Source organism: Vitis vinifera, chromosome 14 (genome assembly GCF_030704535.1).
Source record: "Vitis vinifera cultivar Pinot Noir 40024 chromosome 14, ASM3070453v1".
In the NCBI taxonomy this organism is placed as follows: Eukaryota; Viridiplantae; Streptophyta; class Magnoliopsida; order Vitales; family Vitaceae; genus Vitis; species Vitis vinifera.
The window spans coordinates 153,074-214,021 of NC_081818.1; the positions used below are offsets into that span (position 1 = coordinate 153,074).

At 35.6% G+C, this 60,948-nt stretch overlaps 5 protein-coding genes across 8 annotated transcripts; 3 read left to right on the plus strand and 2 right to left on the minus strand.

The window, feature by feature from the left end:
- The first annotated feature begins 8,969 nt into the window (after positions 1–8,969).
- LOC100855194 (uncharacterized) lies at positions 8,970–10,372 on the plus strand. Its single transcript, XM_003633573.4, has one exon. The coding sequence runs from the start codon at positions 9,272–9,274 to the stop codon at positions 9,734–9,736; it is 465 nt and encodes a 154-aa protein (XP_003633621.1). The 5' UTR covers positions 8,970–9,271; the 3' UTR covers positions 9,737–10,372.
- A 2,049-nt stretch (positions 10,373–12,421) lies between these two features.
- Positions 12,422–17,148, minus strand: LOC100245918 (VAMP-like protein YKT61). 3 transcript variants are annotated; one of them, XM_002278518.4, is made up of 6 exons: positions 16,523–17,148; positions 16,351–16,448; positions 15,579–15,683; positions 15,374–15,439; positions 13,817–13,903; positions 12,422–12,724 (listed from the first exon to the last, which is right to left on the minus strand). In XM_002278518.4, the coding sequence occupies exons 1-6, from the start codon at positions 16,713–16,715 to the stop codon at positions 12,674–12,676; spliced, it is 600 nt and encodes a 199-aa protein (XP_002278554.1). In that variant the 5' UTR covers positions 16,716–17,148; the 3' UTR covers positions 12,422–12,673. The 3 variants fall into 3 exon arrangements, with proteins under 3 accessions (XP_002278554.1, XP_019080918.1, XP_010659784.2); XM_019225373.2 differs by having other exon boundaries at positions 13,813–13,903; positions 16,523–16,989; XM_010661482.3 differs by lacking the exons at positions 12,422–12,724; positions 13,817–13,903 and having other exon boundaries at positions 13,910–15,439; positions 16,523–17,001.
- Positions 17,149–32,518: 15,370 nt separating this feature from the next.
- Positions 32,519–39,829, plus strand: PHYA (phytochrome A). 2 transcript variants are annotated; one of them, XM_010661481.3, is made up of 5 exons: positions 32,519–33,657; positions 34,335–36,398; positions 36,752–37,568; positions 38,629–38,919; positions 39,382–39,829. In XM_010661481.3, the coding sequence occupies exons 2-5, from the start codon at positions 34,346–34,348 to the stop codon at positions 39,593–39,595; spliced, it is 3,375 nt and encodes a 1,124-aa protein (XP_010659783.1). In that variant the 5' UTR covers positions 32,519–33,657; positions 34,335–34,345; the 3' UTR covers positions 39,596–39,829. The 2 variants fall into 2 exon arrangements, with proteins under 2 accessions (XP_010659783.1, XP_002278610.1); XM_002278574.5 differs by having other exon boundaries at positions 33,472–33,589.
- Positions 39,830–39,937: 108 nt separating this feature from the next.
- Positions 39,938–46,393, plus strand: LOC100263087 (glutamate--tRNA ligase, cytoplasmic). Its single transcript, XM_002278631.5, has 6 exons — positions 39,938–40,983; positions 41,579–41,681; positions 41,813–41,966; positions 42,607–43,736; positions 44,649–45,116; positions 45,938–46,393. Exons 1-6 carry the CDS (start codon positions 40,838–40,840, stop codon positions 46,145–46,147), a joined length of 2,211 nt encoding a protein of 736 aa, XP_002278667.2. The 5' UTR covers positions 39,938–40,837; the 3' UTR covers positions 46,148–46,393.
- Positions 46,394–48,389: 1,996 nt separating this feature from the next.
- On the minus strand, positions 48,390–49,700 carry LOC100232998 (germin-like protein 2). Its single transcript, NM_001280985.1, is given in 2 exon segments — positions 48,390–49,078; positions 49,459–49,700. Coding segments are annotated over 2 exon segments (654 nt in total). The 5' UTR covers positions 49,568–49,700; the 3' UTR covers positions 48,390–48,533.
- Between the last annotated feature and the right edge of the window lie 11,248 nt (positions 49,701–60,948).

The window sequence follows — 60,948 nt, forward strand, 5'->3', positions numbered from 1 at the left end:
AAAACGGTATAAGCACTTCATAGCAGTGTGTCCCATTTTTCCACACAATTGACAAACAATTCTTAAAGTTTGTGGATTACGTACATTTCTAGGACGAAAATTTCTGTTGCTTGAGCCTCTGAACTGTCCATCATTAGTGTTAGAATTTTGAACACCTCCAACTATAATATGTGCTGCTGGTGGAATGTCAATAATAGAGGCTGCTGAAAGTTTCTTAAGACAAATTTCATGACTTTGTAGCAGATAATGGACTTCTTATAGAGATTTTGCCTCAGATATAGATGTAATATTCACAACAATTGTTTCAAATTCTAGTCCTAATCCACCTAAAATGTAAAGAATTAAACTTCATCTGGTACAGGTTTTCTTGAGGCAGAGAGCATATCTGCTATGTTTCTCATTTTTAGCACATAATCATTTATGCTTAAAGCACATTTCTTCAATGATTGTAGCATGAAACATAGTTGAAGAGTTCTTGTTTTTGAATCCGAGACAAAAAATTTCAAGAACACTCCATACTTTGGCTGATGTTTGACAATTAATCACATGGCTTCAGATATGGAAGCAAGAATCCAACTCAACAAGAATTGATCTAAAATCATCCATTGATCATATTCTAGATTGGATGCAGGTTGAGATGAATTAACTGATGTTGATTGAGAAAATCTTGGAGGTTTTGGTAGCTTACCGATGAGAATTTGATCCAGTCGATGTGCTCTAGCTGCTGGTAATACCTGAGATTGCCATATTGTTTAATTGTTCCTCTCTAACTTCACCGAGATCGGATGAAGCGTAGAAGAAATTTGTCCCGTAAGAACTGAGGAAACTTCTGACGAGTTTCTTGCCCAAGATTGGAGTCCTTGTGAGGACATCTCTGGTGCAAAGAGATCGATGTGATCAGTCACCATTTTGGACGTGTGTCAATGGAACTCTGATACCATGTCTTGCTGAAGAAAAATAAAGAGAACAAGACTGTAGCATAAAACATAGTATAAAGAAGAGAAAACAGAGTATTAAAAAATTCTGGAACTAAAAAAGTGAAAACGTGTTCTTCCCTTCCTCACATTCATCTTATTGATTTACATATGTTTTTATATAAAAAACTTCTAGAATTTAACTCTGGTTACCAACTAATTGTAGTTACTAACTGACCATAGTTATAGTTACACGGGTTAGCTAACTTCCTAATTGAATTTGGTTAGCTTAACAAAGCCCATATAATACAGAAAAAGGAGAAATGATATATATTTTACCATCTCCTGAAGATGCCAATAACCCATACCACGATGATATCTAAATTGATAGAACTAGACACTGTCAAACTAGAAATTGAGGTTATTTTTTAAATAAGAAAAATGACAGTTTGGGTTGCCGGGGCATCCCGATTGTAAAGATGGCATGCGGTAGGCTGAGTTGCAGGCATTACCTGAAAGGGGAACTGAAAAATAGTATATGGTAGGTCCTATTGTAGGTGTCACCTGAAAAGATAATCCAAAGGTAAAATAAAAACTTCCAGTCTAATAAACCCAAAAATAGAATGTGACCAGAAAGTACTAGTTGAAAAAGATTAAAAGTACCCCCTCAAATGACATGTGTAATTTACCTGAACTATAAATACCTAATGAATAGACTGAATGCGGGATCCATCCTTCACTTTCACTAATCTTTATTGAAGAATTGTTTCCTCTTCAATAGGTTAGAATCCTAACAATGCAAGGCCAACCTTTGCTAGTTATAGGTCAAACCAGTAGGGATATATATGCAAAGGGAAAAATACAAATACAAGGCTGTTTAACCTTCATGGAAATTAACGGAATTGGCAGGGTTTTCATCCCAGATGAAGGGTGATACCTCTTCTGTCCAGTGTTAGCACGTGTATATGGTTTTTAATACGTACATATGGACATGGTCAGAAAATAAAGATTTAGAATAGAAAATGGGGATATTAACTAGAAATATTGGGATGAATGCTGTTCTGATCAAGCCTCTACTTCATTGGCATGATGGCATACAATATGTTACACAAATAAGAAGAAACAACATTGAAAATACTGTGGTGGTCAAGAAGATGAAACAACTTTGAAGATGTTGTCGTGGCAGGGAAAACCTTGGCACTTAGGTATGTGTTCGCATTCCTGTTTTGGTTGCAAATCTACACATAGATGTATTCAAAACCATTCCTCAAATACTCACCAGTTAGTGGTAACATAATTATCGTGATCTATTCCATCTCTGTTGATGGATCATGCAGAAGTAGCACCTGACCAAGACAATGCTACATTGGCCAAGCTTTTGGAGGACTGAGGTTGTGTTCATAACGGCTTACAAGTGATACACATTTCGTCAAGAGATTAGAGCCATTGCAAAACATAAATCTCATGCTCCGATCAAGGGATGCACTCATAATACTGCTGCTATTAGACAAGCCCTTGTCAACAATATAAATTTCTCTTCAGGCTTGAAGCAGCCACTCCGGGACGCAGCACTTGATATTTTAAGGGAGGAAATGGTTTTAGAAGTACTACCCAAGTGCACAACTTTTTTCTTTCTCCAAGGAAAACCTTATTTTTGGTTGTTGGCTGTGTTGTTTGTGGTGTAAAGAAAATACGGTATGTTTGGATGGTATCTGTGTCATGGCTCATTTTTGGGATGGGAAGCAGTGGGATGGAAAAAGAGGAAACGTTCCTCTTTTAAGATTACAAGGCTGATTGAATGAAAGAGTGTCGCGAAGGGAGAAAAGGACTTCTATCAATATGGAGCTTGGCTGAGTCATTCGGTCATTCCAACTTAACAGAAAGTCGAGTGTTTAGTAAGCAAGCAAGTGTTCAGAGTCCTGATTTGTTGTTGTTAATTTTCTTGCAACAATTCTTGGTGAAGAAATTACGTTGTGTTTGGTTCCCAGAAAATTTAAGGGAAAATGCAAGGGAAAGAAAATATAAAGGAAAAGTAGGAAAGAAAAAAAAAGTAAAGGAAAATAAAAAAATAGATTAAAAGTTGATAAATTATTTTTTTTGTTACTTCAAACTCATTTTATTTATTTTAACTCATCAATATAAAGATTAAATAATTTAAAAATACATAAGTTTTTAATTAGTTTTAATTATATTTTATTTTCTTTTATATTTTTATAAGACAACTAAATAGAAAAAAATCATTTTTCTTTACATTTTTTTTTCTTTCCTTAATATTTTCCGAGAACCAAATTAATACATAAATTTAATATGGTTCGATGGATTGTCTACGTCCACGGAACAGAGAGGAAGATTTTCACTATATATCAATTAGGGTTACATAAAATGATATTTATACTAACCTTCACGTATTGAAATTCCAAAAATACCCCTATATGCTTCTCTCGTTCCGCTCTACTCCGGCATTTACCCATTTTTATGAGCCATATACTACAATAATTGATTTGCTTGACGTTAGCTAGAAGAGAATGGTCACAGCTACTGATTCTTAGCCTGTGATAAGATTCTCTCAAGATTTGGGTAGGAGATCATAAATGAGGATACCCTCTTCTGCTTCCCCTTTCTTTATTCTCCCTTTCTTCTTATTTTACAGAGGGTACTACCAAACATTTCTAATATTTCCTTTGCATTGGAAGCCCCAATACACCCTGCCCTTTGACCGACTTTACCACTTTTCTCTTTCTATATCTTTTCCCCTTGGTTCGGGGAAGCTTGCCTTCCCCTTTTCTAGATTTGGAGGACACAAGTCTTATGGTGTAATCTAGTTAATACCGTCCACTTGCACTAACTTATACCGAGGACTAAGAAAAAACAGCATACTGCATGCTGTTTGTTCATCTTGCTGCATCCTTTTGTCACTCAAAACTTTTTGAGGAAAATCAGAAGCATGAGTAATCCCATTCAAAAGTTTGGAAACTTGCTCTCGATGACTTGGTAACCAGTTTAACTACTGGACTCTAAATATACAACCTAAATCAATATATTATAATATAATTTGCTATATATTATTGAAAGATTTATGCACCATAATACCACTGTTGAACCATAGTAGCCTATAAAATTCTCCCAACTGTTGTGTTCACCATATATATGTAAATATTTAAACGTGTTTTCTAATGCTCTGCAACATTTAAATAGAGAATCTATTAATTCTTTCTTGTGATTTCTCTTCTTCATGACGCTTTCTATCTGTTTCTGACATGTTCTCTCATTCAATTTCTTTTTCAATTCAGTCTTCAAATTGTTAAGTGGTGAAATGTTCCCTGTGGCTGATTCCTTGAATGAGGAACAACTAACAAAAAAAGGTTGTGTCTTTGCAATATTTCTTTCTGTATCATATTACGTAACTGTTTCCTTTTCTACCTTCTCACTGGCAACAGGATTCAATTAAACAAGCAACATTTGAGAAGAAAGAGAATTCACTAGCAGTTTGGTCAAAGCTAGGTTCAGCTAGTACAATCAATCACATGATCACTTACTATTCCATTGGGTTTTCCTTCATAAGGCGAATATCTTGAAGCACTAATGACAGGTTGGCATCTGACTCTGATCAGAACGATGTTTGGCATCAGAGAAACTTGTAGACAGGGCCCATCAATGGTGATTAACTAGTCAAGGCACAGCCGTGTGTGCCTCGACTGAACAATTATTAGCTACTCAGGACAAATTGGTCCAGTGATTCAAAGGCTTGACCTGATTAGAAACTACAAAACCCTGTCCAATAAAATAAGAAACCAGTGGATCTGCCTTTGATGAAAGATTACAACCACATAAATTCTTTTGCCTCGTCAAATCATTGCCTTCATTTGTGTCTTAACATGGACATCAATCATTGCACATGCCTCCATTATTCCTCTCATCATTTACTAATCACACTGTCACAAAAATGGAATTGTGTGTGAGAGAGAGAAATGGAGAGCGAAAGCAATTACTGAGTTCGCTAATATGCATGATGTTAGCCATGTGTTGAAAGGAGAGCTAGAAGGCAACATCTCCCTCTCTCTCTTCCCCAGTGCAGAGTATATTGCGTTAAAATATGATGTTAAGCATGTGTTTTGAGGAATAAAGTAGGCAATGGTCGTCTCTTTCTTTGACTATTATGCAATTCGAAGTACTAAATAGAATCAGATTCGCCATTTGCCTTTTTACATTCATTATCTCCTCTTAACATAGCTTTGCTTCTCTCTCTATATATTGTATACATAGAGTTCGGTTTAGTCACTAAAAATACTTCAAACTCAGCATTTTTTTCGGTTTCTGTTCTTGACTCACTCCTCGATGCTGCAGATGGGTTTCCAAGAGCTTGCAGAGGGACGCTTGAGAAGTCGCTATGAGAGGCTAACCACTGATGATGTGAAGGCGGCAAGGCCTAGAAGGAGTTGGGTGAAGAAAATGAATGGAAGGCTAAAGGGCCTTCGGCTATCAAGGTCAAGAAAATTAATATTGAAGGGATTTTCTGTAGTTTTATTTCCAAGAAGGGTTGTGCGGATCTACACTGATATTGTGAATCGAATGATGGTGGATGGTATATGCCCCACGATCATCTTCTCTTCTCAGTGGGGACTTCCAGTTCTTTCTCATTCCTCTGTTAAATGTAGAAAGAGTGACATCTCTCTTTATAGAAAATAATGTTGTTTTTAGCGAAATCATTTGTTTAGAATGGAAAGATAAATAAACTTATTCGGTTTCCTTCACTGGCTTTACTCTTTCCCCTGAAACCACCCTGTATTTTTTTAACATAATATGAGGAACATATTCTTCCAACCATGGAAGCTGTAATTCAGTCGTCAGAACAATCAACACTTTGAAGGGTGTAGGGAACTAGAGGACCACATGTATGGTTCCCCATTCAATTAAAAAGAAAAAAGGCACCCTCAACTGAAATGCCAGTATCTCTCATTTATGATGTGGGCTATGGCTAACGAAGTATCATGAAGGCCTAATTATTAACATACTTGTCTCCTTGAAATTTGATAATTTGGGCAAGCTCACAGAGTTTCCTTCTTGGAAACTTTAGTGTAGCTCTTGAGTGTTTGGCGAGCAGGACTAGAAAGGGAACTGGGCTAATGCAGTCAAACTTATATGCAGAACTGATTACCCTCGGATCGAAGGGCATTGCTTGTGCCATGAATCAAAATCTGGAACGCGTGTTGAAGGAATGAGTCAACAAGGGATTAGTAGTCGAGTCTAAGATGTTTCTTTTAATGTAAACCAAGCCTTCCCTATTAGATTCCCCTCACATTTTTAAGGCTTTGAATTGGTTTTGTCATTGTTCCTAGTCATGTTTTCTGACAGGTTTCCATTTGGTTGTAAATTGTTTTTCCAGTCCTCAATTTCCATATAGATTTTGGACCATGTTTCCCATGTCTCCAGTTTCCAATTCCCATTCTGGTGCTTGAGGAACTTCCAAAACCAGGTAGCATTTGCAAACTGCTAACAATCTGAAATATAGGCATTGAGCCTTGCATCAACAAGTGGCAATATGGGCAAGTTTCATTCACTCTCTCAAAAATAGGATGGTCCCAGTGCAGGCACAAACTGCTTACAATCGTGGAAGAATGCTGGGTCAGTCATGTTAGGCTGTCCGATCCCGATTGACACGTGATTACTCGTTGGCAGCTATCTATTTTGAGCGTAAATGTTTGCTTTAACCAAAGAGAGAAAGGAGATCAAAAAATAAACTCCCTTGAAAATACAGTAGCAGGAATACGAGCTTCCAGTCAAATACAGCTCTATATTTGATATGATTCGTGCATAGGGAATCCCATTAGTCTTTTGAGTTACTTATCTATGATTCTATATGTATATTACAAAACAACAAACTTGAAGAGCAAGATGGCCTTTTCCCCGTCAATTAACGTGTGGCTGCCACTCACCAATAAAACTTCACTTGAGTAGAAGATACGTTCCCGGGGTTGTGGTTTGCTGAGGCTCTGCCAGGGGAAGAGTCATTGTTCTTTTTCACATATAAAAATGTTATTCCCTCAACATCATTAAGACATAAAGATCCCTCATTATCCATCTGACTGGTTGCTGCAAAAGACATGGGAAGAAGAAGTTTAAAATTTTGAATATTATAACAAGATATAAAACAATTAAACTAACATACAAAATAAAAAACTCAAATATAAAATAATAAGAAATGAATTACACACATAATAAAGTAATAAAATAATAAAATAATTGGTGGTACACATACCAAGTCTGTGCTCTTGCAAGAAATTTGCTTTGAAGATTGCGTGTTGATTTAGGCATACATTAAGTGATGCGACAGATGAAATTTGCTTTGAAGATTGTCTGTGTTGATTTAGGCATACATTAAAGTGATGAGACCAGTTTTCTGCATAGCTCTGCCTCATCAAAACAATATGCTCGATTTTAGTGGTTGTCTCGACAGATCAAGGTGGAACCATTCTTAACCGCAAAGGTCCAAATCAAATTCACGTGGGGTTTTGAAAGCTTAGGATGTGTGGAGGGGTGTGCTTGGAAGTGGAACCATGGGTGCACAACGCGTGTCGGATACAATGATACGCAGACGAAGTAACTTGAAATAAAATTAAGGGAAAATTACCCTTTAGGCTAGGTTGGAAAAACATATTATGGAGAAAGATTCGTAAATTTGATAATTTTTTTTGAAGAGTACGGTCAAATTATGATAATTCTTCAAAAAAAATTTATTTTGTTTAAATTTCAAGAGTACCTTTAATAAGTGAAAAGCTACAGCAAAAAAAAAGAAAAAAAATCTTCTTTAATCCAACTACACCTTGTCGATATTGAAGAAGAAAAAAGGAAAAAACTTTAACACTTCAGGTCATGATCTAAAATCACCTTTACAAAACTTGTTTTTTTATGTGAATTTAGCAAGAAATCCATTAAAAAAAATAAAAACAAGTCAGTTTATGAAAATAAATAAATAAATAATTTAAAAATCAAATTGAATGAATGAAATGTTAATAATTTTAATAAATGTAGATCTAAAATATTAGATTTGAAATATTGAATGGGGTTTTGAGAAAGAAATTACATTTTTTTTTTTGTAAAATGTTATTTAATTTTTTTGTATTATTTTGGTCATATTGAAGATGTGTTTTTATTTTTAATTTATTTTTCGGGTGGGTTACTTGATATGATTATTATTGATTTCCATTAAAAAGGTTTACACTTTAGTTTTGTTGATGAGACTTGTTTGACATGACAAAAGAAAAAAAAAATCAGTTGTTTCATGCTTGTTTGGAATCATTTTGTTTGTATATTTATGAACATATTTTGATTTTCATTGAAAACTGAAATCCCTTTTGTACGAGACTTTGTCTTTTATTATGAATTTTGTATAAGTATTATTTTGGTATAATGTGTTGAATGTCTAGTAGTTGAAAGATTATGTAAAAGAACCATTACTTTAGTTATAAAGTACAAGTACAATACAAATGTAATATAGTTACAATAAAAAAACATTAACATTTCAATATGTTACAATATATTAAAATGACAAAATATTGAATTCGGTTTTTTACTGAAATAGTATTTTTAATTTATTATAATTTTAATATATGAAGTTATTGATGGTAATTCAATGCTGTATAAAAAAAATTTATAAAATTAAATTTTTTATATAAAAATATACTACAATTACAATACAAATATAATAATATTACAATACATTAAGATAAAGTAAAATTTTCAAAATTTCAAATTTCTTATGAAATTGGATAATTGTGGGTTTTTTTGGTATATCCCTAATATGTCTAATATATAATAAATATTATTCTTTATTACATAAAATATATCTCAATTAATTATAATTTTTATTTGTTTATTTTGTATTTGTTGTAAAAAAAATTTTTGGTTGTAATATTGTGAAATAAATTGATTTAAGTGTCGGAGAAAAAATACTACTTCTCAATTGGTAAACGGATCTAAAAAATTCAAGATAAATTAGACTAATAAAAATTTGATAAATAGACTTGGGAAATTTAGGGTAAATTGGCAAAATATGAGGCATTCGTAGGAATTATCAAATCTATCCGCTTCCCCAGCCTTCTCCCTAAATTTAATAAATATAAAGAACAATAATAGCCAAGAGCGCACTGAAAAGTAACCCGTCTGGTCCGACAACTCTGGCCGAAGGCCCGACTGTTGCTGCATCTGTCGATCAGAGTTGAATTCAATGCCAAATCTCAGTTTTGCATGGTAAATCCAAAATCCAAAATCCCAAACCCAAAACCTAAATCAAATCCTTCGTCTCCCTATCCTCCTCCTTTCGTGTATCTGTGAATAAATTTTGTTTACAATTAATAGATATGTCCAAGTCTGGTAAGGAGAGATCCAACTTTCGCGGTGGGGGCGGCGGCGGCGGTGGTGGCAGTGGCGATGGCGACGATGGCGATGAGGATGATGAGGGTGTTAGGAGCAGGGATGATGGGAAGAAGCGGAGAGAATATGGGTGCGGAAGGAATCTCGTAAAGGCGAAACAGGTGGTTTTATTTCCATTCAGAAAAGCCAAGAAACAGCTGGTTTATTCTGGGAGAAAAAGGTCCAGATCGAGTTCTTCTTCTGCAAGTTTTTCAGGTAAGAGGGAGGGTTTTGTGGGTTGTTTCCTTTGTTTCAAGCAGCCACAGACTATGGAATCACCTGCTAATTCTCAGACAAGCGACCCCAACAACCCAGCATTTACTTATGAGCATTTGAAAGTTCTGATTGAGAAGAACGATTTCTATTCCAAGGAATGCAATCCCCATATAGATATTCCCTCATTTGCAGACTGATACATCCATCCCCCCTCTCTCTCTGTTTCTGTTGTTGTGTTGTTGTTGCTGCTGCTGCTATTGCCATCCTTATCCTTGAGACGATTCTTGATTGCTTGAAGGACTTTTCAAATCATGGGGTTTCTGAACATAAAGCTTTGATTTTTCTCTGAGTGCAAGGGATATGAATGCAATGTTTTTGGGCACTCTGGCATTAATAATTGTTCAATGTGAGAGGCTAGTTCCCAGAGACTACACTTTTGAGGGATTCCTTTCGAGAAAGAAAAATATTGCCTAAAGCCAATTAAAGTATTAGCATACTTAAAGCCATTGCCCCCTCAGTTTTATCCAATGTACTTTTTCTGGAGCATGGATTCTAATTGAAGTTAAAAATACCAAGAACAGTTGGGGAAAGATAGATTTCATTCTTGCATTGGATGGGAGATCATGTGCAAATACACACATTAGTTTCATTGGCAAGTTTTGACAAAGACAATTAAGAGTTCCTTGATTCCCTGCAGCAGTGGATCTGGTGTTGAAAATTGTTCAATTTGTGGAGTTTTTCCCCTCCCATGTTCTTTATATTACCAAATTCATTCTGTGAAGATTGTAAAGTTAAATTTTTTGGATTCCGAAACGAATTCAAGATTTTGTTCATTTCTCGTTGCCTTTTTTTCTTGCTATTCTTAACAAGTCAGTACATCTCAAACACTCGTGACAGCAATCCGTGAAGGATTTTCAATCTCTAAATGAAGGTGTTGGAGTAAATAATTTTTGTTATAGAAATATGTCTTCACATCCTCTTCCTCTGGGTGAGTGGGTCTCTTGACTGGGGTAATAAGGTTCCTTTTACCTTGAACATATCCAGGATGGTCTTCAGCTGACGGTGGGTTTTGGAGAAGCTGGCCCCATGGTGACTGACTACTTAAATTGAGGTGATAATAATAGAAAGCCGTTCTTCCTTTGTCGTGATTACCAGGGATAAAGGGACAGATAGCAATGAGGGCCTGGAGGGCTTGATTGGAATTCTCGGTGCCTATGATGCAAAAATCTCTATTAAGAGGTTTTGCTTTTAATTTGGAGTGTCAAAGTATTTTTAGTAGAAATGTTTTTTCTAGTAGAAGTATTTTTAGGAGAAATACGTGTCAAGGTGTTTCTTAAAAAAAAACTGCAAGTGTTTTTTCAGATTTTTAAAAATGTTTTTAAAATTTCGTCAAAGATCTAAGTTTTTGTCAAAAACACTTAAAAAAGATTCCTAAAATTGCTGCCTGGAATTATTGCCAACAGACTCTTAGTTTAATATTTTCCATTGCATCACCATCCTCCAGTGGCATTTTCTGAGTTAAACAAAAATGTTTTGTCATCATTTTCAATTCGTTTGTACAGTCGCAAAGGTCTTCTTTGCTTCATATGTGACTTTTAACTCTATGTCCTATTTTTGCTTGATTTGTTCAGAAGTGTCACCTATATAACCTTCTGGAGTTAAAAAGAGTTTCAATCTTCGAATCAGGCAGATGTGGTATGGTCATCTTTCCTTCCCAGATTTATCCGTTAAGGATCTCTGTTCCTTTGAGTAAAGTGTAACAATCATAGGCGACAGGCTAGCTTTGATAAGCTACTCTTTTTACTCTTCAAGTGACTTCAAACTGTTATATAGATTGTTGTGGTTTCGACTCTTTCCTTGGAATAGTTTAGACGTACTAGTTCCTAGCTTCTTTGAACACATAGAACTCAGCTGTGGAACTTATTCTTAATTTATGTTTCCTTGTTTCTTAAACCATGTGGAATTGAGTTCAGGAAAAATGGGGATTTATTCTTTGCTCTTACTGTAACAATCGCGTTCACATGTTTGCAATTGCCAGAAGACCTAGTTAGTATATGCTTCTTATGAGGTGGGTGATCTTTAAACACTGACAACTGATGAGAAGAAATGGCTGCTGGATCTTGAATTATACTTTACCGCATAACTCTGGATCTATGATTAATTGATTATACCTTTTTACCTGCACAAGGGACATCGAAGGAGTCAAAGTCATATGAGGTGAAGCGGGGATCAAACTCTTTGGCATGTGGCAAAGCACAAGAAAAGAAACATTCCATCCAAACAGAATGTGGGCAGAACTTACGAACTCCAAATCATGCATATGGAGGAAGCTTTTATTCAGATACTGATCACTTGTTGCTGCATTGTCAATAACCGAAGGGATTGTGATCTTTGTGTTGTGTGTGCTTCCAAGAATGACGGGGAAGATGCAGATATATGATTTTTTTTTCTTTTGTTTCCATCACAACAGCTACTAAGATGTTGAGATGAAAACATAACCACACCATTTTCAACCAGGAGAGTTCATTGAATTGGCTAGTCTCAAGTTCCTCACCCTAATCAAATAGGTGCAGCCACTTGATGAATATTTGAACAGGTCTCAAAATGATTTTCAAAGACATGAAGTTGCCAACCCAATGAAAGGGGTGGAACCGCCAGAAATTCTGACATCTCTGCTGCTTCTGGACCAAACATCTAATGCTGATGTATGAAGCTGGAGATCTTAAAGAGGTTTAAGAAAAGGAACAAATCAGTTGCTTGTTTAAACGTACAAACTGAACATACTACCAAACTGTCAGCATTCATGCACTATGTCAAATAAAAAACTTGGAAAAGAATTGCACAAGCAAAAAACAGAGGCAAGAGAAGCAGACCCAGAAACAAGAGGGAAGCAGCTACATAGATATATTAGCTAGGAGCCTAGGATCATACTCTCCTTCATGAAAGTGAGATATTTGACAAACGGTATGTATGTGATCAGAGACACGATTCCATTTCACATGATGTGTAGACATTACAACCACCATAAATATCACCTGTTATCATTACATCATGAAGGCAAAGTCAATAGCTTTTGCCAAGAAAATTTCCTCCATGAACTGCCAAACCTTTGCTCTCATCCTCCTCCTGGAGACCTATAATATGGTGCAGCACTGGTTGGTTTTCCTTGCCTGCCTGTAGAACATCTGCTTCCAGCGCCACTATCAGGTCAGTCTGACAGCAGAGAAGTTCAAATTCTATACCTATGTCAACAGATAAGTACTTCTGTGCTAGTGTGTGCCTGGGCATCACAAGAACAGTAGAAAAGGATTCACAATGTATGCTATATTCTTCCAAGAGTACCAAGGCACACACTCAGTTACCAGAGAACAATTCAGTTAGTCAGGTTAACGTGGCACAGAGGCCCAGGGTGCACCTAGTTAGTATGACCTCTTCCCTCCCCTAGCTCCACCCCCAACACACACTTGCCATATTAGCAATCAACTTTTGCCATTTGGACAGTAAAACATTCCAAACAAAGAGTCGTGATATTTCATGAGTTTATACAAACTCACTTGACATCATTTTTTTACCCTGCATTTCAAAGTAAACTGGACACATTATCCATCAATATCAAAACTCTCATTGTCTTATTCACTTCTTTACAAACAATTGATAATTTTATTTTGTATGTAAATCATTTTTGTGTGTGGGAGATCTAAGAGGATAAGACATCAAGTTCCCCAAAACTAAAAAATGGGCTCCTATATTAGTATCTACATGGCCATAGATAGTACAAACAAGGTCTTAATCTCAATACTGACAAGGGTAGCAAAGGCTCAGAAACAAGTAGTCTTGATATCGATTCTGGTCTTAAGAAAATGATGGATATTAATACTAATCATAGAAAATTTAAATGAAATTTTGCAAACACAATGATGCATCATCTAAAATATGAACAGAATAAATGAAAAGCATACATGATAAGTATGTAATGTCTTGAGTGAAAAAAACGTAGCCATGAGTTTGTATACATGAACAACAACAAATAAAATTCCATATGATATAACAGTGCAATGTCTTAAGTAGAGTCTATGAAGCTACTTTAAAAAAATTAATTGATTTTTACATAACTTTCTCCAATAAAAAATAATTTCAAATTTATTGCTATTTGTTTATGTTATTTCATACATTTTAAGTTATGGGAAAATGGAAATCTACTGATGCATGTCTAGATTTCTAAGTGTTTCATGCCCAAATGTAGACTTGCAGATGCATGGTAAGTAAGCTTTACATGCCTGGGAGGCCATGCTCAGATCAGAACTCTTTTCCACCAAACTGTCTAATTTCTCCCCTCGGGCCAGAACACTATCAATGGTCATGTGCTGTATCAGTAAGATAAGAAAACAGAAAAAGTCAGCAGAACATTTCAATTCTGCAACTGATATTCCTGATCAAAACAAGTACTTTTTAAACATTGATCCCTTCTAAATTTATATGCAAGCAAATGAAGGAGGTGTTCAATCTCATCAGGAACTTGCACCCACATTGTAATACATTTTGTCAGTTGAACTACCAAGCATCTTCCACTTTTGGAAGATGATCCAAAATGAAGGCAAACCTTTTAGATTTTTCCTCCCATCATTTTTATCTACATAGATTTGCAGAATTTACATGAATTATCGGTCTACTGCACAGCTAAGCAATATGCCCCACAAAATATGGCCAGAAAAATCAAGGGTGGGAAACAATCATGAATGACACAAAGGATATTTTAAAACTGTTATTAACAGGTCCAGCCGTATTTGATTGGTTGGTGCTGCTAAATTGTCTAAAAGGGGAAAATTGAATTTACACGGTTTCAAAGATGGAGAGTTCATTGCCAGAAGTAAATATGTGACGTTGCATACAAATTGAACCAAGAAACTCTATATGGCAGATGAAAAAGCAAATCCATGTGGAAGAAGCAAAAACAAATCTATATGTTTCCTTCCCAGTTCTATTCCCATGTTTTATGGTTATCAAACCAGGAAAGGACACAGGTGAGTAAGGGAGATGTTCACTGGTTCAACTGCTAGGTTCACTTGATATATGCATAAACATATGTTTATCATATATGTAACATAAAGGAATTTAAAGTACTGGAAACTGACATGGTTGCTGGGAACTAATACAGATGAAAGTGTCCTACACAGGACGCCCTAACTTACGGTGCTGTTCAATCTCCCATGAATATAAATGTACTAATTTTTTAATCAATTAGTACATTCCTTTTTTTGTATTTGTTTGTATATTTTCTATGTCTAGTTTGTCATCTCTTACATTAATGTTAGGCACTGGTAATGCAAAGATTTTGGGTAATGCATTTATATGAATCCACTAAAATAGGGAGTCACTGACAGATATAGCAACAACCAGAGTTGAAAACAAATTCCTGGGCATAATTAACTTAAAAATCAGAATTAGCTTCTTCTGATTTATGAATCTTTACCCGCAGCCAGATTAATCAAATGGACATTTTAAATTTAAGCTATATGAAGTGTTGTTTTTAGTCCAATCAGAAGTGTTACAAAAATTAGCATGCAGTATCCAACATAAATTCAGCAAGTATAGATTCATTTTAATGGTATAGTCATACAGACCCAGTCACATAACTTCTTTATTGACCACAAAGACAATTTTTTTTTCTTTCTAAGTACTGAACAGGCCAAGGAATATATGAATTGGAAGAAGGATAAAAACTTATCTTGGAGAAAATCAAAGTAGGGGGCAAAAGCACAAGGGAATACTAGAAGAGTAATGGGGAGGCCGCAGAATGCATTACAAGTAAAATCTTGCACAATTTCAGCACTCACAAGGATAATTTTGGTCTCATCCAAATCCCTCTGAATTTTCAGCAACTTATCAGCCTCTGCAGGGTCCTGAAGAAGAAATTTGTGCAAACAGATCATATTTAGCCAAGATATTGAAGCTTAAAATCTTATCGACACCCAGTAGAATATTTTAAAGAAAGCAACAGAAGAAACTGAATAAAAATTTCTTAACAAGACAGAAAAGTACCTGAAATTTGGTTAGAGCTTCATTTAGATAAGGCCATGGTTGAGTGACATCTGCCTGAGCATTCCTCCAAGAATCCCCAAAATTCTTCTGATACTCTTCTAATACCTGCCAAAAAATGTTGCTTTGTTTCTGTTAGACTAAGTTTAGTCATCAATCTATACTAACAATTTCTAGATTTCAGCAAATTCCTAGAAAAGAAAGTGGTCCTTTTCTCAACGAAAAAATGTCAACATCCTTTATTTAAGCCCTCCAAAAAAAGACTATTCAGATACTTTTTAGTATGTTTCTGTTGCTGATTTTAAAGTTATTCTTCAAGTGGTAAAAAATTCAAAATTTGCAGTACTCTGAGTTGGTGCTTTTAAAGTTTCACATGAAAGGATCAACTTTTTGTTTGTTTTATTATCAATTTGCCATATGAAGGAATCTAAAAATGCAGACCTAGCCTAATCAAACCAAGCAGCATGATTCAAAACTTGATTTTTCCCACCCGGGGTTGCCAATATTATGCTAAGTGAAGTGAATTTGATCTGGGTTAATCTCCAATTATTAGAGGTCATCGGCTGAATTATGGTGTAAAAGGCTGGGTTTGGGATGACTGACAATCTAATGCAACCCATTTTATACCATTAGAAGACAATTTTGTAGAACCAAAGGACTCGGTACATAATAGCCAGAAACTGATAAAGATGCTGCAATGTTTTGGAGTTTGAAGTACACCGAGCAAACAGTAAATAGAGTGCAGAGAGAATTTGGAGGTTTTAACATATGATACCTTGTTGAGAAGAGAAAAGGCACTTCGCACTGGGTAGTTGTCATCCATAAAGCCCAAAGCGCAGAGGCCATTTCTGTTGTAAGAATGAACCTTGTATTCTAAAACAAACAAAATAAGAATTATGTCAAAAAAGAAAGAGAAGCATGGAAAGCTAAAAAAATGAAGGTGCAACCTTGATGCTGGACAGATTGGCGCTGGGCAGGTGGGGTTCGTTTGGCCACGGTTCGTCCCACGAACACAATGAATTCCTTGGCACCACTCCTCTGGAAATAGCCGAATTGGCTCACGTCGCATGCGTTGGCCAGGATCACAGGATCAATGGAATCGCCTTGCCATTTCATTACCAGAAGAGCCGTTATCTTCATCCCTCTCCCCCCTTCAGTTTCACTTTGTTTATGATTTGTCTACGCGCCTTCCCCTGCCCCTTTGCCTTCCATTTTACTTTAATAATCCTACAAAAGTAGAGAATAAAACTAATGCTGGAGCAGCAGGACCAGAATTAGAATTGATTCCCAGTCATGAGCCATTGGGCCATCAACATGGGAGGACTACATCTGTTGAGAGACAAGACAGTTGGTAAGCAGAAGAATTAAAGGAAGACGGAATCTAGGACAAGTGGAGTGGGCGAGGGCCGCGAGATTGGCACAGCGGGGCCTAATTCTAATCTGCTTTCCCAATTCCAGAAACCAATCCAAATCACAAAGACACGTTATATGTGTGTATATCATATTCATTTGCTTAACAAATCATGTCATGTGGACTAGTCTGCTGCCATAATTTCCTTGCTTTCTGCATACCGAGAACAAGACATCATCCCATTTGCAGCATATGTCAGAATCTCAATTAATAATATCACAAATTTTTTTATAGCATTTATATAATAAAGACACGAGGAAGGCATATGAATTAGAATAATCAATTAATCCAACAACTGAAGTGAAAACTTAGAATTTGAGGGCGTCAGTTACTCTTCAACCAAAGTTGCATATCATGAGGCTGAAACTAATCAATCCCCATATTTTTGGGCTAGGCCTATATGGTTTCTGCCCATCAAAGTTTCTTAAGCCCACATTTTGGGCTATTAAACAAATACTCTCAAGTGTGAAGAAACTAGAGCCTAGGATATCTCATGGAAAAAGATGAGGAAAAAAGCAATTGCCTATTTTAGGTATTATATTAGTACAATCTCACACCATCATGTGTGAAATGAAACAAGTGTCTATGTTCTATAAAAAAAGTTGGAGTTGATACTTGAACAAAAATTGTTGGGAACAAAATCTTTTTACTAAAGAAGTTAGTGAACATACATGATGAAGCTAAAAATGAAGAAATTCCAATGGCAGATCACTTGAATGTTTCTTAAAGAATATGATAAATCAATTAGATGCTATGAAAATGGTGATGGATGATGAGATACAAGTTTCCTTATTGTTATGTTAACTACCAAACAATTAAGAAACTTTTATTATTACTATTAGTAACTATTTTTTGAACGATGCATTGTTTATGAACTTGTGAAAAATAATGTTTACAATAAGGAGACAATAAGGAAAACTTCTAGCTCAAAAATACATAGAACTTCATTATAGAATGTAGATAAAGAAGTAAAAGTAAAGGACAAAAAGGTCTCAATAAGTCCAAATGAAGGTGTTAGTCCAAAGATAAAATTAAATACTTTTATTGTGGCAAAAAGGAGCATATGAAAAAAAAATGTCATGTTTTGAAAAGAAAACTAAAGAGGTAGAATTATAAAAAGGAAGATGATAAGACACCATAACTTTACATCCAAGAGTGATGAAGTTTTGGTACTCCCAAATGAGTGTTTACATGTAGGTGACCAAAGAGTTGAGTGGATTGTAGACACTATTACTTCCAACCTGTTAGGATATAGCCCTTAGAAGCATGACTTGAAGTAATAAAATAAGTTTTCGTTAATATATTTATATATTAAGATTTTTTGTTCTTATTTATATCCTTAATTGCATTATTTATTATGTGAGCATTCATGCATGTATCACTTGCATTGTACGTGACTTGGGTGTTGGGATAGAGCCCTTAAAAGTGAGACATGATGTAACAAAGTTAAACTTAACCTTCCACTTGTTATCCACTTATGCATTGATATTGATTTGAGCATTCAGACTCATATAACTTGCATCATACATGATTTGGGTATATTAGGATTTGCACAGAAAATACAAGTATGTGTTCCTTACAAGATGATAAGTAGTTCACAATCAATTTATGAAGTAAGGCAATCTAGTAGAGGTTGTAGTACATTATCTCCTTGTCTTGGTCGTCATGATGAGTTTCCTATGGTGAGTATATAATACAGTTACACATTAGACATGAATTACGGTGAATCATGACATAAGGTTATCGAATTGTCATGATTCACCAAGCTATTATACTATTGAAATTAACAAGAGATTTTGACTTATGAGTGAAACCCTAATGTGACCATATATTCCTACGAATTAGGTCATTGTTGATGGGATTGGTGGTGACAAGTATTCTCAATAGAGACATCGTGATATCTCATGGGATTGAGACAACATGTCTCCTTAGGTGATCCAAAGGACATGTAATCATTAAATTTGTAGTCTTAGTAACTTCTTAAGTGGAGTTTGAAATATGCTCTTTATGAGTTAGAGTATGTCAATCAATCACATAATAAGAAGATCTGTTATTGAAGGAATGGAAAGGTAATCTTAATAGGTTGATAATGCTACCTTATTAGATTATGAAGATCGGTTCATGGGGAATATGCATATAGTGAATAGTAATTCACAAACTCGAATTTTAACTCATTGTAATTTTATAGGATGCTAGAATGCAGTGGACTCTTTTTAATGGAGTGTTGAGCCAACTTCAAAATTGGATTATGAGAGAGCTAGTATTTTCCTATGGGTCTTAATGGTGCCTGCTTGAGCTCTTAGTTCATGGTAATACATTTTATTGGAAGGATTTAGGTTTCAAATTCATAAGTGTGCATAAGGACATTTTGGTAAAAGTGTAAAGTTGCACTATATCTTATGAATTGTCTTTCTAGACCAGTTTAATCAATTAATTGAAGCCCAATAAATCTAATTAATTAATTAGAACTCAAGTGGGCTAGATTAGTTGACCTAAACCCAATTTAGACTTAAGTCACTTAAGCCCCAATAAGCTTTATAAATACCTCCTTAAGGGTTAGGGTTTTAGACATTTGTTTGTCATCTTATAGAGAGCCTTTAGAAAGAAACCCTAGCCACCCTCATAGGAAATGGAGAAACCTCACCTTTCTTTCATGCCTAGATCCATGTCAAGAAAGATTAGGTGGTTTATATGAAACAACCATAATGATTCATCTCAAATAGGAATAATTATTTAGTTGCAAACTTAATAAATCTATATATGGGATATAGTTATTGGGAACCTTGGATTACTCCGTTCTCATGCTCTAGATAGTGTAGAGTGCATGTAAATCTATCATAGGCTCTCTAAATATATCACAACGGATAAACATTTATTTAAAAACAATATGGATACCATAAAAAACATAAATCTAGAGAATAAAGCCACATACCTTTGATTGAATGTTTTTGGATCAATTTTAATTGATGTAGATAACTCTAAAGTCATAATCGATATCATAAACACCATGATCTTTCGCCTAATGACTCTTCCTTATGTCTAGGTACTGAGATAGTGACAATCCCAAGGGTGAAGGTTAGGGTTCTCTCTTTAGACTGAAGGAGAGAATGACAAGACTTGGAAACCCTAACCCCTAAAGGGGTATTTATAGGTTTCCTATTGAGCTTTAGTGACTTAAGCTTACCATGGGCTTGGATCATTTAATTTAGCCCAAAAAAGTTGCTAATAGATTAATTAACTATACAAGACCTTAATTAATCAATTAACCTAGCTAGTTTAGACATATCACTCACTTATCCTTGTGCAATCTTACGTAATTACCAAAATGTCCGTATGTAAAAAAGTGAACTAATTATCCATCCAACCCTTATAAACCATGTCATCAAGGAATATAAGCACAGAGCGGGGGTCACTGGAACCCATAGGAGTACTAGCCCCCTCATAATTAAATTTTAAAATTGACTCAACATCCTACTACAAAGAGTCGACTGCACTCCAATACCTTATGTATATTACAACGAGACACCAAGTGCTCGAGTCCGTGACTTACTATTTATTGCATGCAGACTCCCCATGAACTGGTGTCCGTAATATAATAAAGTAGTGTTATTACCTATCAAGATTATCTCTCCAATCCTTGAGTCACAAATCCCACTTATTATGTGATCAATTGACATACTTTATTTCTAAGGAGCATATGTCAAATTCTACTAAAATAATTACTATGACCATAGATTTCATGATCGCATATCATTTGGATCACTCAAAGGGACACACTATCTCAATCCTATGAGATATCATGGTGTCTTTATTGAGAATACTTGTTGCCACCAATCTCCATTAATAGTGACCCAATCCATAGGGATATATGACCACTTTAGGGTCTCACCCATAGGTCAAAGCCTCATGTTGATTTTGGCACAAACTCAATATCTTATCAAAGTTGAGAGTTGATACAATATAGTAACTTGGTGAATCATAATAATTGATAGTTTTGTGTCATGATTCATCGTAGGTACTGTTCAGTGTACATTACATACACTAGTGTACTCACTATAGGAAACTCATCGTGACGGCCAGGACAAGTCATCCCCCCAATTAGGAGGTAGTGTACTATAGTTTCTAGTGGATTGCCCAAATCTATAAACCAACCGTGGACAATTTTTCTACTTACAAGGAACCCATGACTTATATCTTTTGTGCAACTCCTTATGGACCCGAGTCATATACCATGTAAGAGACATGAGGTGCATGCTCAAATTAATGTCAATACACCAAAGGGATAATAAGAGGATAGTTAAGTCTAACTTTGCAATATTGTGTTTTACTTTTAGGGGCTCAATCCCAACAATAACTAGCCTCTTGCTAATGGTATTTAAAATTTCATAATGTTATTTTTTCATTTAGTTTTATAGAAATTATTATGAATCAATGTCTATGCCAAAACGTTAATAGGAGAAAAATAATTTTATTGGTCTTGTATGTTAGGAATATCTAAATCTATCTATTCTTATCTCTAAATTGTTAAACTACATGCAAATCTTTCCCAGGGCTACCTAGATCTAAGCACAATGGAAGCAATAACATTACAAACTTTTAGATCCAAAGAGGGAGAGGTCATACCTATGATATGTATGTTCTAATATCAAATCCAATTCGAAAATGAAGATTAGTAGACATCATAGATCTCATAAACCAAACGGTATTTCATTTGATAGCCATATTATTGGATCCTAGCATTGGAAAAGGTGGAATCCTTTTTGAAATGGTAGAAGCTAAGGTTCCGCTTTGGAGTCTAAATGGTAATGGTAAAGGTATAGATAAACCCCTAAGGAGGTTTATATAGGCTTCCATATAGACTTAATTAAATGACTTAAGCTCATCTTGGTCTTAGGTCATTTAATCTAGGTCACTTGGATCCTAATTAATTAATTAACCCTATTGAACTCCAATTAATTATTTTTCTCAGTCTAAAAAGACCATTCGTAAGATCTAGTGCAACTTTGTATTTTTACTAAAATATTTTTATGCACACATATGAATTAGGAACCTAAAAATCACTTAACAAAAGTGTTATCAAGGAAAATGAGCTTAAGCAATGACCATTGGGATCCATAGGAAAATAACAACTCCTTCACAATCTAATTCTGAAGTTAGTTTGACATCTCACTACAAAGAGTCATCTATACTCCAATATCCTATGATATTAAAATGAGATATAACTTAGGTTTGTGATCTACTACTATCCAATGTATGGAGGCTCTCTACGAATTGGTGCTTGTAATTTAAGGAGGTATATGTTATCAACCTTTTAAGATTATTTCTTTAATCCTTGAGTCTCATATATTCCTATTATGCGATCAATTGACATAGTCTAACTCACAAAAAAACATATGTCAAATTTCAATTAAATAATAATTATGACTATAATTTTCCTCACCACATATTCCTAGGATTACCCAAAGGGACATACTATCTCAAACCTATGAGATAACATGATGTTTATATAAAGGATTCTTGTTGTCACCTATCTTAATCAACATTAACCAAACCTATGGAGAACATATGACTACCTTAGGGTTCCAACCATATATTAAAGCCACTAAAGACCTCAACACTAGTTCAATCTTCTTTCAAGGTTGAGGGCCTATGAAACATAGTAGCTTGGTGAATCATAACTATCCAATAGCTAATGTCATGATTCATCGTAACTCTTATCCAATGCGTAACCATACACATTAACTTACACTTACTATGAGAAAACCATCTTGATGAGCAAGACAAATTATCCCTTTAATTAGAAAATAGTGCATTACAATATCTAATAGATTTCTTAAATCCATGAACCAATTATGAACTATTTACCATCTTGCAAGGCACTCATGACATAGATCTTTTGTGCAACTCTTAATATACCCAAGTCATGTACAATGTAACTGATAGAGATGTGAATGGTCAAATAATAATTAATTCAAATAATGATAGAAAAAGAAACCATAATCATAATAAATAAATTCATTTAGGACATTTATTCTGTTATATCATTTCTAATTTTCAAGGGATCTATCCTAACATTAAATGTGGATCGTATTTTACTTACTTCAAATGATTTAATTTGGACTTGTTTCATGAAGTGAAGTGATTACTCTCATAACAGTTTGACATGAAAGATATGAATGAATCTTCTTATGTCATTAAAATAAAAATTGAGAGAGACAAATCTTAAGGGATATTAAGATTATCTCAAGAAGCCTATAATAATAAAGTTTTAGAGAGATTTTGTATGAAAGTTATTCGGTGTTGCACCTATCATAAAAAGTGACATTCAAATTGAAACAACGCCTAAGAAATGATTTAGAAATCAAATAAATGAAGACCATTCCTTGTGCTTCTTTGAAAGTTCAATGAATGCTTAGGTTTGTACAATACTTGACATTGCATATGCAATAGTGATGTTGGGAAAATATCAAAGTAATCTAAGTTTGTAATATTGGAGAGCTGCAAAGAAAGTCATGCAATATCTTTAGAAGACTAAAGACAATAAGCTTAACTAAAACCAATTTGATCATTTGGAAGTGGTTTGATATTTAGATTTTGATTTTGTTGGATACCTTAACTACAGAAAGTTGGTATCAAGATATGTCTTCTTATTAGCTAGATAAGTTGTTTCTTGGAGAAGTATAAAGCAATCATTTGTTGCTACTTTTACCATAGAAGCGAAGTTTGTGTCACGCTTTGGTGCAATATCATTGGATATTTAGTTGAGGAGTTTTATCTTAAGGCTTAAGGTTGTTAACTCAATCACCAAGCCACTGGATATTTACTAGAATAACTTTACTTCAATGTTTTTAGCTAATAATAGTAAGAGCATAAGTCATAGTAAGCACATCGACAAAGAGTACTTACCTATAGAGAACATGTGAAATCAAACAAGGTGGTTACTAAACACAGTAGTACTAAAATGATGATTATGAATCCTTGAAAAAAGGTTTACCACTTAAGGCATATAAGGAACATGTTAAGCATATGAGACTCAATTTTATTTTATAGATTTCATATACTTAAAATATCCTTATGGTCGATATGAGAAACTTCAATTGTTTCAAATTTGTCATCTCATTTTTATGTATGCATAAGTTTAGAAAATGACAATATGGATGTTAAAATATTAAGTAGACACTAAATGAGAATTTGGGAGCTCATTAAGGAAATTTCCAAATTCTCCCCCAAAGCTTTCTCTTAAAAGCTCTCATCCAAACCTAGTAGGAAAACTCTCAAATCCTAGCTAAAGACTAAAGAATAACCAAGGCCAAATAAATCCTCCAAAATTTCCCCTCAACCTAATGTAACGTTCCCTTCTACCTGTTCTCTCTTGTGCTTTTTATAAGCCAATCCTAAATTGCACCACTTGTTTTCCTCTAAATTTCAACATGTTTACTTCCCTCATTCTTCTTACATTTTTTTATTTATTTTTATCTCAAGAAGTTGAACGATGGACCTCCAAGTTTTAGCATGTGTTCCTCTCCAATCCAAGGCATAATCGAATAATATTTTTCATCTAGGCTTCAACTAATATGGAGATTGTCGATATTACATGAAAAATGTGAAACTCAACAAGTAATAAAAAATTTGGATTGTGATATTTCTAATTCAATTATGAAATCTCTATGGAAGAGTGGGCACCCAAAATCAAAATTCCAAATTAGGATTTAAGAATTGCTTTGAAAATTGGTTTAGGAAAGTAGACACCTAAAAATAAAAAATTTTGATTCAAGCTTTTGATTTTGAAATCAATTTTATTACCTTAATATTTGTGCAAAACTTACCCAATTTCATCCAAGACTAACTGAACCCAAAGAAAACAAACAAAGTCTTCAAATTGGAGTTAGGGCACTTATTAGATTAGTATGGTTGAGGTGTGATAGAGCAGCATCCTTAAAGTATAACAAGGAATCAACGTCTTACCTCTAGGATTCAACAACCAATAACTCACCACACTCTCCTTGGACGAGAAATAGTATTACTAAAAAATGAAGGACTATAGGCAAGAACAAACTTTACTATCATCACTAGGGCAGTATTTGAACTAGGATGAGTTACAATAAGATGGTGTGTTGTACTAACTATGGTGGATAAGACTGTTGGAATCTCTAGATTGCTCCTTTCAAAGCCTTATGCTTTTAGGATGTATGCAAAACTATCTTAAGGATTTCTAGATTTATGCAATGGAAGCATTCAAAACATTGAATCAAATAAAATTATGTCATCAAATCAATTTTAGTTGGTGAAGAAGCCGATGTAGATTTCAAAAACTAAGAGATCTATCACTCGATGGTTCCTTTTCCCAAATCTAGGCACTTGGGGATGATAGAATCTTCTTAGAGAGGCAGTGGCTAGGTTTTGTCTCTTTGGATTTTAAAACATAAAAAAGAAGAAGAAGAAGGAGAAAAAAAAAAAAAAAACTAAAACCCTAACCCCTAAAGGGATTTACGTAGGTTGTCATGTGGGCTTAAGTGACTTAAGCACATCTTGGGCTTGTGTCGCTTAATTCTACCCACTTGGATCCTAATTGATTAATTAGCCTTATTAGGCTCCAATTAATCAATTATCATAGTTTAAAGATAATATTCATAAGCTCCTATGCAATATTGTGTTTTTATTAAAATGCCCTTATGCACTAATGTGAATAAATAACTCAACTAACCCTAAAATACTATGCCACATAGGAATATAAGCTTGAATGGGGACCACTAAGACCCATAGGAAAATATGGTTCCCTTAAAATCCAATTGTAAAGTTGATTTAATATTCCACTACAAAGAGTCAATTGTACTTTAATATCATATGATATTAGATTGAAATAGAACTTAGGTTCATTATATACTATCCACTACATGCAAACTATCAATGAACTAGTGTCCATGTTTAGTTAGGTATATTTTATCAACCTCTCAAGATTACCTCTCCAATTCTTAAGTTACAAATTTTCCTATTATGTAATCAATTGATACATTCTAAGTCACAAAAGACTATGTCAAATTCTACTTAAGGAATTATTGCGATGTCATAGATTTCATGATTATAAGTCCTTAGGTTCCCCAAAAGGATACACTATCTCAATCTAATGAGATATCATAGTACTTTTATTGAAAACACCTCTTGTCACTAGTATCTATTAATAGTGATTCTATTTGTAAGGAATATATGACCACCTTAGAGTCTCACTCATAGATCAAAGCCTCTTGATGATTTCAACATAGACCCAATGTCCTTTTAAGGTTGAGATTCCATACAGTATAATAGTTTGGTGAATTATGACTACTTGATAGTTAATGTCATAATTTGTCATAAGTCTTATCTAACCTGTAACCATACACACTTATGCACTCACCATGGAAAACTTGTCTCAATAACCAAGACAAGTCATCTCTCCAATTAAAAGGTAGTGTACTATAACTTCATATAGATTGTCTAAGTCCATGGATTAATTATGAACAACTCAACAATATTGCAAGAAACATATAATTACACATAATTTGGATCTTCTAATGCATCCAAGTTATGTACAATGCAAGTGATGTAAATTTGAATGTTCAAATCAATATCAATGCAAACAATGGATAAAATAGTGGAAACTCAAATCTAACTTTGTTACTCTATTCTAACAAAGATTGCAACATTGATGGTGGGATTGAATTGTAATAGTGATGGTGTGTCTATAGCAGCTAGGAATAGTGATAAAAGAATAAGATTGACAATAATTGGTGCTGTGGTCGATTGTTGTGAATGATTGGACTGCAATAGGCAAGAATAAGGAATGGCAACAGTGGAAGTAGTAATGATGGACGAGGCACTAACTAGCAAGGAATGGTAGCAACAATGATGGAGCAGAATCTTCAAAGAGCAAAGCATGGAGCAGTTTTCTGTGAATGAGAGACTTTAAGAGGAAGAGAGCTTTTTATAAGTTTAGTTCTAACAGAACTCTCCTATTAAGGAGGAACGATCAACTCCACTAAAATCTCTAACTGGGAAATGACCCAGTCTGAGACTCTAACCGGGAAGGTGGGATAGTTGGACCTAATTGGTACATTCATCAACTTCTCAAACCGTCCAAGGACTTTAGAGAAGAGGCCCTCGTGTAGTATCTCACTTGTCACTAAACCAAGTTTTGTTCTTGTTTAGACCTTGTCTCTCCACTTTGCATGCTTGGTGAGCAGCAACCGAAATTCCACCACTCTCAGTTTTCTTAGCTTCATAGGTGCCTAGATTAAAAGGTAGCATTAGGTTGAGGCATATGGCACTGGCAAGGACATTCAAGAGAACCAACTTCGTAGTCAATTGTAACACCAAAGAGTGATGCCAACATCTTTTCATTTACGCATTACGAATCTCTCTAAATGTAGGTTTCCCCACTAGTTTACCTATTGAATTTATTTGTTATTTACTAATCAGGAGCAGACAGTTAATGACATATGTAAGGGTGACAAAATCATCAAGAATATAAGACAATAACGCTCACATTAGCAACTATAGAAGTTGTGAAAAGAAATAGCTAATGGAAGTTCATGGGTCGAGCTAATGATGCAATAACATGTGTGAGGTAAATTGAAATCTTGAAATGTTTCGGAGATTTTTCTGAGATAAACAATATGGCGATGTTTAGAAATTCTATGCTTAAGACTAGGTCTTATAATTCCAACCCCTCAACCCCCAACCCAACTCCACAGCTCCTAAAGTCTTCAAATTGATGAATGGTAGTTTTTCATTCATCATTTCATTCGTTCATGTATAGAGTATATATAGAGGGTAATCACCATTTTAAGAATGGAAAAAAAAATGATACAAGGAAAGAATGATATAAGGAAATAACAACTAATATCATAATATCTCAACTTTCCTAATATCTCAATATTCCTAATATCTCAATATTCTTAATATCTCAATATTCTTAATATCTCAACTTTCCTAATATCTAAACATTCCTAATATCTCAACATTAAATAATATAAGGAAAGAATGATATAAGGAAAGCATTCCTAATATCTCAACACTCCCCCTCAAGTTGGTGCATAGATGTCACACATGCCCAACTTGTCTAAAATTTTTGAGAACACTTGACTTGAGACAGTTTTGGTGAGGATATCGGCCAATTGATATTCTGATCGAATCTTAGGCAATTCCACAATCTTATCATCCAACTTTTCCTTAATGAAGAATCTATCCACCTCGACATGCTTTGTACGATCATGTTGTACTGGATTATGAGCAATGTCATATGCGGCTTTATTGTCACAAAACAATCGGATTGGTTGCCTAGATAGGTAACCTAAATCCTGTAAGAGGAGTCTTAGCCATAATGCCTCACAAAGTCCTAAAGTCATACCTCTAAATTCCGTTTCTGCACTTGAACGAGCGACGACATTCTGCTTCTTACTTTTCCATGTCACAAGATTACCACCTACAAAGGTAAAGTAACCAGATATAGATCGCCTATCATCCACTGCACCGGCCTAATCAGCATCAGTATATACTTTTATACTCTGATGATTAACATTTTTAGCGAACAAAATTCCCTTCCCAGGAGCATTCTTCAAATACCTCAAAATACGTATGATTGCATTCATATGTTGCTCTCTAGGATTATGCATGTATTGACTCACTACACTCAATGCATAAGCAAGATCTGGTCTTGTATGAGCTAAGTACATTAATCTCCCCACAAGTCTCTGGTATCTTCCCTTATCGGTTGATACTTGATTAGACTCAACACACAATTTCAGACCTTCTTCTATTAGTGTATTAACAGGTTGACATCCCGACATTCCAGTCTCCTGTAAAAGATCTAAGACATACTTTCTTTGAGATAAAAAAATTCCTTCACTTGATCGAGAAACTTCAATCCCAAGAAAGTATTTCAGAGGACCTAGATCTTTCATTTCGATTTCTCTAGATAGATAATTTTGCAGAGCTTTTCTTTCTTCAGGATCATTTCCTATAACTACCATGTCATCCACATATACGATGAGTGTCATAATCTTACCATGTTGCTTTTTCAGGAACAAAGTGTGATCTGAATTACTTTGACGATAGGCAAAAGCTCTCATTAACTTTGTGAACCTTCCAAATCATGCTCTCGGGGATTGCTTCAACCCATATAATGACTTCTTCAATTTGCACACCTTCTGACATTGCTTTTCTAACACTATGCATCCTAGTGGAAGATCCATATATACTTCTTCAGATAACTCGCCATGCAGAAAGGCATTTTTCACATCGAACTGTTGTAATGGCCAATTTAGGTTTGCAGCTAAAGACAGTAATACTCGAACTGTGTTGATCTTAGCTACAGGTGCAAATGTCTCTGTGTAGTCAATTCCATAAGTTTGAGTGTACTCTTTTGCTACCAGTCTTGCTTTAAATCGTTCAATACTACCATCTGCCTTGTATTTCACAGTATAGATCCAACGACACCCAACTGGCTTATTTCCTAGTGGACATTCTATGAGTTCTCATGTTTCATTCTTCTGCAATGATTTCATCTCTTCATTCATAGCTACTTTCCACCTTGGATCAGCTAAGGCTTCCTGCACACTGTTAGAAATAACTACAGTAGATAATTGATTTACAAATGACTTATTTGATTCAAACAAACGATGGTTAGACACATAGTTGCTCATGAGATATTTGACTTTGGTAGACAATTCAGGTTCATATGTGGGTTTAGGAATACCTCTATTATGACGGTGTGGTAACCGTTTCATGAATGGATCAGGTTCCAAATTGAGAACATCCTCAACAGACTACAATTGGTTTGGTATTTCAATGAAGACATCTTCGGACCCAAATTGTTGACCACTCATATCAAACTCACCCGCTTTCTGGTTCACTAGTTCAGATTGTCCATATTCATTCTCCTCAGAGATATGATAATCATAATCGAGAGTCTGAATTTCCTTACGGTACTCCCCTTGAAGTTCAGACTCAGATGAAAAATACATCGAATCTTCATGAAACACCACATCTATTGTAATATACATTTGTCGAGTTGGAGGATGGTAACATCGATATCCCTTTTTGTGCAATGCATATCCAACAAACACACATTGCAATGCATGGGAAGTTAACTTGGTGCGTTGGTGTTTGTGTAGATGCACAAATGCCACACAACCAAAAACACGAGGAGGTAGATTTGGGACAGTTGGGGCAACTACAACATTAGTAAGAGCTTGGAGAGGTGTTTGAAAGTTAATTGAGCTGCAAGGTACCTGATTGATCAAGTATGCGGCAGATGTGATTACTTCTCCCCAATAAGATATCAATGTTTTTGCTGCTATCAAGGAAGCACGAACAACCTCTAACAAGTGCCGATTTTTCCGTTCAACGACTCCATTTTGTTGGGGTGTATTGGAACAAGTAGTCTGATGAATGATGTTATATCCTTCCAAATACATTTGAAGATCAGAACTTTGATATTCTCCACTATTATCACTACGCAGAACCCGAACCTTTGCATTGTACTGAGTTTCAATCATTTTATGAAAATTTTGAAACAACAAGTTCACTTTATCTTTGGTTTTCATCAAGCATAACCATGTCATTCTGGTACAATCATCAATAAAAGTAACAAACCAATGTGAGCCATTCAAAGTTGGGACTTTTGATGGGCCCCAAACATCAGAATGTATAACCATAAAAGGAAACGGACTTTTGTTCAAAATTAACGGAAACGAAACACGATGGCTTTTAGCCAATTCACAAATATCACAACGGAAACCAGAAATATCACTCTTTGCAAACAAACTAGGAAACAATTTTTTTAAATAACCAAAGGAAGCATGTCCTAGACGTCGATGCCACAACCAAATTTCAGACTTTTTCTTCTCCCCCTCAGATCCATTTGTCATCAAGGCTTGTTGCAACTTATTTGAATCCTTTGACTGCAAGTCCAAGTAATAGAGTTTTCCCTGCTTAATACTACAACTAATCGTTTGTCTTGTTTGGATGTCCTTAATCACACAAAATTCAGGCTAAAAAATGACAATACAAGATAAGGCTGCAATGATTTGAGAAACTGACAAAAGATTGTAATCTAAATATGGAACAACTAAAACAGAATCCAAATTCAAAGTATTAGTAAGAGTTAAGGATCCTTCCCAAGACTGGGGTTGTGTTACCATTGGCTGTAGAAACAATTTTTTGTGAGGAAGGTCTAAGGGGTGAAACCTGTCTAGAATCAAAATTCATATGATCTGTAGCACCAGAATCAATTATCCATGCACTATTAATAACAGGTGTAAAAGTATTTAAAAACTTACCACCATGTAGCGGCTACCAATGCAAAGGCTTTCTCAACAACATTAGCCTCTGTTTTTATTTTGGCAACAGTTGCAATCGAGGTTTTCTTGGAATCCGTCTTCCATTGATCATGATTAATATCATTAATAACAAAGTGTTGATAGCCTAAACATGATCTAAAGGTCCATGGTTCAAACCCTCGGTTCCTCATTGTTTTCCTGATCATACCAAGAGTCATTGCTTTGAAATTGTGGAATATCCAGACTGGTGGGATCAGTCTTATTGCAGTGAGTGCATTTGAAGGTTGACTTATCAATATTAGGGCTTGTCTTAGGATGGATGATTACTGTCGGACTACCATAGCGACAAAATATCCAGGATTTTAATTCCATGGCTTTGATACCATCTTCAAATTGATGAATGGTATTTTTCATTCATCATTTCATTCGTTCATGTACAGAGTATATATAGAGGGTAATCACCATTCTAAGAATGGAAAAAAATGATACAAGGAAAGAATGATATAAGGAAATAACAACTAATATCCTAATATCTCAACTTTTCTAATATCTCAATATTCCTAATATCTCAATATTCCTAATATCTCAATATTCTTAATATCTCAACTTTCCAATATCTAAATATTCCTAATATCTCAACACTAAATAATATAAGGAAAGAATGATATAAGGAAAGCATTCCTAATATCTCAACATAAAGTACCCTTTCTTTGTGAGAAGGTGAATTTGAGTGAGCAGAGTTAACTCATCCACAACCGGAATCCAATTCCAGTGATGATAATAAGCCGCTTTAAGCTGCCCAGGAGTAGTCTGATTATTGCATGGAACAGAGTTAAAAGCCATCTTCCATTGGATGAGGATACATAGTAGGAAACCTTATTTGTTATTAGCCAAGGGGAGGCACAAAAACATGGTTGGCCAGGAAAGCTAACAACTTCATAATGCACACCCAGTCTATTCCAGCCTATTTCTACATCCAATCCACCAACAAAGGGGAATATATATATATATATATATTAATAAATACAAAAATATCCAAAGGGGAGGAGACAGAAGAGGTTCAGAGTGCCATTGGATTCGATTTTCCGTAATATAATACTAATAGAGGAAAGTGTGCAATGAGAGCCGTCCTCTTTTTCCCAATATAAATTATATAATACAGCCACTGACTCACATGGCTTTGCGGAGGATCAACCATATCCTTTATTCAATTCACATCCCGCATTGAAAGCCCAGCCAAAAGGGAATGGATAATGGGAAATCTATAGGCGTTGAGAACCGACATCAGCCCAACCCTCCATTCGTTCATCCATGTTTACAGAGTCACCGCCTTCCCCAGCGAGTAAATGGGAAATCAATATCACTGCCCAATAGGAAAGGGTAAAAGTGGTGAGTCAGCCGGACACAGGGTGTATGGTGTATGTATGGGCAATTGGGGATGGGAGAATGGGAGAATGGAGACAAATACAAAGCGGGTGGTGGGTGGAGGATGGTGCGTGGGTCAGAAGGCGGGTAATCGGGAATCTGACCCACAGGCCGATCGGCAGGAATCATGATCATCTGGGTCTGACACGGGAGTGTTGTCTACACGTGAATCCCATAACGCACTCTCTTGTTGCTACCCGAGGCATGGGCTGTCAATCTTCGCTCTTCCTCTGGATCACTTCCACTACGCTCAGCCTCACCCAAGCCAAACCCCTTTTATCATTTTTTTATTTGACTTTAGACATGACAGAACAAACAAAACTAAAGCAATATATTTTTCCCCTTTTTCTTTACTTCCAAATTCTGAGTTTTTTTGAGTTGGATTTCTTTATAAATTATAATCAACATATAAAAGTCAGTTGGGCACTTGGAACAGGAACGAATCAAAACTCCAGTTTATGCTATTTATAGTGTGATCAACTACCTCTATTATCCATCTTTGGAAACCAAAACCAAACCCAAACCCAAACGGCCAAACCCATGGGTTTTCTAGTGTTCGGCATGTTATTCCAGTCAAATCTCTCCCCCTTCTCAATGCATTGGAGAATGTTCAATTAATATATTATAATAGAGATGCACGCCAGAGCAAACCTAAGGTAATTTCTCTATTTCTCTGAGCAATTGGGTATGGCCCGTGCTCCCCTTTAAGGGTTCAGATGAGACGGTGATCGAGGCTCCCGGGTGATGGATTTTAAGCTATTTCTATTCTCAAGTTGGGGTTTGCTCAGCTGAGTTGGGACTTCTACTTTCAAGCTCTTCAGCTCTGGGACTAGTGTCTTTTGCATTCTGCAATTCTAAAGAGGGTCAGTTTTTACATCATCTTCCCTCTCTATTTTAAGAGAAAAAGTCCCTTATTTTGCACTTATCTACTGTGAGTACTCTCTGCAACTTATCTGTTTTCTTACAAGTTTCCCTTTTGAGATGATTGGGTACCCTGTGGGGGTGGTTGTTGTGTACTAGCTTTCTCCTTGGAGCAGGTTTTTCATTTTCCTTTTACACTTGACTTATTTTCTTATTCTTCATCTAGTGATGTGGATATCTGATAGAGGAAACGTTTACTCTATTGATGCTTAAAATTATAGGATGAAGAAATTTGTATTGAAACAAGGCCGTCAGTATTTATTATCAGTAATTTAAAAAATTTTAGTCACTGATAGGACTTAACCTGTTTTTGATGAAAAAATGTTCTTGTAACTTAAGATGGATCCTCAAGCATCTGTGTTTGTCTGCCGTTGGGGTTAGAACACAAGTGCCTTGGATTCCCTATAACCGAGTTTCTCATCTTGATGGGGTTTTTTTCCCCTTCAAAATTTGGATATTACCAGAGCCATATATAACAAACGCTATTACTAAAACTGTTGCTCTTATCATCCGTATTGATATCACTATTATAGTGTAATCATTCTTCCTCTTCTTTTTCTTGTTGTTCTTGTTGTCACTGCTATAACTATCATTATTGTTATTGTTCTCAACATCTTTGAAGTTATTTTTCTTATCTCACATTCAATTTTGCCTTGTTAGTTTTATAATTTTTTTTTCTCTTCTCAGTTGGAGGAAAAATGTCTTCTTCTAGACCTACTCAGTCATCCAGCACTTCAGGTCGATCAAAACACAGTGCTAGGATTATTGCTCAGACCACCGTGGATGCAAAGCTACATGCGGATTTTGAGGAGTCAGGTAGTTCATTTGACTACTCAAGTTCAGTGCGTTTTACTCCAGCTGGTGGAGATCAACAGCCCAGATCTGACAAAGTAACAACAGCTTACCTCCATCACATACAGAAAGGCAAACTGATCCAACCATTTGGCTCTTTGTTAGCCCTAGATGAGAAAACTTTCAAAGTCATTGCCTACAGTGAAAATGCCCCTGAAATGTTGACAATGGTTAGTCATGCAGTCCCAAGCGTTGGTGAGCATCCAGTTCTGGGCATTGGTACTGATGTGAGGACCATCTTCAGTGGCCCCAGTGCATCTGCACTGCACAAGGCCTTAGGATTTGGAGAGGTTTCTCTTCTGAATCCCATCTTAGTCCATTGCAAAACCTCAGGGAAGCCCTTTTATGCAATCATCCATAGGGTCACTGGTAGCTTGATCATTGACTTTGAACCGGTGAAGCCTTACGAAGTTCCCATGACTGCTGCTGGTGCCCTGCAATCCTATAAGCTTGCAGCCAAAGCAATCACGAGGTTGCAGTCGCTGCCTAGTGGTAGCTTGGAAAGGCTTTGTGATACAATGGTTCAAGAGGTTTTTGAACTCACTGGTTATGACAGGGTGATGGCTTATAAATTTCATGATGACGACCATGGGGAGGTTGTCTCTGAGATAACAAAGCCAGGCCTTGAGCCATATCTGGGTTTACATTATCCTGCCACAGATATCCCTCAGGCTGCACGTTTCTTATTCATGAAGAATAAGGTCCGAATGATCTGTGATTGTCGTGCAAAACACATACAGGTTCTTCAAGATGAGAAACTCCCATTTGATTTAACATTATGTGGTTCAACACTACGGGCTCCACACAGTTGCCATGTACAGTATATGGAGAACATGAATTCAATTGCTTCTCTTGTTATGGCAGTTGTTGTCAATGACGGGGATGAAGAGGGTGAAAGCTCTAATTCTGGGCAGCCACAGAAGAGAAAGAGGCTTTGGGGTTTAGTGGTTTGCCATCATACAACTCCAAGGTTTGTTCCCTTCCCTCTTCGCTATGCCTGCGAGTTTCTAGCTCAAGTGTTTGCCATCCATGTCAATAAGGAGTTAGAATTAGAAAGTCAGATTCTTGAGAAGAATATTCTGCGTACACAGACACTCTTGTGTGATATGCTGATGCGAGATGCGCCCTTAGGCATAGTGTCACAGAGCCCAAATGTAATGGATCTTGTGAAATGTGATGGAGCTGCTCTACTATACAAAAATAAAGTATGGAGATTGGGAATAACTCCAAGTGACTTCCAGTTGCATGATATCTGTTCATGGCTATCCGAGTACCACATGGATTCAACTGGTTTAAGCACAGATAGCTTGTATGATGCAGGATACCCAGGGGCTCTTGCCCTTGGTGATGCAGTTTGTGGGATGGCAGCTGTGAAGATAACTTCAAAGGATACTCTTTTCTGGTTCCGGTCCCACACAGCTGCAGAAGTCCGATGGGGTGGGGCAAAGCATGAACCGGGTGAGAAGGATGATGGTAGGAAGATGCACCCAAGATCATCATTTAAAGCTTTCCTTGAAGTCGTTAAGACGAGGAGTTTACCTTGGAAGGACTATGAAATGGATGCAATCCATTCTTTGCAGCTTATCCTTAGGAATGCTTTCAAAGATTCTGAGGCCATGGATGTAAACACCAATGCGATCCACACAAAGCTCAATGACCTAAAAATTGAAGGAATGCAAGAGCTAGAAGCAGTGACCAGTGAGATGGTCCGTTTGATTGAAACAGCCAGTGTGCCAATCTTGGCAGTTGATGTTGATGGTCTGGTTAATGGATGGAATACAAAAATTTCTGAGTTGACTAGTCTGCCTGTAGATAAAGCAATTGGGATGCATTTGCTCACGCTTGTGGAAGATTCTTCAGCTGATACTGTAAAAAAGATGTTGCATTTGGCGTTGCAGGGTATGCCTTACTTATCAGTTCTAGTTGTAATAAATAGATGTACAGGGATGCTTGTGTGCACACCCATGCGCAAGCAGACATGCATGTGTTTGGTAACTGATTTAATGTGCATTGCATGTTCATCACAATGCTATGGAAGAGTAAAAACTCGAACCTCCATGTCTTCAAACATTATATCCTTAAAATGGGGAACATTTTATCCTGATCAGGAAAAATGGGAAAAAGGTTGTGTGTGCATGCTTGCATATGTTTTGTGTGTCTGGGTGAAATAAAGGGATTCAGTTTTTATCTCTAATACTTATCTTTAATTTACATCAATTTGATTTTTTCCCTTCTGCCTTTTTTCTGATCAGGCCAAGAGGAGCAAAATGTCCAATTTGAGATCAAAACGCATGGGTCTAAAAGAGACTCTGGCCCCATCAGCTTAGTTGTAAATGCTTGTGCAAGCAGGGATCTCCATGAAAATGTTGTGGGGGTATGTTTTGTGGCCCAAGATATAACCAGTCAGAAGACGGTGATGGATAAGTTCACCCGAATTGAAGGTGATTACAAAGCAATAGTACAGAACCCAAACCCATTGATTCCCCCAATATTTGGCACAGATGAATTTGGCTGGTGCTCTGAGTGGAATCCGGCAATGGTAAAGTTATCTGGGTGGAATCGGGAAGAAGTTATGGATAAAATGCTTTTAGGGGAAGTGTTTGGGACCCATATGGCATGCTGTCGTCTCAAGAATCGAGAGGCTTTTGTTGGTTTGGGAATTGTGCTCAATAGTGTTATGACTGGTCGGGAATCAGAAAAGGTTTCCTTTGGTTTCTTTTCAAAGAGTGGGAAGTATGTAGAATGCCTGCTTTCTGTGAGCAAGAAATTGGACAGAGAGGGTGCAGTCACTGGGGTATTTTGCTTCTTGCAGTTAGCTAGCCAAGAGCTGCAACAAGCACTTCATATCCAGCGGTTGTCGGAGCAAACTGCCTTGAAGAGATTGAAAGCATTAGCTTATATAAAAAGGCAGATCAAGAATCCTCTTTCTGGGATTATCTTTTCTCGGAAGATGATGGAGGATACTGATTTGGGAGAGGAACAGCAACAGATTCTTCATACTAGTGCCCAGTGCCAGCGTCAACTCAGCAAGATTCTTGATGACCATGATCTTGATAGTATTATTGAAGGGTATGATAAAATCAACTCTATTCACTTTTGATAATTTTGCTATGCTCTTGCATTAAGCAACTTCATTTTTATGCATTTTTTTGTTAATCAAAATGGCAATGGAGTAAACTGGCTCACCGCCTCAGCCTGTATCCTCATTCTCATTTGAACAGAATCTATATTTTCCTGTAGATCAATCTTTCTATAACTCCTTCAGGCTGCCTAGGAGGTCATATATAGCTTCTCATGGTCTTCCATGTGAATTTACCTTATGATGAAGATCCGAGATTCTTAGAGAAATTTATAGACTAAATTTGAATGCTAATCTTGAATAGAGGTTTTTGTGAGGAGTCCTAATTTAAGAATTTTGTGTTTGCTCAAGTTGTCCTGCTTTGTTTACAAAAATTGTTAACACTTCGATACATGAAATATTTTGTTGCTTTAACTGTTATCTTAGTTGCTACTCCATCATATGAGGGCTGATTGGGGTCTCCCAGCCGAATTGGTTCGAGGCTATGGACAAAATACCACTAAGGGCCTAAGCTTCACCAACTATTATCATTCTCATCATGTCCCCATTTGGAATGAATGAGCCTCTTTGAATGAATGTTTGAGAAGCATAAATTAATTTTCAAGAGCATTTTTTGCGTGTTTAAGATAGACTAGGATGATCCCCTGAAGCTTGGCTCAAGTGGCAATTTGTTGGGATGGGGCTTGGAAAGGTTCCACATTGGGATCCATGTAACAGCAAAGAAAAATATTGAAAACAAGATCCACTAGGATGAGATAAAAAGAGGATAAAGCAATGCACTTCAGAGTTTCTTGTGTCTAACATTGAATGGGATGGGTATGTGATCCATGTTAAAGTACCTTTCAGTTGTACTCAAATAGTTACCATTTTCTGTGCATGAAAATTCCTCATTCTAGTGGTTCAGTCACATGATGAAGACTTGAGAAACTACTGGGCCATTAATTGAGGAATGATAAAAGAGTTGAAGGAGTATAACTCTGTTTCTTAGATGTTTCTCACTATTACCTGTTGGAATCTTATACCATCCTTTTTCATCTCAATTTGTAACAGTTACTTGGATCTGGAAATGGTCGAGTTTACTCTGCGTGAAGTATTGGTTGCCTCCATCAGCCAGGTCATGATAAAGAGTAATGGAAAGGGTATTCAAATAGTTAATGATGCGGAAGAGGGGATCATGACTGAAACACTCTATGGAGATGGTCTTAGGCTTCAACAGGTGCTAGCTGATTTCTTGTTGATATCAGTAAATTTTACACCAGGTGGAGGCCAGCTTTCTGTTGCAGCTAGTTTGATCAAAGATCGGTTGGGGGAATCTGTCCATCTTGTGCATCTGGAACTCAGGTATAGCTTCTGGACCCTAGATATGATTTGTTTTAGGTGTATATATATTCATAGTTGGCATAATATTTTTTACAATTTGTGGGTGGCAAATGTCAGAAAAATTCCCAGATTGTGTATGCTACGTCAAAACTAAATAATTCTGCTGTATATAGTCTGTACATCACCATATCATGTAGGAAATGGAAGGAAATTGGTGGTTTAGGAGCGCAGATGGGAATGGGGAGATAGGATAGGGTTGGTCTTGACTCTTGATCATCTGGTCTATCCCTTCAGAAACTGCCTAGCTGATCTCCCTTGGGCGGATGGTTGACCTGATGCTTATAATCATCCCATTGATTTTGTACATCCAATATAAAATAGAAGAATGTGATGTTTATTGAAAGTATTTCCTGGTATATGGATTCTTTTATTCAGAAAATTGAGCAGTCAAAGTCACCTGTTGGGTTTGTTTTGTTGATTCAGGATAACACATGCAGGAAATGGGGTACCAGAACAATTGCTGAACCAGATGTTTGGAAACAATGGAGACGCGTCTGAGGAGGGCATAAGTCTGCTTATCAGCAGGAAACTGGTGAAGCTGATGAATGGGGATGTCCAGTATCTAAGGGAAGCGGGAAAATCGACTTTCATCATATCAATCGAACTAGCTGCTGCTAGAAAGAAGCCACAGGCCTAAATAACTGTGTGAGGAAGCAAGATCACAGTCTGGTTTGTACAGGCAAAAGAGAATGGAGTGTAATGTTGTTGTACTATGCCACGCACTGTGGTAGGCTTTGTTTTTCTTTTTTAATCTTGGCTTTACTCTGATTGTGTTGTTTCAGCTTTCAAGTTGTACATATTGATGTGCCATCGTTGATAAACATTTGTTTTAAATTTTAATCACTGCACGACCAGTTCTTGGATTGAAAAATCCAGTTGCAGATGTCCAATTTGTGATGATTAAGGATTAAGACAGCAGCAGATAATAATCATCACAAACTGCCTTAAAGAGAACCTTTAACTTTAACGTGCATGAGAAAGGACTCCCCAAACCTTACCAAAAAATTCAAACAGATTTGGCATAAGTCTGTAAATTTAAGCTTCTTTTCTCCTCCGGTTCTATTTTCTTTTCTACCGTTCTTTATCATTTTTTTTCAGGCGTATTTACTTATTTAGTTATGAATTATAGTTTCAGAAGTTTTGAGGGAAAAGAAACAGGCAAGCGTTAAGAAAAATGATTTTGATGAAAAAAATGTTAAAGAAAAGGGGGAAATTTGGGAAAAGTTAGGAGAAAAATGTTTTCTTAGTAAAATTAATTTCTTTCTCTCAAAAAAGGCTTTCCCTTTTTGTTTTTAATTTTCCGTTTAATCCTCTTTTTCCTTCTGTTTCCTCTCTTTTCTCTGTCCTTCAAGACATGAAAGTTTTTCAATTACTAATCTCTTTATTTTTCTTTTTCTCAAACTCTTCAAGCAAACCTCAAGCCATGTTTAATTACTAGAAAGTATTTTTCTTTTTTTAAAAAAAGAACAAAAACAAAAAAACTTACTAAAATTTTTTTTCCTCTTTTTTTAGATTAAAAAGAAAGAAATTTTGAAAAAAAAAAACAGAGAGTATATTTTTCAAGAATTTTATCATCTAATTTCTTTATATTTTTCCTTTTCCCTTTCTTTTCTTAATTTTTTTTGAATCAAACATAATAGATTATAAAAGTATTATGGAAATAAAAGTAAAATTATTTTCCCATTAATTTATCAAAGAAAAATCCTTTTTAATAATAAAATATGCAAGTTGGGCCAGGCCCAAATACGATTTTGAGAATCTAAGCCAGAATTGAGAATACGCAATTTCGTTCCGTGCTTCGGCTTTTTTAGGTTTAACGCCAAGTTCTTCTTCTCTTCTTCATCTTCAACTGTTGTTCAGTCAATAGAGGCGGCTTAGGATGGAGGTCAAGCTCTCATTTCCGGCGGATCATCCGCCATTGTACGTCATCGCGACAGCCAAGGTCGCCGGAATACCCATTTCAGAGGATTCATCTCTTGCTTCTGGTTCTCTTCCCACTTTTCTCATTTCCAGCAATGATAATGAGTAAGTTCCCTTGTTCTACTTTAATTTTGGTCTCAATCTTATCAATTTAATTTAAAAAATTCGGCTCAACCCATCATCCACACCATCCTTTAGAGTTCTTCTCATCTGTGGCTTTATTCTTATATCATTTTGCAACTATATCCATCATCCAAACTTCATTTTTTATTCCAAGTATTTTGTTTGTTTTCTGATAAATCGTGCATTTTTGTAGTTATAGTTTAATTCTATATTTTAATATTTATTTTTATATCATCAATTTTGATTGCCTGAGTTACAGTGCCAGATCTTTGAATTTCAAGTCTATGGCACAGTTAGTCTGATTTATATCTGTATTTTTGTACTTGCTGTTCTTGGTTCAGAGTATTAGATTTGTGAGAAATTGAGAGACATTTTATATATGTCAGTTTCTTTATTAGTCTGTTTTGGGTTCTTTTCTATCTATTGATATTCAAGTCAATATCTGCAAAAGGTGGCAATTTTAGACTGTTTGGATTTATGCTTTATGCTTGTTACCATTTTGTTTCATTGCCATCCATATATTATGAGGAAAAGAAATTATCTTGCATACTAATGTTTTACCTCGACCTGCTTCCAGATTCAAATTGAGGGGAACATCAATAAATGCTCTTCTCCGTTATCTTGGGCGGGTTGCAAGCATTCCCAATTTTTATGGGCAGGATGCATTTGAATCTTGCCAGGTGATTTTCTCTTGGTCTGATGAACCTTTCCCCCCCTTTTCTTAATTGTCAAATTTTGCTTCCTTATGTTTTTTTTCCTCTGTTCAAATCTGCTAATGACCCACAGCCTTCTTTTCTCTTTCACTTTTCAGATTGATGAATGGCTAGAATATGCTCCAACCTTTTCAACTGGTTCTGAATTTGAGAATGCATGCTGCTATGTGGATGGCATTTTGTTGCAGCGTACCTTTTTGGTTGGTTATAGTTTGTCAATTGCAGATATAGCAATTTGGTCAGGTCTTGCAGGTGAAGTTTCGACTCTACTTTATTAACTTTTTGTCTGACACCATTGGTACTTGTCTAAGATACATGCATTGTAAAGTGTAATGATGGTGCACTCATGCCTCAGATTTTAGGTACCGTGCACTTGAAATATATGTGCCTTGTTACCATTGCTCACCACACTGAAGATGTCTTGAATAAAAGTTTAGTCCACCTCAATAATTATAATTATCTAATCTTTCATTTGTGAATTTCCATTAGAAAGAAGGTTATGACAGTGGCTTTTGTTGAGTTTTTCCACATGGGACTATCTGGCTGGTGGATTGCACAGAATATCTGTATTACTTGTTTGGTCATTAGTGTATGCTAAACCTGTTCTGAATTATCTCTTATCCAGAGATCAACATATTTGGGTATTATAAACCATTCATTTTATTATTCAGAAAGAATATGGTGAAGGCTGGGAGAACTTCTTGCATTGCTTGGATAACCACTGGATCACCTGTAGAAAATCTGTAGGGTTCTGAGAGTTTATGCCATCACATTTTTCCTATTCCGGAAATTTCTGCTTTTTTGCACTGTTAGTCGTTATTTCTGTACCTTAGATATCATCTTTCTTACTATTCATTACTCCTGTACATGCTTAATATGCTGTGCTCCGCAGGAAGTGGACAGAGATGGGAAAGTTTGAGGAAATCAAAGAAATACCAGAATTTAGTGCGGTGGTTCAATTCAATATATGCAGAATACAACACTGTCTTGAATGAAGTTACTGGAACATATGTTGGCAAAAGAGGCTTGGGAAAGCCAATGCCGGCCAAAATGAAAGAAAAAGAGCAACAGGGTATTAATAATCATATGAAGAATGTAAGTGGGGATGCCAATGAAAAGGGAAAAGCTAGCAGCAAGGCCACTGCTGAAGTGGATCTTCCGGATGCAGAAGTCGGAAATGTGCGGTTGCGTTTTGCACCAGAACCCAGTGGTTATCTTCACATTGGGCACTCAAAAGCTGCATTAATGAACCAGTATTTTGCTCAAAGGTATCAAGGTCAGCTGATTGTGCGCTTTGATGATACAAATCCTGCTAAAGAAAGCAATGAATTTGTGGAAAATCTTTTGAAAGATATCGAGACTTTGGGTATTAAGTATGATGCTGTGACATATACTTCAGATTACTTCCCTCAGTTAATGGAAATGGCTGAAAATTTGATTTGTAATGGTAAAGCGTATGTTGATGATACACCACGTGAGCAAATGCAGAAAGAACGGATGGATGGAATTGAATCAAAATGCAGGAATAACAGCCCTCAGAAGAATATGGAATTGTGGAAGGAAATGATTGCAGGATCTGAAAGGGGTTTGATGTGCTGTCTGCGTGGGAAGTTGGATATGCAGGACCCAAATAAATCGCTTCGAGATCCAGTTTATTACCGTTGCAATCCGCTTCCCCACCATAGGATTGGTTCCAAGTACAAGTTATACCCAACCTATGATTTTGCTTGTCCATTTGTTGATGCTAAAGAAGGTATAACTCATGCACTTCGATCTAGTGAGTACCATGATCGCAATGCTCAGTATCATAGGATCCAAGAGGATATGGGAGTAAAGAAGGTTCACATCTATGAATTTAGCCGGTTGAATATGGTGTATACGCTTCTCAGCAAACGTAAGCTTCTCTGGTTTGTTCAAAATGGAAAAGTTGATGGGTGGGATGATCCTCGTTTCCCGACTGTCCAAGGGATTGTGCGTAGAGGTCTGAAAATTGACGCATTGATACAATTCATCCTTGAACAGGTAAGACAATATATAGCTATGTTTTTGTTGTTATTTTTATTATACTTATCGATACTTTTGAGAAGTCAGTTATAAATGCATCCTCCAGAAACTGCCAAAAGCTTGCATACTGATAGGTTGCCCTTGGAATATTCTAGCTTCGGTGGTGATATCTTTTTTTTTTTTTTTTGATAAGTAGCTTCGGTGGTGATATCTTGTTATCATTTCCTGATCTTTGATACTAGTTGGAATTCTGTAAATATCGAATCCGGATTAAATTACAGAAGCACTAACATGAAAAAGGAAAAAACAAAAAACATGACAGAATAAGTGGTTCACCTGACAACTGCTACATTCATGGGTAAGATGAAAAGTTTCACTAGTAAGAGATCACAATAACATGGATTTATCCATAATCCACCAAGACAGGATCCAAGCAAAACCCAGTTCACCACAAATTTCCTTCTCCTAACTTTAACTGAAGCTGCATTAAGAGCTGTGTACTTAGCTCTTATTATAATTGTCTACTTGACACCCCTCCTTCGACCTTGGGTACAAGCCAAGATCTCCCTCTGGATAGTGAGTTGACTGCTTCTATTTCAACAAAAATGCCTGACGAAATCCTCACAAAATAGGATTTCTCCAAGTATGAATTTCAGACATTTTTGTAACACACCATATTTGGTTTTCATCTTTTAGCTGTCCAAAGAGCATATTTGTGTTATTGTTTTTATAATTGATGAATTCCTTAAGATATAAGACGGGGAAATTTTCAGATTACATCTGTACATCTGCACAGTGCCTCTTATTTACTTCTTCCAAATTGTGTGAGCATGCATCCTTAAATCCATGCTATTTTATGTTGTGAAAGTCTTTGTTATTTTGGCCATCCTAATGAAGGTTAATGAGCATTCTTCTATCCTTTGGTTTCAGGGGGCATCGAAAAATCTCAATCTCATGGAATGGGATAAACTCTGGACCATTAATAAGAAGATTATTGATCCTGTCTGTCCCAGACATACTGCTGTTATTGATGAAAAACGTGTGTTAGTAACCTTAGCTGATGGTCCTGAGAAACCATTTGTCCGCATCATACCAAGGCATAAGAAATTTGAAGGCGCTGGAGAAAAGTGTACCACATACACAAAGAGGATATGGATTGACTATGCTGATGCAGTGTCCATCTCAGAAAATGAGGAAATAACCTTAATGGATTGGGGGAATGCCATCATAAAAGAAATCAGGAAGGATCAGGATGGGAATATTACGCAGTTAATAGGGGTTTTGCATCTCGAAGGATCTGTCAAGGCCACAAAATTGAAGCTTACCTGGCTACCTGAAACAAGCGAATTGGTTAACCTTTCATTGATGGAGTTTGACTATCTAATCACAAAGAAGAAGGTATGTGCTAGTTAACTGGTGAAAAGATCATTTGCATTTATAAGTTATTTTTGTTGTTTAAAATAATAGATTCCTCTAGTGCCAAATTTTTAGATTGATATAAATTCATGATTGCCGAACTGCATAAGCCATGCTTTATCTTGACACTTACCTTAAAAACAGAAGGGGAAAAAGTAAAAACTCATTTCACTATTTTAAAACCTTGCTCTTCTATTCTATATTCTTTCTTTCATTATGACTAAGAGCACCCACTTAAAGGCTTATTACCTACAGACTATTAAATGCAGAGGTGTCTGATTCCTGCACCATCATGTGGGAGATGTTAAATCCCCTACCTTCATGGATATTATTAATGTGATTTTGTGAATGTCCTGCAAGGAAAACATATAGTTATATCATGTTTTTCTTTGTATATGTCAAAAATCCATAAAGGAGTTGTCCCAATTATCAAGCCAAATATATCAGAGCTAATTTAAATATGTATGTAATATATGCACTTGAGCAGCAGTGCATTGTAAATCATAGACTAATAGCTTTATGATTGTTCAGGCAACAAATAGGAATCATACATATTCTGCACACTGTTTTGAAATTGGACTTGTTTGTGAGTGTTGAAACTAGTTTTGGATACTACTTGTAGAATGGTGTCATCTCAGCTGTTGTTTGACAGGCTGGTTGTTCCTAGAGAGACTTATTTTACATCTTTATAGCAGTGTGGCTTATTGATTTCCCATGATGTGCTGTATTATTGGTTATTTGCTGAAAATTTAATGATTGTAAAGTTTGATTTGTGGGTTGCGTTTTAACTGTTGGAAATGCAGCTGGATGAAGGAGATGATTTCCTTGATGCGCTTAACCCGTGTACCAAAAGAGAGACTGCAGCAGTTGGGGATTCTAACATACGGAATTTAAAGCGCGGTGAGATAGTGCAGCTGGAGAGGAAGGGCTATTATAGGTGCGATGCTCCCTTCATTAGACCTTCAAAACCAGTAGTTCTATTTGCAATCCCAGATGGCAGGCAGCAAAAATAAGAACTTTACACCAAAGGAGTTTTCCACCCATATCCCAAGAATTTTGGAACTTACATTAGAGACTACGTTGATTCAGTGATTGTATGAAATGAGAAAAGGAAGGTTCCTACGCTTACTTTTGTTTTAGATATGGGAACTGATGGAGATTGTTGCTTTGATGGTTTTATTGATTCGTCTTTCTGAGGATGAACAACCTTATAAATTACTGTGGCAATTCTAATATTATGGAGTTTTATTTTGTCATAATGAGGCAAATTTTGACATGTATTGGAAAGATGTTGGGAATCCATACTCCACTATTGTTGTTTCTTTCGCGTTGATGAGGTGAGGACCAAAATGTAGACCCCTATCTCATAAAATCACCTTACACACTTTCCAAATTATTGTGAAATATTTAGATTCTTCGTCTTATTAACAGTGTAAATATGGATACCTGCAAAAGAAAATGAAAGAAAAATATTAAGTTAATTGATAGTATAAAAGGTTGAAGAGAGAAACATGACTGCATAAGATTTATGGTGGATATAAGCCTTGAAAATCAGAAAATGTATAGGAAGCTGCCAGCCTGCGACTGGGGACTCTGATAGTGGACAGAAACATGGTACAGCAATAATGGTGAAGCTTTAATTTGTAATATCTGGTTTGAAGCCTAGGCGGCACATGAGGTAAACATTGTACCTAAACTATGGAAACTAATATTTGATTGATCAACCCTTTTAAGGATGGTTCTATCGTCATAATTTTTTTAATTTTTTTTTAAATTTTCTTTTACTTCACCCATCAACTTTGGCTCCTTGACTACTGTCAGATCAGCCTTGCAACTTTAATTAAAGAATGAGTAGGGCCATGCTTGCTTGCTTGCTGTCACGGGGAAAAAGAAAAGAGGAGGAAAACCACAAAGGAAGGGATTCCAATAGCTGTAATGTCAAATGTAGGAAGCCTTTACGACTACTTCATATTTTATTAATTGGCATTAGTAATGTTACCCAATAATTTGACATGTTCCACCAAACATGTTAGAGGTCACCTTGCCATTTCATTGTTCATTCCTTTTCTCTCATGGGTGTTCTCAAGCTGCATGTTATCTTTGTTGTGCTGTGGGCCTGTGGCTCAAATTAGAAAAAAAGAACAAATATTTACAAGATTACTATCACGGCTTCTCTTTGTAAAGAAACCATTTCAGTCCAAAATAATTTGATAAAAATGCCTAAGGAGATGGTTTTAGGAGAAAACCATCACATTATTTTTTTAAATGAAAATATGTAACAAGTTTAAAACAAAAAAAAATTAAAAAATGAAATATTTATTTCCCTTAGTTTATTATTTTATTCTTAGTAAAAAAATAATAATGATAAAGCATTAAAAAAAACATATTATTAATTTTAAATGGATTGAGTTATTTTTAAATAAATTTTCAAATGAAAAAACTTACTTTTATTTGAATTTTTAAATTAACTTTAAAAATTAAATTGTTTATTATCTTTTAGATTATAAAAGTAAATTAATTTTCATTTTTTAAAACAATTAATTAATTAAATTAAATTAAAAGATAAAATAGTAATTATTTTTATACATCACTTCCATCTCCACCGACAAGAATTCTAACTTAATTTGAATCTTGAAAAAGAGGATGTACATGATAAATATAATATATTCATAATTATTTTTATAATATAAATTTGTTATATAAAATTAATTCTATATTTCAAATAATTTTATTCTTCTAAAAACATATTTACCAAACCATTCAAATTTTACTATTAAAAATAAAATTTTGAAGATAACGCAACTTTAAGAGGATTTTGGGTTAAGAAATGTTCTTATTCTTCCTATGGTTGCTTTGTTGTGTGAGGTGTGAGGTGTGAGAGTAACTCGAAACTACCATATTTCACAAATGACTTTTCTAAACTGTGCAGTCTGTGCTGCAAAGCCCTAGTAATTGTGATTGAACGACTCAAGTTGTGAGGGACACTTCCTTTTGTGGAGTTATGGGTCCATACTCACATCAAGTAATAGAGAGCGCAGTTCAGTCATCTGTGCCATGATCACGGCAAAAACAGAGTAAACCCACGACCACAGATGAAATGTGTTTGGTGGGATTAGATAGGGGCTTTCAAAGCCCACCCACCAACTCACACCCCCTTTTTTTATCTTTTAAGTCTTGAGACTGAAGAATCGTGAATACTCAAAATGAGATTAAAGAGTGAGGAAGAAGGCCGGTTAGGTTGTGATGTCCAACGAATGGCGGTAAACATGACAAGGTTTTTATTTCTGGTACTCACGAATCGAAAAAAAAAAAAAAACAAGAGAGAAGAAAATTTCCAAGCAGCGGATGTCAAAGAAATGTCATCATAAATTCACAGTAGAGCAGCAATCAAAGTTTATTCTACTTCTTTGGGGCGAGTCTGGACTTGATTTTCTCAACCTCCTTAGTACCCACCTGGAAAGCCTTGGTCAACACATTGTTAGGCACGGGTGGTGAGGCAGCAAACAAGCTCACCGCAATAGACTGGGTTCCAGGCAACTGGCTGTTAAAAGCAGATATGACGGCAGCAGGGACTTCGCCGTTGTTCTTCTGGAAGTGGACCAACCCCTTTGGGAACACAAAGATCTCCCCTTTCTTAATGGACTTGGAAATGAGAGTGTTGGAGGTGGTGATGAACCCCACATCCAACTCGCCTTCAAGCACGAACACCATCTCTGTAGCACGAGGGTGAGTGTGGGGTGGGTTGAGACCACCTGGTGCGTAGTCGATGCGGGAGAGAGAGACGCCAAGGGTGTTGAGACCAGGAATCTTCTGCACATTAGCACCTGTTACCAGAGACCCCATGGAGTTGTTGGTCAGACCCGGTTTCGCCAGGCCGTCGAAGAAGAAATCCGTTGCAGTTATGTTTGTCGCGTCCTTACAGCTGAACCCATTCACCTTTACACCTGATCCACCATCCAACAAGTAAAATTGTCTGATCATTTTCCGCACCAGTTCGATTAAGAATGAAAAACCAATGAATGGCGGCGGGATTGAAGCAATCGAAGATTAATCAATCCATCAATCAAAGCTAGTCTCAATAATTCATTCCATGGGAGAAACCCAAATCTAAAACTAAAACCCCCCAAGAAGAAATTATTATTAAAATAAAAATGAAAGACAGACAGAGCACTCATTATTATTAGTATTACTTAGGAGAAAAAGTATGGTGGAGTTCTCCCATTTTGAGCTTCTCCTGCCTTCATCCTAGAAAAAATGGAACTTGAGCGTTGACTCTCCCAAATACAGAAGAAGAATAATGGGGGGAAGGGAGGAAACTGAGTACCAGAAGTGAGATCGGCAACACAGACGTCCTGAAGCATGTCCGGATCTGCAGCAACGGTGCCGGAGAAGACAGCGAGTGTGATGACAAACAAGGCCACAACAGCCGCCATGGTCGGAGAAACAAAAAAAATACAAAGATAATAATGATATGAAAAAGAGAAGAAAGGGGAAAAAGTAGATGGATATCTCAAATTAGAATGGGGAGAGAGAAAAAGTGGGGTTGTGTATTTATAATGATGAGTTAAGTATGAGCTTGAGGGAATGATATTTATTTGTGTGTTGGGACTTGGGAAAGACGAGAGGTGGTGACGTTGATTTGGTGGAGACTGCGCAACTAAAAAAGCACGAAACATGCCTTCTTCCACCCAAAGTAAAGGCATCAGAAGGCCCTTTACTCTGCCTTTGTTATGCCCATTTGACTCCCCATTTCTCATCGTGCCGTCCACGGGATCTGACCCATTTGGCTGTGCGTAGTCCTCCAAGAAGCAGCGTTGCACTGCCCTTTCAACCACCGAAAGCTTTAACCTTTGCTCATAATATTATTATTTTATCGATTAATACAAGTTCATTCATTGTTTTACCAATGTAATTTACAGGTGTGCCAAGTTAAATTTCATGTTGGGTGCCTTCTGCCTTGGGGCCCATGGCCTTGCTTTGTTTCCTGAAATATGTCATGCTCTAAGTTATCTAAGCTGTAAGTGGGCTCTCAATTATGCTGTTTTCAATTGAAGTGGGTAGCTCTTTGGGCGTCAAATTGTGAGTTGTATTAGCATTTTAGCGGATTCTTTTAGGATGCTGCTACTTCTGTAGGAGTTGTCATCCTCGTTCATAAGGTGGTGCATGATATTTTGAATTTCCTTTCTAATATCCTTTAACTGAAAATTTTGAGTATCAAATCTTCTTATGTTTGTTATTAAATTGCTTTATATTTGTAGAGAGAACTCTGCATTTTTGTCTTCCATTTTCTTGGAAGGGGGAAGAGAAAGATTTATCTAGTTGTTTCAATGTCAAATTATGAGCTTTAGGTGAATTTTAACCGTTAGCATTTTGATGGGAGTTGTCGTGATTATCCTTTAGTATTTCAAATGTCTATAAATTTGCCTTCAATGCAAACCTGGAATTAGACTAAATGGCTTGTGGATGAGCTCTGCATTTTTGTCTTTCTATTGGAAGATAATGGGCGGAGTTGAATATGGAGAATACTTATGAAATCGCCTTGAATGCAAGGGATGAGGTCGCTGTTTCGTGGAGTTTGGGCCTTGGTAGGCTGTTTGCAAAGTCAAGTCTCAAGAAGGAAAATTCAACCAAAGCCTACGGTTTCTAAGTGGGCCTCATACCCCTTCCTGCTTATTTTTCCTTCCAAGTTCATTGCTTTGCCTATTTCTCCTTTCTGTGAATGCCAGTTGCTTTCTTCTCCATAATATCTCTTATTGTTAACGGTTGTGCTTTCTTGCAATGCTGCAAGGCTTGCAGCTAGTCAATTCTTGGATGCGGTTGATTTGTATTATTTTGTGGTTTTCCAAATTCCAAGGTGTCATACAAAGGTTCTACTTAGATGACTTTACAAGAGCAGTCAGCAGTCACCCATTTGGTATGAGCCATGCACCCTCCTTAAATTGGGCTTTTGGTGCACCGACTCCAAAGACAAAACTACGGGAAGATTTCTGAATTTTGGGTCGAATGGGCACTTCGAAGTTTTACCCAACAAAATTTTCATTTTAATCATGTTTTCATATTACTGTCCAAAGTAGTCCTCCTTTTTTTTTTCTCTTTTTAAATTATTAGAAATCATATTTTGAAAGTTTTTTTTTTAAATAAATAAATAAAAGATAAAATATGAGAGAGAGTTCTTTTTATACAAAATTTCAAAATATACTTTAAATAGATCTTTTGTTTGTTCTAAATGGTCATTTTGAACCAAAATTAAGTTTTGTCGTGGAGCGGACGGTGGATATCTAGACATGTGTGCTTAAATATAATATTCATCGTAGTTCTTAATTCTTACACATTATTGACATTGACTTTAGTTATTTTGAGACTTCTTATGGGTTGTGTGAGTGGGTGCTTAATTAAAATGGATCGAGTAAAAGATTACCATTAAACTATTCCAATAAATCTTCTGCTTCTGTAATTCTATAATATATATCGTTCTTTTTTATAAAAACTTTAGAAAAAAATGGGTTTTGATCCATTGATATAAAAAAAAAAAACTCAAAAATTTTAAATTAGTATTATTTATATTTAATTAAAAATATTTTAAAATACATTTATATTTTAATGAGTCATTTAATCAATCCCAAAATGTTACATTATTTATTTAAAAAACTTTTTTTTTTTTTCATATTTCTTTACTCTTCAATATTCTTTAATACCTTTTTATAAAAAAATAAAAAATTAATTTATTTACTAAAGCCCTATTGCAATCATTTCCTGATCTTTGATTCTAGTTGGAATTGTGACAATATTGAATCCAGATTAAAGTAGAGAAGCACTAACATGAAAAAGTAAAAAACAAAAAACATGAGAGAATATGCGGTTCACCTCCTGTGAATATGCTACATTCACAGGATGACATTGAAAGCTTTACTAGTAATAGATCACAACATGGATTTATCCATAATCCACCAAGACAGGATCCAAGAAAAACCCAGTTCACCACAATTTTTTTTTTCTTGATAAGTCAGTTCACCACAAATTTCCTTCTCCTAACTTTAAATGAAGCTGCATTAAGAGCTGTGTACTTAGCTCTTATTATAATTGTCTACTCCCTCCTTCGACTTTGGGTACAGCTTCTATTTCAACAAAGTTGCCTGAAGAAATCCTCACAAAATAGGATTTCTCCAAGTATGAATTTCAGACAATTTTGTAAGACACCACCATATTCGGTTTTCGTCTTCCTTTTAGTTGTCCAAATAACATATTTGCAGCATTGCTTTTATGATTGATGAATCCTTAAGATATAAAATGGGGAAAATTTCAGATTTATTACATCTGAAAACATTAGATCCATGCTATTTTATGTTGTGAAAGTCTTCGTTATTTTGGCCTTCGTACTGAAGGTTAATAAGCATTCTTCTATCCTTTGGTTTCAGGGGGCATCGAAAAATCTCAATCTCATGGAATGGGACAAACTCTGGACCATTAATAAGAAGATTATTGACCTGTGTGTCCCAGACATACTGCTTTTATTGAAGAAAAACGTGTGTTAGTAACCTTAGCTGATGGTCCTGAGAAACCATTGGCCCGCAACATACCAAGGCATAAGAAATATGAAGGTGGTGGAGAAAAGTGGATATGGATTGACTATGCTGATGCAGTGTCCATCTCAGAAAATGAGGAAATAACCTTAATGGATTGGGGGAATGCCATCATAAAAGGAATCAGGAAGGACCGGGATGGGAATGTCACACAGTTAATGGGGGTTTTGCATCTCGAAGGATCTGTCAAGACCACAAAATTGAAGCTTACCTGGCTACCTGAAACAAACGAATTGGTTAACCTTTCATTGATGGACTTTGACTATCTAATCACAAAGAAGAAGGTATGTGCTAGTTAACTGGTGAAGAGATCATTTGCATTTATAAGTTATTTTTGTTGTTTAAAATAATAGAATTCCTCTAGTGCCAAATTTTTAGATTGATATAAATTCATGATTGCCTAACTGCATAAGCCATGCTTTATCTTGACACTTACCCAAAAAACAGAAGGGGAAAAAGTAAAAACTCATTTCACTATTTTAAAACCTTGCTCTTCTATTCTATATTCTTTCATTCATTATGACTAAGAGCACCCACTTAAAGGCTTATTACCTATAGATTATCGAATGCAGAGGTGCCCGATTCCTGCACCATCATGTGGATAATGTTAAATCCCCTACCTACATGGATGTTATTAATGTGATTTTGTGAATGTCCTGCAAGGAAAACATGTAGGTAGTTATACTATGTGTTTCTTTGTATATGTAGAAAATCCACAAAGGAGTTGTCCCAAATATCAGGGCTAATTTAAATATGTATATGATATATGCACTTGAGCAGCAGTGCATTGTAAATCACAGACTAATAGCTTTATGATTGTTCAGGCAACAAATAGGAATCATACATATTCTGCACACTCTTTTGAAATAGATTACATTGATCGAATTTTTCAGCTTTTGAAATGAAACCCTTAATTAATCTTGGCTTTTTTGCTTGTTATTCATGGAGGAAAAGTCTAAATAGTTGCAGTTATTGACCACTAGTATTTCATTGTGAGTGAAGGCTTAGAGTTTTTGTTGCTTTGACTGCTTACCACTGTGAGATTGCAAGGTTTGTGGAGGGAAATTGGGTTCATATGGGTAGGAAATCATGTGGAGGGGAATGAAAATTTTAGGTAAATATATACTATACAAGACAACAACGCTTTTTAAAAGTGCCAATAATGCAAAAAATGTATACACATGATGATGCTTAATTTTAAGCGCCAAGATTTTCAAACTATTACCTGTTCAATGACACTTGTAGAAGCACTATGGCTAACAAGCGCCAACATTTATTCATAAGAAACTAAATAATGACGTTTTTCCTAAAGCACCAAGAAAAATAGCATTGTTTTTATTTTTTGCAGTAGTGAATTTATTTCCTTTAACAATGGGAGCTAGAATTGGTGAACGTTTCTATATTTGAAATCTTTCAAGAACTTTGTTTATGTAAGCCATTTGAGATAAGCCAATAAGACATTGACACCTATCTTGATAAATCTCAATTCCAAGTACAAATGATGCATTGCCCATATCTTTCATCTCAAAGTTCTTTGAAAGAAAACTTTTAGTTTCATGTAACAAGGCTAAGTTATTAGTGGCAAGTAAGATATCATCCACATATAACATCAAAAGAATAAATTTGCTTCCCCTGACCTTTAGGTATACGCATTCATCAAATTTATTTTCTTGAAAACCAAAGGTTGTTATGGTATTGTGAAACTTAATATACCATTGGCAGGAGGCTTGTTTAAGTCCATATATGGATTTTCATAGCTTGCATACTAAATGTTCCTTACCTTTCTCCTCAAATCCTTTTGGTTGTCTCATATAAATATTTTCATCTAGATTCCCATTTAAAAAGGTTGTTTTTACATCCATTTGATATAACTCTAAATCATAATGAACTACAAGTGCCAAGAAAATTCTAAATAAATCTTTCTTTAATGTCGGAAAGAAGGTCTCGTTATAGTCAATATCTTCTCTTAAAGTAAATCCTTTAGCCACGAATCGAGTCTTGTATCGATTGATATTACCTTTGGAGTTTCTTTTAGTTTTGCATACTCATTTACATTGTATTAGGGTAAATCCATTAAGTAATTCAACCAATTCCCAAACTTGATTTACTTTCATAGATGTCATTTCATATTTCATTGCATTTATCCATTTATTAGAGTCACAACTTTTAATGGCTTGTGAAAATGTTTTGTGGATCATCATTAATGCCAATATCATAATTTTGTTCCTATAAAGTACACAACATAGTCAGTTGAAATGACAAATTTTCTTTCCTTTTGGGATCGCCTTAAATTTGTCATATCATCTTGTACATGTGTACTTTCTTGTATGGATTGAGTAGTGTCCTTATTTTCTTTGTGAACCGTCACCTCTTTGTTAATTTCTTGATCAATCACCCTTTTGATCTTTAATAGGTGAAATTTCAAGGTTATTTAATTTTTCTTCACGAAAAGGTAACACTTCACATGATAAGTGTTTGTTTCTATTATCCTGGTGTGATGATTAGAAGAATAAAATTTATATCATTTGGACCTTTCAGGATATCCAACAAAGAAACAACTAATAGTCCCTGGATCCAATTTTCTTTCATGTGGATTGTAAAGCCTTGCTTCAACTGGACAACCCCAAATATGCATATGATTTAAACTTGGTTTCCTACCAACCCATAATTCAAAAAGGATCTTTGAAACAACTTTAGTAAGAACCCGATTTAATATATACATAGTTTTTTTTCACGGCTTCACCCCACAAGAATTGGAGAAGGACTGAATTACTAATCATAAACCTTGTCATATCTAATAAGGTTCTATTACGCCTTTTAGCTACACCATTCTGCTAAGGCATCCCTGACATTGTATATTGTGTAATGATCCCATTTTCTTGAAGGAATTTAATGAATGGACCTAAATTACAAGTAGTTTCATCATATTTTCCATAATACTCACCACCTCTATCAGATCTTAGAACTTTAATTTTTCCATCTAGTTGATTTTCAACCTCTACTTTGAAAATCTTGAAGGCATTCAAAGCATCAAAATTTTCTTTAATTAAATAGATATAACCATAACGTGAGAAATCATCAATAAATGTGATAAAATATTTTTCTCCACTTATACTAGAAGGAGAAAATGGTCCACAAATATCAGTATGTATTATTTCAAGTAGTCCTAAACTTTTGGTGGCACCTTGATACTTTTCACTTGTTTTCCTTTAATACAATCAATATAAGTACCAAAATCTATAACGTTTAGAGTTGGTAAAACTCCATCCTTTACTAATTGCTCAAGTCTTTTTTTTGAAATATGACTTAAGCATTTATGTCATAACATTGATGAAGTCTCATTATCACAACTATGTTTGCTTCCAACTTTTACATCAACATACAGAGCAAGGAGAGATTTGGAAAAAGAAGAATCAAGGTTAACTCTATACAACCCATTAAATAATATTCCATTTCCAATAAAATTGTTGTTTTTATAAATTCTAAATGACGAATTTCCAATTTCAAAAGAATATTCTTTCAAATCAAGTTGGTGTACAAAAACTAAATTTCTTATAAAATCAAGAACATAAAATGTGTTGTGTAGGTCTAGTGAAAACCCAGTAGAAAAGAGTAGGTAGGTTCCAATTGCCTTTACTAGTGATTTTACTTTATTTCCCATTATTATTGTCCTTTCATGTATCTCTGGTTTGCGGGTGTAAGGAATCCCTACATGGTATTTGAAACATGAATAGTTGCAATAGAATCTAACCACCAAGTATTGGAAGGTACTTCAATTAAATTAGTTTCATAACATACTAATGAAAGGAAATTACCTTTTTTTCTCAAACCATGCCTTTCGTTTTAGGCAATCTTGCTTTTTTATGTCCCTTCATCTTGCAAAAAAAAAAAATATATATCTTTCTTTTTTTTAGTATTTGGCATATGTTTCTTCATGCTTTCCTTCATTTGGTGATTTTATTCCATAACCTATAATCTTAGGTCCTTTTCCATTATGGCCTTGTGATACTATGTGAACCAATTGCAATCCTTCTCTCTTTAATTTATTTTCCTCTTGTACACACATATATATGAGTTCATTGATGGTCCACTTATCCTTTTGTGTGTTATAAGAAATTTAAAATGGACTAAATTGTTGAGGAAGAGAGTTGAGAATGAATTGCACCAAGAAAGACTCTGAGATGGTCATATCCAAAGAATTCAATTATTCAACCAAATTATGCATTTTCATAATGTGCTCTCACACCCCACTAGTTCCATTATACTATTTAGTAGTCAAAGTTGTCATAAGCGTACCTGCTAGAGCCATGTCAATAGCCTTAAATTGTTGCCCAACGAAGTTCAAATATTCACACGCCTTGGTTGAATCAAGAATTGACTTATGAATGTTCTTTGCTATTTTATTTTTAATAATCATAAGACTTAAGTGGTTGGAACGTTCCCAATTCTCATAAAGAGCTTGTTCTGTTTGTGTACTTGTATCACTAGGTTGTGAAGGTTCATCAATGCGAAGGGATAGGTCCAAATCCAAGCACCCCAAATTAATGAGCACTGGCTCATGCCAATCTAAGTAGTTGAACCATTCAACTCTTAAATATTGAAAATACATCTTGAAAATGAAGTTGGAATAACAACTGAAAACAAAAACATGCCATAAAAAATAACATTAGATTGAGCAATCTATTACACCATCACATCACACATTTGGGTTGAGATTGTAACATGCTAGTGATTCACTCAACAAGTAACATAAATATTGTATTGAGCAATCTATTGCATCATCATATCACACATTTGGGTTGTGAGGGTAACATGCTAATGATTCACTCAACAAGTGATATACTTATATTCACTTGATATCTTTAATAGAGATGTCATATATATTTAGGTATGATAGCAACTCATGATCATGATAAATTATTTTAACATTAAGTGAGTCACTTTGGTGACTACCAATTAACATTCCAAAACATGTATATAAATATTTTAAAGATTAACGAGCCTTTAGTATGCAAAAATTTCATACAAATATAGTTATGGAAGCTCTATTATTATTAGAATAACTTATATAATCATCAAAATGCAACTTTACTAGTTCATAAACTTTGACCATACTCTAATACCATATGTTAGAAAATCAAGTAAATAAGATCTCTCATTACTAGTTTAATGAACCAAAATAAATCTATAAAACTCGTCTTGTGATAGTGTGATAAAGATCACCTTATGTAGATTGTTTATAATATTGACTCACTTTTGGCAACACCTATCTCTTGAATCGGTATTTCCACATTGTATATTCCCTCTCCTTACTCTATTACACTTGATGTTTGTACAAAATGATGGAAAACCTCACAAACTTAGGATAAGTGGAGAGAGGGACCAAGAACCCTTTTTTTATATCATTTTAAGTGACCTTCCATCAAGAGTCACAAATTAACACTTCTTTCTAAATACATGAATCCTCATTTCTTAATTCCATATAGTATTCATGATATATGAAAACTTTAATTTAGGTGCATGACTTTTATCATTGTACCTTGAACACAACTTGCTAGGTTCATGACTTTGGTCATGATACCTTGTATTTTCCAAATACCATATAGCATATATTTATTTAATTTTTCCCATGCATTGAATGTGTAAAATAAGAAATGTAAATACATTAGATTCATAACTTTGGTCATGAACTTTTAGAGTAGTGGATATTAACTTCATGTGGTCATGAAGGCCATAATAATTCCAACACTGATTTCCAACTAACGGTAGTAAACATGATGAGGGTTTTTATTTTTGGTACTTAACAATTGGAAAAATAAAAGTAAAAATTCCCACGCAGCAGATGTCAAAGATGTGAGAAATTCATATGATACATTCAATTCAAAATTAACACTTGCAAGATGAACTAAATCTGTAAAAAAACTAGGCATAGTCTACTTACCTCCAGCCATTGATTCAAGTTGCTGTAATCGGTTTCCAAACTCTGATGATCTCCTATGGATGGTGTATTACTGAAGAAAGAAAAACGGTAGATCATGAGTTCGGGACCATATGTGAAATATATATGCATGACTTCCCATCATACCACGTCTTTGCAGATTTGCCACACCCTCCTTTAACACAGCGGAAAAAGTGCGATCATGGTGGAGAACGTGGGTGTGACCACTTCAGAATCACCCCTTCATGGTGGTGAACATGGAGACGACATGGGGTGATAACATTCTCCCACTTGGTCCACACCTTTAACTTAATGTCCTATCTTAATCCATCAATTATCCATATTAAGTAACAAATACATGAATCATGGCGATAAGTCATCTATATAACGAGTGTTATCTTCCATGTATTACAATGCATTCATTTCTTAACATTTTACTTTGTGGCAATATTAATATTACTTAATGAATAAACCCTATGTTCATTCTTGGTCCAATGAAGTTGAATTTTCTCAAAATTAAATAAAGGTGCACATCAATATGAGAAAACATCATAATAAGAGTTTGTACAATAAAAACTACATAAGGGAACTAAGTCCCATGTTCATTACATGATCCTTAAATTTCAACGGTGGCATGCCCTTAGTCAAAGGATCAGCAATCATCAATTCAGTGCTAATGTGCTCAATGACCACTTTCTTTCTTTAACACGTTCTCTTATGGCTAGATACTTAATGTCAATGTGCTTGCTTCGATTTCCACTTTTATTGTTCTTTGCCATAAAGACTGCAGCTGAATTGTCACAATATATACTCAATGGCCTAGATATTGAATCCATAACTCTAAGTCCAGAAATGAAACTCTTAAGCCATACACCATGTGAAGTAGCCTCAAAACAAGATATGAACTCAGCTTCCATAGTAAAAGTAGCAGTCATGGTCTGCTTAACGCTCCTCCAAGATATAGATTCACCGACCATTATAAAAATGTATCCAGATGTTGATTTACGTGAATCAACACAGCCGGCAAAGTCTGAATCTGAGTAGCCAACAACCTCTAAATTGCTTGTCCGTCTGTACATAAGCTTGTAATCTTTGGTTCCTTGAAGATATCTCATCACTTTCTTTGCAGCTTTCTAGTGGTCCTTACTTGGGTTACTCTGATATCGTCCTAACATTCCAACAGCAAATGCAATGTCAGGCCTTGTGCAGACCTGAGCATACATCAGACTTCCAACTGCAGAAGCATATGGAATGTTCTTCATCTGTTCCCTCTCAAGATCATTTTTCGAGCATTGGTTCAGATTGAACCTATCACCCTTCACTATAGGGGAAATACTAGGTGAACAATTCTTCATCCGAAATCTCTCTAAAACTTTATTGATATAGGTTTCTTGAGACAAACCTAAGATACCTTTAAATCTGTCTCTATGGATCTTAATGCCAATGACATAAGATGCCTCACCCATATCCTTCATGTCAAAATTTTTAGAGAGGAATTGTTTCACCTCATGAAGTAAACCCTTATCATTGGTTGCAAGTAAGATGTCATCCACGAATAAAACAAGAAAACAAACTTTACTCCCACTAACCTTAAGGTACATGCATTGATCCATAACATTTTCAACAAAACCAAATGAAGAAATTATGTTATGGAATTTTAAATACCATTGGCGGGATGCTTGTTTCAAACTGTATATGGATTTCTTAAGCTTACAAACCAATTGCTCACCATCACTAGAGGGGAATCCTTCAGGTTGTTTCATGTAAACCTCCTTCTCTAGCTCTCCATTAAGAAATGATGTTTTCACATCCATTTGTTGCAATTCTAAATCAAAGTGGGCTACTAATGCCAATATAATGCGCAAGAAATCCTTTTTAGATACAGAAGAAAAGGTTTCCGTGTAATCGATTCCTTCTTTTTGAGTGAACCCTTTTGCAACAAGTCTGGCCTTATGTCTCTCAATGTTGCCTAATGAGTCTTTCTTTGTCTTAAAAACCCATTTACAACCAATGGTTTTTGCACCATTAGGCAACTCAACAAGGTCCCAAACATCGTTGCACTTCATGGAACTCATCTCATCCTTCATGGCATTGTACCACAGTTCTGATTCTTTACAACTCATGGCTTGTGAAAAAGATTCGGGATCATTTTCGACTCCTATATTGTAGTCACATTCCTGTAGATACACTACATAATCACTAGGAATTGCTAATTTCTTAGTTCGAGCAGACCTTCTTAAGGTTGCACCAATATCTTTTGAGGAAGTATGAGGTTCAACTTGTTGTTCAGAAGTGT

Coding starts and splice junctions, on each gene's coding strand:
- LOC100245918 (XM_010661482.3), bottom strand. CDS start 16,715: ATGAAGATAACGGCTCTTCTGGTAATGAAATGGCAAGGCGATTCCATT. Junction 16,449..16,522: donor CCAATCTGTCCAGCATCAAG/GTTGCACCTTCA, acceptor TGTTTGTTTTAG/AATACAAGGTTCATTCTTAC. Junction 15,440..15,578: donor AAGCTCTAACCAAATTTCAG/GTACTTTTCTGT, acceptor TTTCTTCTTCAG/GACCCTGCAGAGGCTGATAA.
- PHYA (XM_010661481.3), top strand. CDS start 34,346: ATGTCTTCTTCTAGACCTACTCAGTCATCCAGCACTTCAGGTCGATCA. Junction 36,399..36,751: donor GTTGCATTTGGCGTTGCAGG/GTATGCCTTACT, acceptor TTTTCTGATCAG/GCCAAGAGGAGCAAAATGTC. Junction 37,569..38,628: donor CTTGATAGTATTATTGAAGG/GTATGATAAAAT, acceptor AATTTGTAACAG/TTACTTGGATCTGGAAATGG.
- LOC100263087 (XM_002278631.5), top strand. CDS start 40,838: ATGGAGGTCAAGCTCTCATTTCCGGCGGATCATCCGCCATTGTACGTC. Junction 43,737..44,648: donor TACAATTCATCCTTGAACAG/GTAAGACAATAT, acceptor CTTTGGTTTCAG/GGGGCATCGAAAAATCTCAA. Junction 45,117..45,937: donor ATCTAATCACAAAGAAGAAG/GTATGTGCTAGT, acceptor TTGGAAATGCAG/CTGGATGAAGGAGATGATTT.
- LOC100855194 (XM_003633573.4), top strand. CDS start 9,272: ATGTCCAAGTCTGGTAAGGAGAGATCCAACTTTCGCGGTGGGGGCGGC.